Source organism: Liolophura sinensis, chromosome 7, assembly GCF_032854445.1.
Source record: "Liolophura sinensis isolate JHLJ2023 chromosome 7, CUHK_Ljap_v2, whole genome shotgun sequence".
Taxonomy (NCBI): Eukaryota; Metazoa; Mollusca; class Polyplacophora; order Chitonida; family Chitonidae; genus Liolophura; species Liolophura sinensis.
In genome coordinates, this window is record NC_088301.1 from 4,177,521 (window position 1) to 4,235,632 (window position 58,112).

The window sequence follows — 58,112 nt, forward strand, 5'->3', positions numbered from 1 at the left end:
TTGGACTTTCCGTGTGATGGTAGACGTGATGTTGAATCCAAAAGTCACAGTGGGACCAATCATCGTGTTCATTGTGGCAAATAGAATGGACTAGATCTAAGAATAATCTTGAGGTACATCAGTTCCAGACCAGTTCATACACACAACACGACACTTTGGTCCTCTACAAAGTAGTATGTTAAATTTGTAGGTTTTTAATTTAGCGAAAATATGATACCGAAGCATGCTGCTGTCGTTGATGGTTGAACATCATTTCACCGTTTCTGAATATTGGTACCTTGTTTAGGCTTACAGCGTCAAGCGCTTCATTTCCGTTCACCAATTTTTGCTATTTTTCACATTTTATGAAGATACATTTCATGCCTATCCATTGTGCCCAAAACGTTTGGTACGTGGTACCGTTTGGTACCACGAAACTGCTGTCCCGGTACAATAAGTGATCGTTAGCCTTTTTCCCCACGGCAACAAACAATACAAACAGTTGTACTTTTCACCGGATAAACTTGTCAGTGAATGTTAGGTGGCCGATCAAAAGTTCGGGTTATTTATATCACGTGTGGAATATTGGAAATTTACATCACTGTCGTTATATTGCTGACACGGGCAAACTATGGGATAATGAATGATACTCTGTGAATGAGATTAAAAAGAGGTCCTCGTTATTTCGCCTAATAAAATCTACTGCCACACGAATAAATCACACGAATGGTTCTGAATAAAAAACGACTTTTTATTGATTTGCCGATATATCAACATAATACACTTATATGACTTACCATCGATGCCCATGGTATGTTTAGACAACATGGACAAAGAAAATACGTGTACAAATCATCATTACTGATCATGGCACTGTAGGACTAAATAAATTGATAAAACAGTTATGTGAACTATCATCACTGGTCATGACACTGCTAGACTAAATGATTGATAGAACAGTTATGTGAATTATCATTACCCTCGATAATCATTACTCTCCATGACACTGCTAGACTAAATGAATTGATAAAACAGTTATGTGAATTATCACCACTGGTCATGACACTGCTAGACTAAATGAATTGATAAAACAGTTATGTGAATTATAATCACTGGTCATGACACTGCTAGACTAAATGAATTTCTAAAACAGTTATGTGAATTATAGTCACTGGTCATGACACTGCTAGACTATATGAATTGATAAAACAGTTATGCGAACTATCATCACTGGTCACTGCTAGGCTAAATGAATTTATAAAACAGTTATGTGAATTATAATCACTGGCCATGACACTGCTAGACTAAATGAATTTATAAAACAGTTATGTGAATTATAATCACTTTTCATTACACTGCTAGACTAAATAAATTTATAAAACAGTTATGTGAATTATCATCACTGGTCATGACACTGCTAGACTAAATAAATTTATAAAACAGTTATGTGAATTATCATCACTGGTCATGACACTGCTAGACTAAATGAATTTATAAACAGTAATGTGAATTATCATCACTGGTCATGACACTGCTAGGCTAAATGAACTGATAAAACAGTTATGTGAATTATAATCACTGGTCATGACACTGCTAGACTAAATGAATTGATAAAACAGTTATGTGAATTATAATCAAGGCCATGACACTGCTAGGCTAAATGAATTGATAAAACAGTTATGTGAATTATAATCACTGGCCATGACACTGCTAGTCTAAATGAATTGATAAAACAGTTATGTGAATTATAATTACTGGTCATGACACTGCTAGACTAAATAAATTTATAAAACAGTTATGTAAATTATAATCACTGGTCATGACACTGCTAGACTAAATGAATTGATAAAACAGTTATGTGAATTATAATCACGGCCATGACACTGCTAGGCTAAATGAATTGATAAAACAGTTATGTGAATTATAATTACTGGTCATGACACTGCTAGACTAAATGAATTGATAAAACAGTTATGTGAATTATCATCACTGGTCATGACACTGCTAGACTAAATGAATTGATAAAACAGTTATGTGAATTATCATCACTGGTCATGACACTGCTAGACTAAATGAATTGATAAAACAGTTATGTGAACTATCATCACTGGTCACTGCTAGGCTAAATGAATTTATAAAACAGTTATGTGAATTATAATCACTGGTCATGACACTGCTAGACTAAATGAATTGATAAAACAGTTATGTGAATTATCACCACTGGTCATGACACTGCTAGACTAAATGAATTGATAAAACAGTTATGTGAATTATAATCACGGCCATGACACTGCTAGACTAAATGAATTGATAAAACAGTTATGTGAACTATCATCACTGGTCACTGCTAGGCTAAATGAATTTATAAAACAGTTATGTGAATTATAATCACTGGTCATGACACTGCTAGACTAAATGAATTGATAAAACAGTTATGTGAATTATCACCACTGGTCATGACACTGCTAGACTAAATGAATTTCTAAAACAGTTATGTGAATTATAATCACTGGTCATGACACTGCTAGACTAAATGAATTGATAAAACAGTTATGTGAATTATAGTCACTGGTCATGACACTGCTAGACTACATGAATTGATAAAACAGTTATGTGAATTATAATCACTGGTCATGACACTGCTAGACCAAATAAATTTATACAACAGTTATGTGAATTATCATCACTGGTCACTGCTAGACTAAATGAATTGATAAAAAAGTTATGTGAATTATCATCACTGTCATGACACTGCTAGACTAAATGAATTTATAAACAGTAATGTGAATTATCATCACTGGTCATGACACTGCTAGGCTAAATGAATTTCTAAAACAGTTATGTGAATTATCACCACTGGTCATGACACTGCTGGACTAAATGAATTGATAAAACAGTTATGTGAATTCTCATCACTGGTCATGACACTGCTGGACTAAATGAATTGATAAAACAGTTATGTGAATTCTCATCACTGGTCATGACACTGCTAGGCTAAATGAATTGATAAAACAGTTATGTGAATTCTCATCACTGGTCATGACACTGCTAGGCTACTCTCCCACAGTTCAAACACTGTCCAATTCTCACAATACAAATACTGTCCAATTCTCACAATACAAATACTGTCCAGTTCTCACAAAACAAACACTGTCCAATTCTCACAATACAAACACTGTCCAATTCTCACAATACAAACACTGTCCAATTCTCACAGTAGTGTCGATCTTCTTACTCAAAAACAATGTGCATCTTACTGTCTTTCATTTCCTTCTCGTATACTTTATCAAACCGTTTATTTTGATCTGTGGTGAAATGATTTTTCCAGTCGCCGATCACACCTGAAATGATGACAAGCCAAACAATTCATTGATAAGAGATTCGTTGATATTGATATACATGTACACGCAATATGAAGGCACGTACTATGAAGGCACGTACTATGAAGACACGTACTATGAAGACACGCAATGTGAAGACACGCAATGTGAAGACATGCAAAGGCGTCAACAAACAGCATTTTAATATTTTATGTATTGCCCATAGATGACCACATTTTAAGAAATTCGACTTTTAAGTTTGGTAGGCCTGCAGAAATTAGCCCCGAGGCGTGCATTTTTGTAATTTGTGGTAGGTGTGAACATTCTGTGCCTATACAGCATTTTGCTATCTCATCGTGCATCCGTACGTCAACAGCATACACTCAAACAACTGTATAGGATCAGCGGACACTTTCACAAAACCTCGTTAATCAATCTTTCGTAACTTTTCTCGAAGATGACGTCGCCTTATGGTACTTTAACCTGGACAACGTCTTTTACGAAAAAAGTTACGCAGAATGTGACTGACGAAGTTTTGTGAAAGTGAACCCAGCCTTTTTGTTGCTCACATCGCTCTATTTGACATAACGGTAGAAAGTTATTTGTTAACGGCGCATTAAGCTCATTCTTGATGGTAGTAATTTTTGGTAACGTTGGTACCTTATTTGTTATTGATAGCAGGCTAATTGATCTTCGTTTTTGTGCCTTTTGTATTTGTCACTGATTTTACTCTAGTTGGTGATTTTTCCGATATTTGATAGTTGCACCGCTTTTAATGGATGTATCATATTTGCATTCAGCGGTAGTCCGTTGGTTTGTGGCGATATCATATTTTACTCCTGTGGTGCCCATTTGTCATTGGCGGTACCCCACTCGTTAAAGGCTACCTCACTTGTTATTGAAGTACTTCATCCGTTATAGGTTACTTCACCTGGTACTGGTGGTACTTCACTCGTTATAGGCTACCTCATCTGGTATTGGCCATATCCCACTCGTTATAGGCTACTTCACGGGGTATTGGCGGTAATTTATTCGTTATAGGCTACTTCAAGGGGTATTGGCGATACTTTACTCGTTAAAGGCTACTTCACCTGGTATTGGCGATACTTAACTCGTTAAAGGCTACTTCACCTGGTATTGGCGGTACTTTATTCGTTATAGCTTACCTGGTATTGGCGGTACTTCACTCGTTATATGCTACCTCACCTGGTATTAGCGGTACCCCACTTGTTAAAGGCCACTTCACCCGGTATTGGCGGTACTTCATTCGTTATAGGCTATTTCACTAGGTATTGGCGGTACTTCATTGGTTATAGGTTACTTCGCCTGGTATTGGCGATACTTCACTCGTTATAGGCTATTTCACTAGGTATTGGCGGTACCCCACTCGTTAAAGGCCACTTCACCTGGTATTGCCGGTACTTTATTCGTTATAAGTTACTTCACCTGGTATTGGCGGTACCCCACTCGTTATAGGCTACCTCACTTGTTATTGAAGTACTTCATTCTTTATAGGTTACTTCACCTGGTACTGGTGGTACTTCACTCGTTATAGGCTACCTCATCTGGTATTGGCGATATCCCACTCGTTATAGGCTACTTCACGGGGTATTGGCGGTACTTCATTCGTTATAGGCTTTTTCACTAGGTATTGGCAGTACTTCATTCGCTGTAAGCCACTTCACCTGGTATTGGCGGTACTTCATTCGTTATAGGCTATTTCACTAGGTATTGGCGGTACTTCATTCGTTATAGGCCACTTCACCTGGTATTAGCGGTACTTCATTCGTTATAGGTTACTTCACCTGGTATTGGCGGTACTTCACTCGTTATAGGCTATTTCACTAGGTATTGGCGGTACTTCATTCGTTATAGGCCACTTCACCTGGTATTGCTGGTACTTTATTCGTTATAAGTTACTTCACCTGGTATTGGCGGTACCCCACTCGTTATAGGCTACCTCACTTGTTATTGAAGTACTCCATTCTTTATAGGTTACTTCACCTGGTACTGGTGGTACTTCACTCGTTATAGGCTACCTCATCTGGTATTGGCGATATCCCACTCGTTATAGGCTACTTCACGGGCTATTGGAGGTACTTTACTCGTTATAAGCTACTTCAAGGGGTATTGGCGATACTTTACTCGTTATAGGCTACTTCACCTGGTATTGGCGATACTTAACTCGTTAAAGGCTACTTCACCTGGTATTGGCGGTACTTTATTCGTTATAGGTTACCTGGTATTGGTGGTACCTCACTCGTTATATGCTACTTCATCTGGTATTAGCTGTACCCCACTCGTTATAGGCCACTTCACCTGGTTTTGGCGGTACTTCATTCGTTATAGGCTATTTCACTAGGTATTGGCGGTACTTCATTTGTTATAGGCCACTTCATCTGGTATTGGCGGTACTTCATTCGTTATAGGTTACTTCACCTGGTATTGGCGATACTTAACTCGGTAACCTGGTATTGGTGGTACTTTATTCGTTATAGGTTACCTGGTATTGGCGGTACTTCACTCGTTATATGCTACCTTACCTGGTATTAGCGGTACCCCACTCGTTATAGGCCACTTCACGTGATATTGGCGGTACTTCATTCGTTATAGGTTACTTCACCTGGTATTGGCGGTACTTTATTCGTTATAGGCCACTTCACCTGGTATTGGCGGTACTTCACTCGTTATATGCTACCTCACCTGGTATTGGCGGTGCTTCACTTGTTATAGGCCACTTACATGCTACCTCACCTGGTATTAGTGGTACTTCACTCGTTATGCGGCACTTCGCCTGGTATTGGTGGTACTTCACTTGTTATAGGCTACTTCACTTGGTATTGGTGGTACTTCACTTTTTATGGGCTACTTCACTTGTTATAGGCCACTTCACCTGGTATTGGTGGTACTTCGCTCGTTACACGGTACTTCTCCTGGTATTGGTGATACTTCACTTGTTATAGGCTACTTCACTTGATATTGGTGGTACTTCACTTGTTATAGGCTACTTCACTTGATATTGGTGGTACTTCACTTTTTATGGGCTACTTCACTTGGTTTTGGTGACACTTCACCTGGTATTGGTGGTACTCCACTCGTTATAGGCTACTTCACTTGATATTGGTGGTACTTCACTTGTTACAGGGTATTTCACTTGGTATTGGTGGTACTTCACTTGTTACGGGCTACTTCACTTGTTATAGGCCACTTCACCTGGTATTGGTGGTACTTCACTCGTTACACGGTACTTCTCCTGGTATTAGTGATACTTCACTTGTTATAGGCTACTTTACTTGATATTGGTGGTATTTCACTTGTTATAGGGTACTTCACCTGGTATTGGTGGTACTTCACTTTTTATGGGCTACTTCACTTGGTTTTGGTGACACTTCACCTGGTATTGGTGGTACTCCACTCGTTAAAGGCTACTTCACTTGATATTGGTGGTACTTCACATGTTATAGGGTACTTCACTTGGTATTGGTGGTACTTCACTTGTTACGGGCTACTTCACTTGTTATAGGCCACTTCACCTGGTATTGGTGGTACTTCACTTGTTATACGCTACTTCACTTGGTATTGGCGGTACTTCACTCGTTATAGGCTACCTCACCTGGTATTGGTGGTACTCCACTTTTTATGGGTTACTTCACCTGGTATTGCCAGTACTCTACTCGTTATAGGCTACCTCACCTGGTATTGGCGGTACTTCACTCGTTATAGGCTACTTCACCTGGTATTGGCGTTGCTTCACTCGTTATAGTCTATTTCACGTGGTATTGGCGGTACTTCACTCGTTATAGGCTACTTCACCTGGTTTTGACGGTACTTCACTCGTTACACGCTACCTCACCTTGTATGGATGATACTTCACTTGTTATAGGCTACTTCGCCTGGTATTGGTGTTACTTCTCTCGTTATAGGCTACTTCACCTGGTATTGGCGGTACTTAACTCGTTATAGGTTACTTCACCTGGTATTGGTGTTGCTTCACTCGCTATAGGCTACTTCACCTTGTATTGGCGGTACTTCACTCGTTATAGGCTACTTCACCCGGTATTGGCGGTACTCCACTCATTATAGGTTACTTCACCTGGTATTGGCCTTGTTTCACTCGTTATGGGCTACTTCACCTGGTATTGGCGGTACTTCACTCGTTATAGGCTACTTCACCTGGTATTGGCGGTACTTCACTCGTTATAGGCTACTTCACCTGGTATTGGCGGTACTTCACTCGTTATAGGCTACTTCACCTGGTATTGGCGGTACTTCACTCGTTACACGCTACCTCACCTGGTATGGATGATACTCCACTTGTTATAGGTTACTTCACCTGGTATTGGTGTTGCTTCACTCGTTATGGGCTACTTCACCTGGTTTTGACGGTACTTAACTCGTTATAGGTTACTTCACCTGGTATTGGTGTTGCTTCACTCGTTATAGGCTACTTCACCTGGTTTTGACGGTACTTCACTCGTTATAGGTTACTTCACCTGGTATTGGTGTTGCTTCACTCGTTATAGGCTACTTCACCTGGTTTTGACGGTACTTCACTCGTTATACGCTATCTCACCTGATATGGATGATACTCCACAAGTTACAGGCTACTTCACCTGGTATTGGCAGTACTCTACTTGTTGTAGGCTACTTCACCTGTTATTGGCAGTACTCCACTCGTTATAGGCTACTTCACCTGGTATTGGCGGTACTTCACTCGTTATACGCTATCTCACCTGGTATGGATGATACTCCACTCGTTATAAGCTACCTCACTTGTTACTGGCGGTCCCTCACTCGTTATAGGCTACTTCACCTGGTATTGGCGGTACTTCACTCGTTATAAGCTACCTCACCTGGTATGGATGATACTTTACAGGCTACTTCAGCTGGTATTGGCAGTACTTCACTCGCTATAGGCTGCTTCACCTGGTATTGGCGGTATTTCACTCGTTATACGCTATCTCACCTGGTATGGATGATACTCCACAAGTTACAGGCTACTTCACCTGGTTTTGGCAGTACTCTACTTGTTGTAGGCTACTTCACCTGTTATTGGCAGTACTCCACTCGTTATAGGCTACTTCACCTGGTATTGGCTGTACTTCACTCGTTATACGCTATCTCACCTGGTATGGATGATACTCCACACGTTACAGGCTACTTCACCTGGTATTGGCAGTACTCTACTTGTTGTAGGCTACTTCACCTGTTATTGGCAGTACTCCACTCGTTATAAGCTACCTCACCTGGTATTGCCAGTACTCTACTCGTTATAAGCTATCTCACTCGCTATTGGCGATAACCTGTTTGTTGATGGCTGTGCCACAACTGTTTACTGTTGTTACCATATTTATTAATGATGTACTCTTTTTGTTAGCACAGTATCATATTTGTTTAGGGCAGTAAGCAATTTATAAATAGCGGCACCACATTTGTACACCAAATTGTTATGAGCGGCACCTCACTTGTTTTTGACGGCATTTTATTTACTAGTGGCTGTGCCCTAATTCTTGAAAGGAAGGACAATTCAGACCAAATGTATATGAATACATCGAAAAAATACCCAACATAAAGTATAAAAAGAATAACTCTTTTTTTTGTAATGCTCGAAACCACCGCCATGTCATCAATTGCAACCAATCATGCGCGAGTTATTTTTATAACCCAAGAGCGCACGTGTTTCCGCTGACACACAGCTTTGCTTTTTGACCATATGAGCGTGTGGTAAAAGTGACGTCACGTCGTGTTTCCGGTTTCTCTAGCAAGGCGTATCCCATGACGTAGTAAGAATTCCAAATTAAAAGCTGATTTACATCAAACACGCCAGAACAAAATGGATGTGGTCGTTTTGGTTTGTTTCCACCCCTCTTCTAGAGTAAATACGTTATACTGTTTGTTGTTTTTTCTTTTCATGGTAGCACCTTATTTTTGTTTTAATTCCGATACCAAATTTTTAACGACTGTAACATATTTAATAACAACTTCTGTTGTCTCCCACCTTTCCTTAAAAACCCGATTTCTCCGTTCCGCCATTGTTGTCTTTCTTCTTCCGAGTATCCGACCTTGGTCTTGCCTTTTTTCATGGCGGCAAAGTCACACTTTTCGGACAAACGCTTGAAAAACGGTTCATTACGCGGCAAGCAAAGAAATTCAGCAAGCCTGTGTACTTCGGAATCGAAATTCTGGAAGCAGAAAAAATAGTACCATTTCAACATTTATGAATATCATGTATACATCTTCATTGTCTTTAACATATCGACCTCTGTCATTTTACACACATTTTGTTCTCTTTAACACCCAGAGGATTTCCTGTATGCTTTCTTCCTGGTGTCCTCTCGTCTTCTCTTCTGGGCGTTATTTCCTATTATCTTCCGGGTGTTCTCTAGTCCTCTCTTTCAGGTGTTTTCTCGTCTTATCTTCCCTGTGTTCTCTAGAGCCCACTTGGCTTTCACCAGTATCACATTGAGAAAAGTTCGCTAATATATATATATACAATTTGCCAAATGTCGGTGGTTTGATCCGGTCGGTAATGTACACGTGTTGAGTTCTTCAGTTTTGTGTAAAAACAATAAAAACATATTTTGTCGTGATATCTTCTGGTCGTCAAATAAAACTAAAGCGACATACCAGTGAAGGAAGTGACCTTTAAACAGCTTTTTACCGTGTTTTTAAAAATCCTAATTCTGTTACTTCGTCCACATACCCTTTTCAAACTTTCATAATAAATAACATGTATAGGAGCAGTTGGATGTTCTTTAATCCCTCTTTCCCATCCCTTCACATGAGTTGACCACTTGCCATAGTCCGCTGAAAAACACACAAAAAGTTCATTATTAAGAACACAAGGGATAGAGGGAATGTACTGGAAACTCTACCACCCTACGAAAGTAATCTGTCTGTTAAATGGGCATCTGGGAAGACATATGATACCCAACGAAAATGTTAGGCTCGTTGTTTGAAAGAGTTGGGTTATAGCGTTGTGAGTCCCAGTTATCTCCCCTGCTGATTGGGACTAAGTAGTTCGACAGCGTGTAAGGTACACAGGAATAACGTCATATTTTATTTTGAAGACTTGAGCCAAATTTAGCGGCCTATGCAGTTACCCAAAATCAGAGTAGAACAACTGGAGATTCATTTTTGGGCAAAGTAGAAAACTGAAGGCCCTGCTTAAAGTTAAATCTGGCATTGAAGGCAATGAACACTCTAGCATGAAGTACATGTCAGATGAAAGACCAATAAATAATGTCGGCGAAAATAGATTGACTTATTCTGTAGAATATTTTTGACTTAGTAAAATGTATTTAAATCTTTGGATTCTACTGTGACCTTTTCTGACCATATTTCGACCAGGGGTGTCACTTCAGCTTTTTGCCACTTGACAAACAGATTCCTACATTTCATCATTCACAGTGCATCTATATTTAGAGCCATGAATGCATTAAACAAATGGGCCTTGAAACAAACTATTTCAAGCCAAAAATACTGCTGTGACGTCACTGATACGCGCAAAATAGAAGTGTAGAGACATGTTTTGGAGATGATGTAAACGAGTACGAATGCAATGTTAAATGGACAATTATCATCTATTTTTGTATAAAAAAACCATTCTTATAGAAAATACAGTGTACAAGTCGTAAGTGGGTTAACGTCGTGAGATTAAGTTGTAAGTGGGTTTTCGTCGTTAGGCTGAGTCGTGAGCAATTTTCGTCGTGAGGATGAGTCGTAAGTGGTTATCGTCGTGAGGTTGAGTCGTAAGTGGTTATCGTCGTGAGGTTGAGTCGTAAGCGGGCTATCGTCCTGAGGTTGTCGTAAGGGCATTATCGCCGATGGTCTGAAAGTCTCTAATGTTCCGTTGATACATTATAGGATTGGCTTTGCACACGGTCGTGCGTAGAACACAATCAAAATTACATATTGTGCAAGCTATATTTTGATGTGTTTTCATTCTTCCAAATGACTGGTGAGTTTTGTGTACATGATTTGACATATGCAAAATAACAACATTATTCCACAAGGATTTCACGAATGGAATATCTCCACAACCTTAAAACTTGAAAAACCACATAAGGCCTCTGTGTCATCCGGAATATTGAAAAGTAGCACAACATGATAAAAACTGTAAACTGAACCAACTGTTAACATGGTACTTTCGAAACCTTACGCCACAGCCTTTCAGCACAGTTTGATTCACTGATTAAAAAACTGATTAGCTTTGGTAATGATACATTGAATGATTCGTTGACTGATTGGCTCATTGCCGTATTGTTTGGTTGCTGGATTGATTCACGGACTTAACTAAACTGTATTCATCGCAAATAAACACTATGAAATAAGCATAAATAAGGGTTTCCATGAGATACCTTTGCCTTCTAACCACATCTCAAAGTAGTCCGGCCAGATGCCATGATAATCATACACCCCAACCAGTCCCTTGTGGTGATGGTAATGAGAGACGCAGACATCTTTCGGATTCCTTAAAATGTATACCATCTTGGATCCCTTCCTGAACACATCCGGTGGAATGTCTTCAAACTGTAAGTGATGACTCAGACATCTTGGTGACCTCATTTTATCGAAATGTTCTTGATCACAAAAATCCAGCATAGCCAACATCTTATTTCCTTTGACGTATTCGGTATTTCCGATCAGCAACATGTTGCAGATTTCCCAGAGCCAATTTCCGCCTGTTGTGTGGAACAAAGAAAAAGTATACATAGATGAAATACGGTGCTAAACACACAAGGAAAGTACGAAATACAGGAACCTCATCTAGGCCTCACGATCCGTGAATTACCATAGGCCCCTGCTTAGTCCCTCATTATGCTGGGCAGAGGAAAGACGCCCAGAAGCATGTGGCCCACGCGGCTAAGTCTGACAGTTTTTGAAGTAGGCCTACATTTATACCTGGTGTTAGAATGGTGAGCAAGGAATCGCTGACGTAACGTCCAACGTACAAGATACGTGTATTGTGAAGCCCGACTCGGTTGGTTTATTTACGACCAGGGCCTCTCTACCTGAATGCATGATGACGTAAATATCACGTGGACGGAGTCAAAATGGTGGTTCCCTGCGAATTTGTTTTGATTACATTACTCATGTGGCTTACCATGTGATAGTGTCAAGACAAATAATAACAATACGTGTAAACATGGTTTTACATAAATATGCGAGTCAGTTCGCACAAAGAGATCGTAGCTACAATCGCTTGTAAACCATACCCTGAGTTAACAACTGATTGTAAAAATAAGTTACGCCGCTTGCACAAAGGAATTGTAAAGTGAATATAACTTTAAGAGTTCTTGCCTTCATTTTCATAAGAGTTCTACTTCATAATGACCCTGATAACACAGTTGGTAGAGCGCCCGCTTCGGGAGCGGTAGATCCAGGGTCAGTCCTGGGTCGAGTCACACTTAAGACTTTAAAAGAGGAAATAATTTCCTCGCTTGGCGTTCAGCATGAAGGGTAAAGTGCAACGACTGGTTGACCCGTATCAGTATAATGGCTCGGGCGGGGCGTCTTACTTGCCTTCGGTAAGGCATCTCAGTGAAGCAGCATTAGATAAAAGAGCGGTGGAAATCTGTCCTGCAGTGAGGAGTCACATTACTTACACTCTAAGGATTCCTTCGTCGTCATATGACTGAAAAATTGTTAAGCACGACGTTAAACCCTAAGCACTCACTCACTCATAATGACTCTACTGCTGACAACAACAACATGTGAAAAAATTTCTGGTAACATAATTTTAAGACGATTACATAGCACATCTTTACAAACCCAGTCGAAAAGTACTAACTAACGGTCTACCCAAGGCAAGTATTTATGCATAACATTCATTCTGGGGCGAATGTAAAATATACCACATAGTCAACCGGGTTTTGTCATATGACTGTATCTTACGACTATCTTAGTTGCAACATGGTGTAGATTGTAAGTTAAGGCTACCATCGTGAATTAGTGAATTACAAACAACTTAGCGTTACGATCCCTTGTACAAGCGTCCTCTGAACAATTTGACCACTTTCTTTTTTGACAACTTTGGGAAATGTCAAAGAGGGCGGCTTTTGCGCGGGGGGGGGGGGGGGGGGGGGGCGAAACATGAATGTGCGACCCACCCTTGAGCTTTGCAGAGCGCGGTGCTTTCTTTCTTTTTCTTTCGTTATTATTACTTAATTACTTAATTAACTAAATTAATGTTTTTGCACAATATGTAAAACAGTAAAGCAAGGGGCAAAGTATTCCAGAAAGTTTGACCAGTAGCAACATAAAAGAATGATTCCCAACTGGTACTAAATTATCCTATATTGAACATTTGGGAAAATGATTAGCAAACTGCATCAGTTGTAGATCTGCGATGCGAAACAGGCTATTTTGTGCCTTGAAAGTTAAGTAACGTCACAGTTCCATCGAAGTTCATTGTTTATTTGCTTCTGTGGGCCTGATTATAGAGGTAAGTGGCACTCTTTGTAGTTTTAAGCTCATCTTCATTAGGTTTGAAGTCCCTGGCCTTGCAATCTGAGCTAAGTTTGCAGCTAAGAAGAGCACACACAGTGTCATTGGCCAAGTCAGTTCTGTTTTCTGTGACAATCTTGCGGACCATGGAGAAAGTTCTTTCTTGAGGGATGCACAGAAGACATTTCATCAACTTGCTGATGTTGCTGTACGCTACAGTGATATTAATTAGGTCAGTTAGAAAATTCAGTTGGTTCTTTTGATCAGTCGACAGTGTGATACTAACCTGACTTGGGATATCCACACACGTACACGTCCTCCTGGCGAGCGGTGAATTCGCTCATCCGTCTGAGTCTCAATCCCATGTCGCCAGGAAATTTCGGCATCGGTTGTCCTCGGTAACTGAAGAATTTTATCTTATTTCCTCCAGCGTCCTCAAAATAGACGATCTTTGCCTCATCATCTTGACTCATTGTCTCTGGAAAAGAACAGTCAGACGTTTCATTCGGTTCATCAAACAATAAAAATAACACTCACACACTTTAGAATCGAAATAAAAAAATACCCTGCCATACGGCCCATTTTCTGAGCTATGGAGTCGATCTATACCTTTCACACAAGCACGATGACACAGTATAATCTAACAAGCCATTTTGTATGCAACGCGAAATCGACGTGGGATCACTAAAGTTTATTGAAGAGCACTTACATGGCTTGACAGTGTGCTTAAGATGTGTTTCTGTCAAAACTATCGGACCCAGTCCGTGCGAGTTCATTTCCTGCCTAGGGTAGGGACAGCGAATTTGCACTCTTTATTTTGCGTTGAGACGTTTAGGTAGCCTGTTTGACAAGCTGTACACAGATGTTCAACAGAATTGTATGACCTTGAGTGGTGCATTTATCATGAGATCATCAACTTCCAAAAATCAAGGCATGAAAATGCACGCTATGAAACAAGACAAACATTTACCGTCAACTCTTCAATCAGTATTACTGATTACACCAGGTGTGCGTATAGACTTTAACTTGGACTGGGCGAATAGTTGTACTTAACACGTGGAAAAATTTACGTGCCAATACAATTCCGCCGTATACACCTGTAATCTAACGGGCATCGCATCTGTCACTGTACTGCGTTAAACAACAATTAATTGTGGAATTAATGAATAATGAATTTTGAACATATGACCTTTTTTCGTAGATGGACCCAGAAGGCAACTTATACTTACATTAGCGTGAAAACACATAAAGGAAAGTTTACCAAATTGCGTTTAGTGCTCTTTGCCTGAGGTAATATGTAACGGGACCCAATGCATACAGCATATACTATCTTGAGGTATGCGTAAGCATATGGAATGGAGAACACGAAATGTGTTGAGAGAGATAGGGTTGTGCATGCACTCTGCAGAGCTCCTCACTTCGCTTCCCATGAGGGGCTACGAACAAAGAAGATTACTGTAGGTCTGATTCATGACATTAAGCAGTAGACGTCATTTGTTTTAAGCCAAGAGCTGTAATACTGTGTAATGCACACAGTAATTCATCAGTATCGAGATGTGGCGTTTTCACAGGTCATATTACATAGGCCTAAATCAACCTTTCCAGAAATGTACCAAAGACTTTAAAAACTTGTTGCAGCCTCCCTTGGGTCTCAGCAATGAGATCGAGGAGATCTGGTTGGCCGGGTTTCGGCAAAATGTGTCTGGATGTGGTGTCATGTGTGGTGTCCTCGGCATGATACTTCAGTGGCGGCTCCATCTGGCATCACACACTCGCTTTGTCACAAGAAGACCTCGTCGTCATATGACCGAAAAATATCTGAGTACGACGTAAAAACTCAAGTGCATGCATTCCAGGCTTACGCAAAGGTTCGCCTGAGCCGTGGGTTGGGGGTCAATGTGTAAAAAGCAAAATGCAACATGAGTGAATTGTCAGTGAATTGTCAGAAGACGTTTGCTATACTTCTTCGGCCCTCTATACATTTTCTACAGAGCTCATGACATGAACATGACGTGAATTTCTGAGGACTCCACAAACATGCCAAATGATTCCTCTGGTAGGCATAATATTAGGTTTCAGTCGATGGGAATATCTTTCAGTTCCACGCAATGACCGAGAGCGGTTAACGCTCCAAATTATCTTACACTCATCTTCAATGCTATCCCTGTGTCTCACGTTCCAACCAGAAAAACAAGTAAAGGTTAGATCATGGTAAACGAGGGCTACACAACATTTGCATCGAGGCGAAGCTTATTTAGCACGTACTTATTTAGCAAGTTTCGCCGTTTTCGAGGAACAAAAAATCAAAATAAACTACGGAAAATAAAATGTTCACAGATTATATGCATGGGTACTAGTTTTTTTATTGGTTGAGCTAGACGAGGGAAAAGACGTTATGTGCTAGTATAGAGTTTCGTTGACCTTGTGATGAACATACCATGTACAAGATTTCATTTCGGACGCCACAGAGCGTGCACAATTGTAGGGTTTATATAAGACACATTCCTGTTATAGCATACTTTGTGTTTTTACTTAGGTAGTAGTTTTTGCGTCAACCTTAAATGTGATCAGTGCTTAAAAGTAATAATTCCCATATGTGTAAAACCAAATTGTCTTACCTTTCGAAATTGTCGGCCCCTGTGTTTATGAAAGGATAACCCAGACATCTACCCTCTGTGCTTACGGCGGCTGACGTGACGCTCGAACACATCCAATTAGCATATGCCCTCCTTTTTCTCGTTGCGGTGTTTATGTCTCGTGTAAGTTTCTTTCCCCTCGGTGGATAAAACCATATGAAATGTAGCAGGTTATGCACTGTTAGTCACAACAATATATAACCCAAGAAGACAGCATATACCTAATGACCCCTCGTCGTCATTGTAATGTTGTCATCCTACAGATTACGATTTTATATGCAACCGACACTTGCAACAATATAGATCTACCAATCGAGTCATTCTGTGTTGTGTTCCTGTCCATAATTAGAACCCACAACATTATAGTCATATGGCCGGAAAACTGTAAAGTACCACTATATTTATTTATTTTATTTTGATTGGTGTTTTACGACGTACTCAAGAATATTTCACTTATTGGACATTACGGGCATTACGCGAAATGACTAAAAATCATGGTCAGGCATTACGTGAAATGGTTAAAGAGCATGGTCAGGCATTACGCGAAATGACTAAAAATCATGGTCAGGCATTACGTGAAATGATTAAAAAGCATGGTCAGGCATTACGCAAAATGACTAAAAATCATGGTCAGGCATTACGTGAAATGATTAAAAAGCATGGTCAGGCATTACGCAAAATGACTAAAAATCATGGTCAGGCATTACGTGAAATGACTAAAGGCTATAAAACATTAGTTGAATATAAAGAGTTTATTGACGATTGATCATGATTAAGTAAAGTCAAAAGCAGAAAATGAAGTCATACATCACAGTTAAAATCATACGCAATGAAAGTCTTACAGTCAGTTCACTTTATAAAAGGCTACATGTAGTTGGTTAATATTACGAGTCATTTATTTTTGCACATTAGGCTGCTGTGACACCGGCTGGAGCATTTTATTTTATTTTTAAAACACTTGCACCTATTGGTTCCACATCTCTTGGAGCCTGCACAATTGCACCGTACATATCCCTGACGACCACAGCTTGATTCCATATGTACAGGCTGTCGTAGAGTTACCCTTTTTGTACAGTCTACATCAGAGTCAGTAAGTCAATGTTGGGGACACATATCAGACTGATCGCGTGAAAACTTGCCTTTCAGAATCCCAGCTTTAACACAAATTGTGTACATGCTATTCTCATCACGGTCCATTATCATTCCCAGAATATTACGTGAATCACCACGTCCCCTCTCCACAAGAGGAATAGGTACAGCCACATTGTTTCCCACCTTACCACTGGCTAGTTCCACACGACTCCTCTTGACCATACGCTGAGCTTGTGTCATCTGGGCAGAGCTGGCACCCTTTCTCTCATTTGAAATGTTTTGTAAGCGGTCACTTAATAAATCTGAGGATACGACAGCTGGATCATTGTCACTGCTCATTTGATCAACTGGCAGACTAGCTGGAGGTGGAAAGCCCATATCAGTAGTTTGTGTCAGTTCCTGAGTGGTGGTTTGTGTTGGTTCCTGGGCGGTAGTTGGTGTCAGTTCCTGGGTGGTAGTTGGTGTCGGTTCTTGACTGGTTGTTGGTGGCTCAAGATTAGTATATGCTAACACAAGATCATCTTCACTTTGCATTCGTTCAACAACCTCATTCGGCAAAGATGACGATGTTAGGCCAACTTTAGCTTCACACCCAAACATAGCGGCATATTGTGATCGCTGGATTCCAATATGCAAACTGGAATTTTTCTGAAACTGCACAACTTTGATGCCTACAGACCAATCATATGTGTTATTATCTCCCATCCAAGCAACAAGCATATCCTTAATGTCACCATTTGCTCTTTCAACAGAGCCTTGGGTGTCGACCTTTACCATGTACCATGATAAGTCTTGGCCAAACTAGTTTCAGTTCAGAGATTACTTCAGCAGTAAATTCACTTCCATTTCAACAGAGCCTTGACCTTGAGGGTGTCGAGGTTTACCATGTACCATGATAAGTCTTGGCCAAACTAGTTTCAGTTCAGAGATTCCTTCAGCAGTAAATTCACTTCCATTGTCGCTCTGAAGGATGGATGGAACACCAATAAGAAGAAAGATATCCAGTAGCTGATGGGCAACCTCAGCAGCAGGTTTTGAAGTTAATGCTCTCAGTATAACAAACTTGGTCAAGTGGTCCTGATAGACCATGATCCACTTGAATGAATTTTGGGCCATAGACTGCATATTAATAAGGTCAATCTGTGCACGTGAGCCGAATTCCTTCGTGAGAATGGGACGTACTACTACACCTTTGGTCCTTGGGCGCTTGCGCTTCTTCTGACATTCCTGGCAGTAAGACTTGAAAATTTCAACAGCCTCGCGAGTGATGCTGGCTTGAGCACAGCAGGTGTGAGTTCAGCCCCCAACCTTGGGCTCCAGTCTCTCACAGTTCGTGGATCTCGGTAAAAATATAATCGGTCGGTGACATTCGATGTGAATCCAGAATTTTGCCGGAGTTCATAGGTGAGAAGTCTTCTTTCATATCAATTTTGTTTACAACAGAGTATAGTAATCTTAGGGCCACAATTTTTGAAACTTTTATTCGTGATAGATTTATTCATAAAAAAACATGCGATGTCAGTATTTTGTCAACCTTGAAAAGGACCTGGAAGTATGGCACTTTAAAAGCTTCTTCATTTTAAACTTCATTTGGGGTTCAAAGGATCGGTGTGCCCCTTGGTGATATTCTTTTCCCTCCACTGTTCAGTATTAACATTAACAGCTAACTGGAAAATTTTTCACCTGTCACAGTGGGTTTCTTAAAGGCTGATATTTTTCCAATACCCTATCGTACTAAAAATGAATATAACATCGAAAGACACATGCGCACATCTCAAATGTATCCATAAGAGTGCAGTTGAATTGAGAAAATTATCCACTTCTACAAAAAAAGTATATGATCGAGGCGAATACGGGCGTGCGAGGCCAAGACGTAAATGGACGTACATGACCCCAACGTTTCCAGGCATGCGTAGATATAGAAACATAAAAACGTACATAACACGTGCGTAGATATAGATGCATACAAACGTACATGACACGCAGGTGTGTGTAGATATAGGTGCATACAAACGTACACGACACGCAGGTGTGCGTAGATATAGATGCATACAAACGTACATGACAAGCAGGTGTGTGTAGATATAGGTGCATACAAACGTACATGACAAGTAGATGTGCGTAGATATAAATGTATGCAAACGTACATGACACGCAGGTGTGCGTAGATATAAATGTATACATACGTACATGACACGCAGGTGTGCGTAGATATAGATGCATACAAACCTACATGACACGCAGGTGTGCGTAGATATAGATACATACAAACGTACATGACACGCAGGTGTGTGTAGATATAGGTGCATACAAACGTACATGACACGCAGGTGTGTGTAGATATAGGTGCATACAAACGTACATGACACGCAGGTGTACGTAGACATAGATGTATGGATGCGTACATGACCAAGAGATTATTGGTTTACTCTTAGGGATAAAAATGCCCTAATGCTCTTTAACTACAACTACCGATATGTTATAAAGACCCGTGGTCCTTCATACATTTATAAAAGTGACAAATACGACATTAATCGATTCCTTATGCACATTTTTCGAGATTAAGATCGCGTGTCGCATCGATTTCCTGTCCGGTATGTCAGGTAAGACTCGAACACAAATTCAGTCTCACTGCCCCTCAGTTCTTTTTCTAATACAGCGCCAAACCGTTCATTTTGCGCCATGGTGAAATGATTTTTCCAGTCTCCAATCATACCTGAAAAGTAAAAAGCAAGAATAACGTTTCAAGTGAGGAATTGTTGTGTAGATTTAAGCTTGTCATGGTGAATGGAAATTAGAGTACTCTGAGTAAACCAAGGACCTGCAAAATCCGGATTAAAACTACACAAGGAAACAGCGAGCAAAAATGCAGTAATGTTAATAGCACTATTAGACGTCACCGGTCTTTAATTACAAAAAATGCGGTGTAGTCATCAAATTTAATAAAACATAACATGAAAACAATGACCGTGGAGACTTTTCCACCAGTATGGACATTCTTAGTCCAAGAGCAGACCAGACCACAAGGGTTCTCATTCCACCAGCAGATCAGACCGCGAGGGTTCTCAGTTCACCAGCAGATCAGACCGCGAGGGTTCTCAGCCCACCAGCAGATCAGACCGCGAGGGTTTTCAGTCGACCAGCAGACCATACCGCGAGGGTTCTTATTCCATCAGGAGACCAGACCGCGAGGGTTCTTATTCCACCAGGAGGCCAGACTGCGAGGGTTATCAGTCCACCAGCAGATCAGACCGCGAGGGTTCTCAGTCCGCCAGCTTATCAGACCGCGAGGGTTCTCAGCCCATCAGCAGATCAGACCGCGCAAGGGTCTGGTCCACCAGCAGAAGCCATTCTTACGATTGTTAAAGACAGCTTTGCTTACTTTGACCGCCATGTACATGTGACAAGTATGGCGATAATCAACATTAATCAATCAATCAATCATGAATATTAAGGATACTTTGCACTTGGGATTATCAACGAACACGCAGGCAATCAAGGCTGCAAGAGGAAGGGACTTAACCAGGGTTCAGAAGATTAATACCGTCACTGGTTAGCTTGTCAATACATCTATACCGTTACTAGTTCGGATGTCAGAGTATTATTACCATGGCAGATTGGGTTGTCAGTATATTAATATCGTGACTGGTTAGCTTGTCAGTACATCTGTACCGTCACTGGTTTGGATGCCAGCACATTAATACCATGGCTGATTGGTTTGTCAGTATATTAATACCGTCACTGGTGAAGTTGTCAATACATCTATACCGTTACTGGTTCGGTTGTCAGTACACTAATACTATGGCTGATTGGGTTGTCATTATGTTAATACCGTGACTTGTTAGGTTGTCAACAGACCTATACCTTCACTGGTTCGGGTGTCAGCACATTAATACCATGGCTGATTGCGTTGTCAGTATATTAACACTGTGACTGGTTATGTTGTCACTACATCTATACCGTGACTGGTTCGGTTGTCAGTACACTAATGCTATGACTGATTGGGTTGTCATTATATTAATACCGTCACTAGTTAGCTTGTCAATACCTCTGTACCGTCACTGGTTCGGTTGTCAGCACACTAATACTATGGCTGATTGGATTGTCAGTATATTAATACCGTCACTGGTTATGTTGTCAATACCTCTTTACCGTTACTGGTTTGGTTGTCAGTACATTAATACTATGGCTGATTGGAATGTCAGTATAATAATACCGTGACTGGTTAGCTTGTCAATACCTCTGTACCGTCACTGGTTCGGTTGTCACCACATTAATACTATGTCTGATTGGTTTTTCAGTATATTAATACCGTCACTGGTTAAGTTGTCAATACATCTATACCGTTACTGGTTCGGTTGTCAGTACACTAATACTATGGCTGATTGGGTTGTCATTATATTAATACCGTGACTAGTTAGGTTGTCAATAGACCTACACCTTCACTGGTTCGGGTGTCAGCACATTAATGCCATGGTTGATTGGTTTTTCAGTATATTAATACCGTCACTGGTTATGTTGTCAATACATCTATACCGTTACTGGTTCGGTTGTCAGTACACTAATACTATGGCTGATTGGGTTGTCATTATATTAATACCGTGACTAGTTAGGTTGTCAATTGACCTATACCTTCACTGGTTCGGGTGTCAGCACATTAATACCATGGCTGATTGGGTTGTCAGTAAGCCGCCACTGGTTGGGTTTTCAGTGCACTGGTGCCGTGCCTGCTTGATTTTTCAGTGGTTGGCTTGTTAGTATATCAACAACGTGACTGGGTGGGATGTCTGTACATAAATACCGTGACTTGTTGGGATGTAAGTACAATCAGGCCGTGGCTGTTTGGGGTGCCAGGACATTCATGCCGTGACTGGGTGGGATGTCAGTACATTCATGCCGTGACTGGGTGGGATGTCAGTACATTCACGCCGTGACTGGGTGGGATGTCAGTATATTCACGCCGAGACTGGCTTGGATGCCAAGACATTCATGTCGTGACTGGGTGGGATGTCAGTACATTCATGTCGTGACTGGGTGGGATGCCAGTACATTCACGCCGTGACTGGGTGGGATGCCAGGACATTCATGCCGTGACTGGGTGGGATGCCAGGACATTCATGTCGTGACTGGGTGGGATGCCAGGACATTCATGTCGTGACTGGGTGGGATGCCAAGACATTCATGTCGTGACTGGGTGTGATGCCAGGACATTCATGTCGTTACTGGCTGGGATGCCAGGACATTCATGTCGTGACTGGGTGGGATGCCAGGACATTCATGTCGTGACTGGCTGGGATGCCAAGACATTCATGTCGTGACTGGCTGGGATGCCAGGACATTCATGTCGTGACTGGGTGGGATGTCAGTACATTCACGCCGTGACTGGGTGGGATGTGAGTACATTTACGCCATGGAAGGTCGGGTTGTCATTACATTAATACCGTGACTTGGGCATGAGATTTGTGTTATCTTTGATGTGATGTTTCTTCGAGACAGAGTTCGCCTACGATTACAAAAGCAAACCAAACCAGCGACAACAGTGTGATAGTTGGCAAATGGTCACATGCAACTTTTTAAAACCGGCGTCTTGTCAGTTAGGATTTTATTTTTACTAAATTAAAATGCTTAAAGCAAACGATTACTAAAATGTGAAGTAAGGCTCATCGTACGAGGAGAAAACCATGTGTAAAAATACCTTCGCTTATTTTTTCAGATTTTGTTACGAGTGTTGAAAGGCACTGAAATATTTAAATGCTATGTTTGGCCTTATGAGCCACACTGAGGCTGACGTCACATCACCTTTTTTCCAGATGTTCACCAGAATTAAGGAATTTTGGGGAACTTTATTTCAGTAAACTTTTACTCACCGGTAAAAAGATTTATTCCAACATTCAGTGTCGTTATTAGAGTTGAACATACTTTCTGTGACTTCAGAGCTCCTAACCTCTGATAGAATGATCTATAAAGCTCATCTTAGAATTCAAATGTTTGAGCACCTTTAACTCTTTTCACAAAAATCTAAAAAATAATAAAAGTACATTTATGCATAGTTTAGTCTTCCTCTTTAAATACATGTAGTAACAATTTATTACAATAACTCGTCTAGAAATACCCCAAAAGTCTATATTTCCTTACCTTTCCTCAGGAACTTAACCTCTCCGTTCCTCCATACCGCCTTTTGGTTTTCAGAATAACCCTTCTTACTTCTCTCTTTTTTCATGGCTTCAAAGTCACACTTTTTCGACAGTTTTTGGAAAAATTCCTCACTTCGTTTTATACCGAGAAATGCAGCAAGCTTTCGAATTTCTCTATCAAAGTTCTAAATACACAGCAAAAGGAAGAGATAAAAAAGTTCATATTATTTCATTTCAAATTCCTACGTACGATTGGAGAGAAAGTAGTTCTACCTGTAAGTTACATCAAAGGATGTTCTATATCTTCCTTGACAAAACAAAAGTTTGGACGACCAGTTTTCACACGAAGCTCCAAATATCACGAATATAGCAAAATGTGTTGGAGGATTGTGAACTGTAGAAATCGTAAAGCTACAAAGTTAAGAGTGTTAGTAAGCACACATATTTACCGTCAATCTAACAGCCAACATACCATTTTTAAATTCTCATAGTACAGAACGTATATGGGGGCATTAGATATTCCTTGATCCCTTTCTCCCATCCCTTCAAGAACTTTGTCCATTTGCCATAATCCACTGAAATAATAGTCTTTATATGACATGGCACCAATCAGCAAAACCAAATGCACTGCTTCTTTAAAAATCTGCACATGTACAAAATATATTCAACTAGCTTTCAAAATGGGCTACATACACGGATACAAGAAAATTCCGAAAAGTATTGAATTAGTTTTTCTTCTAATCATAACACTGTTCTCAAAATACACCCTAAGTGCATAGTTTATGGTTTAGGCATATTCTTTTCTTATATAATAGAGCTTAGACTTCAGTAGCAGACGTACATGTAACTTTTCCATCTAGCCACATCTCAAAGTAGTCTGGCCAGTTGCCATGATAACCATACACACCAACCAGCCCGTTGTAATGGTGGTAATGGGAGACGCAGACATCTTTCGGATTCCTCAAAGGGTGTACCATCTTAGACCCCTTCCTGAAAACATCCTTGGGGGGGGGGGGGGGGTGTAGTCAAAGTGGAAATGGTGGCTCAAACATCTTGGTGAACTCATACTATTGAAATGCTCTTGATCAACAAATTCCAACATAGCCATCATCTTATTTCCGTTGCAGTATTCAGTACTTCCGGCCAGCAGCATGTGACATATTTCCCACGTCCAGTTTCCTCCTGTTTGAGAAGATGTATTGAGTACTGATTCGAAAAGGTTGATTTATTCAGAATTATTCAACTATGACTCATTAGTAATAATTAACATATCATAACTTACGTCCAAAATGTATGATATCCCGTGCGCTTGATGGAGTTTGAATGTATAGGTGTTAGCCATCATTTCTATATGGACAACGGAAGATATAGGTAAAACTCGGTGACATAGATAAACGCTTAAATAGTTCTAAATAAGAAAAGGTCAAATTTGCGAGTAGGCCTATTTGCCACGTTCAGTAGGCCTAGGATAGTAGGCCTATTTGCCACGTATAGAAAGTGCTATAAGTTAACAATGTAAAATACTGGGAATATAATTGTAAGATAATGTGTGTAAAAACCTGACTTAGAATATCCACAGACCTACACGTCACCCTCACGTGAGGGGAATTCCATCATCTGCCTTAACCTCAGTTCCTGGTCGCCCGAAAACGCCGGCATCGGCTGTCCTCGGAAACTGAAGAATTTTATCTTATTTCCTCCAGCATCCTCAAAATAGACGATTTTTGCCTCATCTTCCTGGATTCATTGTCTCTGAGGGATAAAAGGTAATTGTTGATAATTTTAATTGTTCATAACAGGTTACACAAGATTTGTGCAGTTTGTTCATCAAAACGGGTGAATGAAACCGCGAACAGTTTATTTGTCTTCCCCCGCCCCCACCTATTCTAGTCATGTAGGAGGAAAAAGTGAGACTATCCGCGGAGTACAATTGTGATTACGAGGCGCATATCTCATAGTAATGGAGATCGTAAAGTCCAGTTCTAATGACTAATGTCCATATCCTCCGTCTCTCCTTCTGTGACACCACTGTACTGCAAGTAATCCCAGTCATGCAGGCATCCATATTACCAGTCATGTAACCATGCATAATCATGTGGTCACGTCATGTTCATTTAACGCTGGACATCAGGCTGTTCCGTATGACCATGTGCTGGGATGATGGGAATAAGAGAAATCACATTGTTTATAGTGGCCATAGATCGCCATGAAAGAAACTGCCTTCGCTTACTTTTATTTCAGAGTTTTTGTCAGTGAATTACATAAACAGACAACAGAGAGGTGAAAAGAGACCTTAACGGTCACAGACATTTTTTTATGACGTTCTGGGTACCTCTATAAATCAACTTATAATAGGGAATTCCATTTGGGCCATTTGATGAATCATGTTAGAGCAACCAGAGAGACGATGTCGTGTCACTCAAACCACATGCGCATATGTTTAAAGGGCAAAACAGTCTTCGTGTTACGTGACTGAAAACAGACGCGTCCTCGGGTTGTAGAAGTGACTGTGATTGGATAAAACTGATACCACACCGACACTTTCGAATTTTCAATTATGCACACTATTATAAACGACTTCAATGAGGATAATTTAGATTTAAGATTTGAAAGCCAGCTGTTCCATAGCTGTTCCATAGCTTAGGGCCTCACCTGTGGATAGTTTATGGATAAAAGAGATAAATCAGAACGACAATTTACTGCAATTCTTCAACCTTTTCGCTTGTTTGCAATGTGTTTATTCAAGCATATTCTTCAGGAATTCTTCTGTATTTAACTGATAAACCATACATTTTGTGAAGCCTTGAGTCTGGCCAATCTAAACAGTGTAATTCTGTCTCCAAAATCAAAATACAAATATGCATAAATTACATTCAAGTTTGCTCTTTCATGTGCGAAAAGGTTGGGGAATTTGGGTATACGCTAAAGATTTAACATTGATTACCTTGTGGGATCTCAGTGAACTTTATGAAGCAGGAGTGAAAAGTTATGGGAAGGAAAGTGGGGTTTAAATTCTACAGAGAGTGGTGACGTACACTGAAAAAGCAAATGTTTATCATAACACATTTCTGCAAAAGAATTACAGTGATCAACAAATTAATGCCTTTCAGTAAATATCGGATTCATACATATACTATTTAGAACGTTAAAATGATTCCAAAGTTTCAAAAAGTTATAATTTGATCCGTTTTATACATTTTAGGATATTCATAAACTATTTTGAACGGTTACACGTGCACACACTATAATAAATGTTTACTTTTATCATGTTCATTGTGTCTTTATTTTTCAAATAAACGTGTATGTGTCATAAATATATTGATTTATTTTATAAATACATGCAGTGTGTTACACATTTACATTCTCGCATTTATAGTCTAAATGCAATAACTTATGAAGTAAACTGAATGGGTTTATTGCTAAAACGGAGTGATATAAAGTTTTCAGTGAGTATGAGCAACATTAGGAAGTGATCTATCAGTTGATGGATAAACATGTTTAATTGTTGAAGTATTAAACATGTTACAATTAAACATTAAGCATGTTCATTATATGTTTCAAAGCGATGTTTAGATGTTAAATGTTTATTTTTTCAGTGTATGGTCGAGTTTTCAGCTAATCAGTCTAATTGTTTGTTTTTTTTGTAAGACTTGTAGTGGATACTACGCCTGGAACAATATGCGACTGCTTTTTAAAACAGGGATCAGAGCTCTGCTCTAACGTCAAAGTTGCGACACATTGTCACACATTTGTTGCCTAGTAATCGTTCGCCTCGAAGAGATTCAACGCTGATCAGATCATGCCAAAGACTCTTAAAGTGATACTTGCTGCTCCCTCGCTTGGCGCTCAGCACCGAGATGTTAGAGAAATGAAACAGAACTGGTTGGTTGGTATAAGTAATTCTATACCATTGAATGCAATAAGGGGATTTCTTTCCTTAACCACTGCACATGTGAGTCAATAGATCAGTTGTTTTAATGCATCTGCGCATATTAAATGCATATAAAACAATTTAAATCAATGAACGCTATCATTAAAGCCCATTTAAGTTTCTTACCGTACACAGCGGAATGACCTCCGAAGAAAACATTGTCTCTTTGTGCGATTAGGTACATTTCTTCCCAGTTTACATTTCCGAGGAGTGAAACATACGTCACCGGCTCGGCATCACAGATGCTACTGTCAACCCGTATGCTCTGAGATTTGTCAGTTTGTCATTTATCGGAGCTGTCATCCTTCGATTGGAGAGTGCCTCTTAACTGTGGACTCCAAATTTACGTGGACTGACTCGCCTTGGGAAACCGAAATATTCTATCCCGATTTAGACGCTATGATCACTAAGAGACCATACATTTTTATAATTTTTTTTGTAATGTTTTTTATTTTATTGTCAGTTTTAGTATTTGTTTGATTTTTGGGGGGTTAGAATATATGTATTGAGCTCATTCAAACGTCTTCTTGTTTCTTTGTTTGATCTTGTGTAAGGTCTATCGTTGATCTGAGAGATCAACAGGCCAAGTTGTCTCTCATCTTTATTCTCCAATAGTGGTTATCTTACACTGATACCATGGCAGCGCACTACACTATAGCAAATTTACGCTTACTTTGAACTACGATATCTCTTTAAACTTTCCCTTTTTCTTTTCTTTTAAATTATCCCCAATCTTTGTAGTCGTGCGTTTTTTTTAAAATACCCTATTATCCTGGGACCAGTATGTTCGAATAACTGAATTAATGTGCAACAGTACACAGTGCGTGAGTAAACTTTACACGAATTTGTGCACATGTGAAAATATTTGTCGATGAATTTATTTGGTTGCAATTAATTCAATCAAATAACATAACAAATAGGATGAATTTATAATTTCAAATTTGTTTTTTACTTATTGTGGAACAATTCCAAGAAGGGTACTGTTATATGTAGTCCTGATCTTAGAGCACTTCACATATCTGCAATATATCTATAATTGCCACGGTAGCTAAGGGCTGTCTTGGCTAAGTGTGTCTCGATGATGAATAGGCGAGTCAGTCCACTTCTTGGATAGCAGCTGCTAGATAAAACAAACTATTCTGCAATCTCGTAGATTTTCAACGGGTAAGCGCCCTGAACTAAGTCACCAGACTGCGAAGCAACCGCATTGCAGGCTACCCTAATGGCTCGTCGCAATTGCGACATTAGGAGACATTATGCGATTGTGACAAAAGGGGATAGCTGGAGATGTTGTTATTAGCAGTCTTTTTGTTTTCTGGTGTGGAAGCTACGTCAGGAGCAATGTATGCGACTGCTTCGTAAAACGAGCCCAAGAGCTTCCCTCTAATGTCACAAATGCGACACCTTTGTTGCACATTTTCTGGGACTAATAGCGTATAGTCAGACAGTAACCGCTTCGGTTGCATAACGGTTATAGCGCTCTCCTCGAAGAGTGAGGCACTCGGGATCAAACCATGGTCAGGTCATACCAAAGACTGTTAAAGTGGTGTATGTGGTTGTCGCGCTTGGCGCTCAGCACTGATTGCTTGGTATTAGTAATTACTTCTATATCCATAACCTACTTCATTTGCCGAGTTTCTCCACTTGACTACTGCACGTGTGAGACAACAGACGTGATTTTTTTGTTGTTGTTGTATCCGCGTGCACTACACGAGCGTAATACAGTTTAAAACCAATGAACGCTCTCATTAACAGCATGTAGAAAGTTGAGAAGGCGTTTTATTATTTTTTTCCTTTCTAAATTCTCCTCACCAGTGGATCTTTCTCTTTTCCTTCGAATACATATACTACATAAAGTTATGGCGTGCATACGCCAGGACAATCTAACCCCACATTCTAGCTATGTCATTTCGAAGACTGAGACGGACGAACGAAGTGCCTAACACATACGAGGACGGAGCACTTGCAGAGATTGCACGGATCTTTGTTGTGCAGCTTGAGGACTGAGCATGCTGTGTTGAACACCCGGTATGTGGATTTGGAATAAGCCTGATCCTTCAACTTCGGACTATTCCAAGAGGCATACTTGGACCATTTAGTTGTATGTGCCTTAAAATATCTAAACCCACCCTATCTTCGACCCTGTCCGTGGAATAAACGTTACTATTGTCCCACCTTTGTATCGCCAATTCGGTTTACAATCCTAAACAGTTAGAACTATGCCTTCTAAGAGCAGAAATACAACAAAAATAATAGAAAATAAGAAATAAATGAGTTTTCAGCAATTAGTAGTCGAACCGTACACACATGCAAGCCATACTGAATTCTATTAAAAGTACTGTGACGAAAGTTACTTCGTCAGAATTATTATTAAATGATTGTAAAATTCAACCACACATAGGATAATTCCGCAGATATGAAAATATTTAAGTATATACTTTTCCATTATAGATAATATTGGCAAATTAGTACATGAGGTATAGGCCCCTATATTTCCGAGATATCTGAAATGTTACCTATTAGACACATTTGATGGCTGTAAAAGTAAACTGGATATGCGAATGAGAATTTCATCATTTATACATCAGTGAAATCCCAGTATTTCCTTTACTGATAAAAATAATATCTTCACTAGTTAGATGTCACTTTTGTTATTACATTTTGCTATTACACGGCTGGAAACTTTGACCCATGACCCACGACCGTGCACTTCCGGGCAATATATAGTTCGCCAAAAAAAAAGAGGTAGAAATTCTTCATGTGTTTAATTTACGTAAATATCTATATTGCATTAGCATTAAGCACCTTTGTAGAATGTATAATTACTTACAGACAGCGTTTAAACCTGTAAAAAGGTTCTGTGAGCGCGGATGTGAACGAAATTGCAGCGCGTATGAATAGAATCCGAAATACCGATAGCACGTTGCTTATTTTTTCACGGACGCAACAGATAAACTGATACGCATTTACATACATGTAGAGAAAATGTCAGGATATATAAATAATAAATAGAATTATATCCTGAGAAAACGCGTCTCGTGGGTTATCATTTCACCTCTCACTCGGACAATATTTATGGTATTCAACCTTCACTGTGCAATATCCTCTATTTTCCTACCTGAGGGCTAGATTCATGGAAATTTATTTACCACCTAAAACCATGTGCATTGGAGGAGATCAGTGTATATTAAGGATATTGTATGTAATAGCGTAAGGTTAGATATAACTAAAGGCCTACTTCAGAATAACCTACCATATCAATATGGTAACATACCGGTATATCTTAGGCCTATATTTGAAGATATTTTATGTACCGGTACATGGGAAATGTTTCTTAGGATATGAAGTAAAAGCCATAATACAACACTAAATAAATAGCAATTTGTGGCCTGTCCCAGCTGAACTACGTACTTCAATGACAATGTTGAACATTTAAAGTACTGGAAATGCTGGTAAATGTCAGTAATCACCACATATTAACAAGCATTCAACATACACATTAAATGCCAGTTTTCTTGTAGTGCCGCTGGCTAAACGGGAAATCGTTCGGCCGTTTCCGTAAAGCTCTTCCGTAGAGGACCGACTGTCATTGTTGGGGCCCGTCGTCAAGCTGCAACTTTGAACACGTGACGAAAACAACATGGCGGCTAACTAGGCACGATGTTCGGAGTTCTCAGAAATGTGAGATTTATACCTGTCTACGCTATTTCTGTCTTTGTTAGATGCTAGGTGTTGTTACAAAGATATTGGAGAACATTTAGCAGGTACAGTGTTTGGGGGAATTTTATGACGTAAACTTAAAAAAATTGCTGTAAAGCCTTGTTATCGCCATTGACCTGAAACCCAAACTGGGCCAAAGTCACACCGAAGTAAGCGACTGATCCAGCAGTAAACACTGGCAGAAGGGGCAATATGTACAAGTTTATTTTGACCAAATAAAGTCTTATACTGGACTTCCATTCCTCTTAAGTTTACAGTAAACGTGGAGTTTAAAGGTGAGCTCAGTGAGTGTGATTATTTTCTCTGCTAGTGTTCGTCATATCCTAATCATTTGATTTCTGATAGGCTGTGATCCAAACTCCGCCATGGAGACGTACAAACTAGTAGTGCTATCAACACATTAGCAGCTTGTGTACATTTTTCACAGTTTTAAAGTTCCCTAGTTCAGAGGGGGTGCAAAAGGTATAGTATATCTTGCACAGGCCGATAAAATTACAATGTACAGACTGTACATAATTCTTAGCAGTAACAATCAAACCAGTGTTTTCATAGACTACTATTATTATGCCAACATCAGAGCTATGTCGTCTACAATGTATATGCTTATATTTGTCACTTGAACTTTCAGATTAAAATATGCAGGCTTAATAACGTATAAATAAGACATAATTGATTGTTAATTGGTCATCACTCTTGGGATTGGGAAATTAAGAAGTTTCATTCTCTTAAAAGAGGGAAATAATGAAGTAAACTGCAGTGCCATACCTACCCTGGTATTTATTTATTAATTTAATTGTTTGATTTAATAAGTCAATGTTTGCTGGTTTATATATGTCTTGATGTTTAACCAAGTCCTCACTGCCTAAATTTGTGAAACTTCAAGACTGATACTAAGTGCAAGACAAAACTGATAAGGAAGTAATATTTGCTATATAAATCATTCAAGGGGTAGTCCTATATGTACGTTTTTGTATTTCTTTCTCAAAGAATGAGTGTGTTATGGCTAAGAAGTTGCCACAAATCCTTGCTGCCCAGGGGAGATATTGCTACATGAATCTGTAAGAGACGAAGACTAACATCAAGATGTATAGTGCAACAGATCCTGTGAAGAACATGGCTGATTATAGAGCAGGACGCCTCCATCCAAGCAGCTCTCTCTCATCAATTGCCTCAGTCGACAGGGGTAATTAATAAGTATTGTATAAGTATCAAATGTTCAGGTATGAAACATTAGGATTTTTCATCTTGAGACAATTGAGCGAATGGTAGATCTTGTTTTTTGACTGTAGCAGATGTACATTTCTGAACTACAATTCACAGATAGCATACATGTTTAACAAAATGTAGAAGATCTACATGTATCAGAGCTCACATAGGAGGTGATGTTTTTAGAATTTGTTTCAGTGGTATTTTACGCCGTAATCAAGAATATTTCAGTCATACCATACTAGCCAGCATTATGGTGAGTGGAAGTGGCACATGGTTGCTGAGGTTCCTTTTTAAATGAAGAACTATGAGATACAATTTTGGCAGGAAACTTCCTTTAGAATTATTGTACCATAAATATTATGAGTGCTTGAAATGGCCTGAAAAAACAGCCTCGTTCTTTCACCAAATGGCACCATATACATGCTTTGTGGAACATTGCACTACTGTATCAGATTCAGTCTGAGTTTAATTCAGTATTGTGAACACATACCAGCAAGCCATGATTCTTTCCTTATTCCTTTGTATTTGGAATATTCTGAATTCTAGCCTACATGCTGTATACCAATGATGAGTTAGTAGAAATGGTGGGAAAGCTACTTAAACTTGACAGAGGAGATCTTATATATAGAATCTTGATATATGTTTGAGAAGAGTATTGATTGTTATATGTAGGCTTCATGGATTGTTTTTTGTTTGTTTGTTTAGATTTAATACGGTATATTTGGTATGGTTAACATGCAATTCCATACAGTTACCATTATGAGCACAAGTACGTTGATCTCATGTGCTCAACAGATTATTTTCATATATTAGCTTTATGTACATGTGTTATGATGGTATGCTGTGTTTTGACAGATCGAGACTTAAAACCATTCAGCCGAGCCATACATCAGGCTAACTCCCCTCCTTATGACCCGTACCCTGCCCTGAGATCCATGTACCGACCAGACGTGACAGACGACGGTGACGAGGATAATAAATCATTGTCTCTGAAGAAAAGGCGCAAGAAAAGAGGACAGATAACAGCCAATTTGAGTGGTACTCGATATGACATAAGTACGTCAAGCTTTTACGTTTCATCATCTTAGCCACGGAGAGTATTAATTAGAAGTGAAGCAAAGAAGATAGAGATATTCATGCGCTATATGAAAGTCTTTTAATGGTTTGGTTAACACGTGGTAGTTATACCATGTACACTGGGTTGCGGAGGAAACCTGTTAAAACAGAATCCTTCTCAGAACTGTGATCTCTGCCTGTCATATTAGTTTTAGAGGAAATTTGTTGAAGCTGACCTGTTTCACAACTGTGCTTTCCGCTTGTCAGAGTCACAAGCAAATTACCACAAACTAAAAATGATCAAGTAATCAGTCTTGTCAGTATTGAGAAACTATTACGTGTAATAAAACAATTTAGAACCATCATATTTTCTGTTTATACTTGAGCACCATTTGTGTTTACACAGTATGGCAGCACATGTACTGCTTTTATAATAATTGTGGTTGTCAGCGAGCACCTCCACTCCAGCTGACAGCCAACAAATGAATACAGTATCCATCACTTCAATAATTGACTTTTCTCATTGATGTATCAACACGATCTCATGGATTTTGTCATTTGGATAATTGACTTTTCTCATCCATGTTCTCAACAAAAGTTAATGGATTTCGCCACTTAGATTATTACCATTGAAAAGCTGGTAGATTATTATTGACTTTTCTCATTTGTGTTCTCAACAAAAGCTGATAGATTTTGTCACTTGGATTATTGACTTTTCTCATGGATGTTCTCAACAAAACTGATAGATTTCATCACTTCTGTTATTGACTTTTCCCATCCATGTTCTTCACAAAAGTTGATAGATTTTGTCACTTGGATTATTGACTTTTCTCATCTGTGTTCTCAAGGAAAGCTGCTATATTTCTTCACTTGGATTATTGACTTTTCTCATCTGTGTTCTCAAGGAAAGCTGCTATATTTCTTCACTTGGATTATTGACTTTTCCCATCCATGTTCTCAACAAAAGCTGATAGATTTTGTCACTTGGATTATTGACTTTTCTCATCTGTGTTCTCAAGAAAAGCTGCTATATTTATTCACTTGGATTATTGAATTTTTCCCATTCATGTTGTCAAAAAAAGCTGATAGATTTTAACTGCAGAAATACTCACTTACTGTGTTTTTGGCTCTGATTTAGTCCGTCAGATGGTTGAACATCTTGGGTACACTGTAACTAAAGAAGATGATCCCTCCAGGTAAGACTAATTCCATCCTTAACGTGTCATGAAGACTAAAGTAAAAAAAAGTGAAAGATGTATTACAGAATATATAGTCGATGTTATTATTTAAGGTATGAAGGTATTATGCTGTTTTTGTGTGCTGTAAAATGAGCTTAAATTAAAGTCTTTTGAGATTGTTTCAGTTTATATTATGTAAATTACTGTTTGTCAAAAAATTATTCATGGGTACAACCTCAGGTATACATTATGCAGAGAAAATGATAAGTAGTGCACTGTTGAGTGAAAATGCTGACAAGAAGAGGATTTGTTTTCTGATTTGTTTTCATCTCTTTCTTTTTTCTCATTTTCTAATGAAATTTGATTTAGTTCGACATACTATGCACCGTAAACCTTCAGAGCAAAACAAAGATTTCCACTTAATTGTGCTTAATATTGAACTGCTTTTGGTTTTGTAGCTTTCTTATTTGGAATGATGCATTTGTATCAACAGAGAAGATCTCTGAGCTAAAGCCTTTCCAGCATATCAATCATTTCCCTGGAATGGGTGAGGTCACGCGCAAAGACTGCCTGGCCAGAAATATGACTAAGTGAGTTTGTAGTCCATATGTGTTTGTCCATTTTTATTCAGTGTACTTCAATTTATAATGCCTGTTATCCAAGTTTTGGTTGCTTTCTGCTCTCAGAATATTACAGTAAGTTTATTAAAAGTGAAGTGTCTTGGAGTTGAATTATTAAAAGAAAAGCAGCGGCTGGTGTTTGTAACATCCAGCCAAGTGAGTCAGCTGTCATATATCAAAGGTTGCAAGTTTATACCCCACTTAATAATGACCCACGATGGATTGCACAATGACTACTGATGTATGCTCATTCGAGATCACGTGCCTTTCTACGTGATCCTATGGTACCAGACAAGGCTCTTGTATATATGGGTGCCATCAGCGCAGTGATTTCCCCCAAATTTTGGAGATAATTGTTGATAGAGGAGTATCAGATATTTAAAGATATTTAAAGTATTTTCTCATTCCTTGTGTCTAAATCTGTATCAATGGTATAAAATCAAGCAACTACCTGCATGTGAATTAATCGAAAACATCCAAAATAAAAATGAACTATTTACTCACATATTAGCTAATGAGTATTAACTTATTCAACACGAAAGAAGGCATGAAAAGAGAGTTCTAAAAAGTAATCACGTATGCCAAGGCAAGCGGTGGTATTTCTGTAGATTTAAAGGCAAAGCAGGTCACCGCTCTTCATGCGGCATGTGAGAAAAGAGATGTCATTAGTCCAATCGACTGGGTATGGTAAAAGTCTTCCATGTCCGCTTATGCGTTGGGTCATCCAGCACACAGTGAAGAACTCACCATAACTATTGTTGTATCTCATGTGAATTCTGTTATGCAAAATCAAGTGGAAAGTGGGTAAATATATTTAAATTGCCATGGTTGGGCTTGAGGATGGACGGAGATGATAATAATACCCAGGGACGCCTGTAAATAGTGCACTGCTCAACACTTCGGTACGTTCACCATCACGTGCAGTTGTTTACATAAAGTGAAAGTATTCATCTCAGATCAGGTGACGTAATGCACGAGCCTCTCTTTCGACATCACTGTTGTGAAAAGAATGGCACCCAAGTCTATTAGAGATGTAATCTCAGCGCAGGCAGTAGGTACATCTCTATTTTAGAATGGATGTATGGCGTGTCATGTATCAGTTGTGTATAAATCTAAGTTATCTCCCCTTCTAGGATACAGAAGGTGCTGAAAGAGGAGTATTCATTTTCACCTCTTACCTGGGTGTTACCAGGGGATACCACTGCTCTCATAAATTATGCCAAGGACCTGAAAGCCAAGAAAAAATACAGGACATTTATAGTGAAGCCACCAAATGGATCCCAGGGACATGGGTATGCGTGACTTTCATATTTTCAATGGTACCATTTATATAGCACAGTGTAAAGATGATTTGTATTGATTTGGAAAGCTTTTGAAAAACAAAACAAAACCTGAAAAGTAAAAATAAATAGATCACCGTCTTTCTGAGTTTGCATGAGGAAAATAATGTACAAAATGTAGACTGTCTATAAGGAAATGTAAATGAATGAATGAATATAACACCACATGGGCAGTATTTCAGCCATATAGTGGCAAAAAAGTGTAAATAATAACTGTAATATTTCTCTTCAAGTGAATTGTCCACCTAATGCTGGTCTTTTCAATTTCCTCATTCAGGATTGGTTTGTACAGAAATGTGGAAAAGATCCCTCCAAATGAACCATACATTGTACAAGAGTACATAGATAAACCCCTGCTGATAGAGGGCTACAAGTTTGATCTGAGGATCTATGTGCTTGTGACCTCATGTGACCCTCTGCGGATCTTCCTGTATAAGGATGGTTTGGTTCGGCTGAGCACAGAGAAATACCTACCCCCTCAGGAGAATAACCTGGTACGTAGTTACTGTATTCCAGTGTACCTCAAAGTCTTGACACAGTGAGAAATGGTTTATTCCTGTACACCATGTGGTTCAAATTAGTTTCCAGCTGACACTACTGAGCTTAATCTACACAGTGGGTCAAAGTAACAGCACAATAATACACACACATGGAACAGACAAAGGTTTCACTTGTTGGTGCCGCCTTAGGTGCTCAGCAAAGGTTTTGAGCAAGGAAACATGACTGGTTGGCCCTGTGTTAGTATAATGTGACTGAGTGGGGTGTGATATCCGGTGTGTATGGAAAGATAGCTCAGTGGCGGCAGCAGACAAACTGGAAGAAGACACACTATATGTACATGTACTCACCTTGTGTCCTCGTTGTCATATGAAAATTGTAAAGTAACGTAAAACCCCAAGCACACATACATTCAAATGTTTCTGATGGAGGTGTGTAGAGTTATCCCCCTTTCATCTTAAACTAAAGGTCTACTCCAAGATGACAAGATATTGGAGATGAATTAAATTTTGGTGTTGTTTTTTCATTCGTTCAGAATCGGCTCTTTATGCATCTGACGAACTATTCCATCAACAAGCACAATGAATTTTATGAGAAGGGTTCGACCACCGAAACTGGCAGCAAGAGATCCATACAATTTTTCAACGATTACCTCAGGCGTAATGACTACGATGTAGTTTTGCTGTGGAAGAACATTTCTGATCTCATAATAAAGACAATGGTGGTGTCAATGCCACATGTGCTGCATGCTTACCGCATGTGTCGGCCTGGTGCTACAGCCAACAGCGATAGTGTCTGCTTTGAGGTGCTCGGATTTGATGTGATCATAGACCGCAAATTAAGGCCATGGCTGTTAGAGGTATGGCATCTTTTTTATTTAAATTATAAATCTTGTCATTTACAGTACTTGAGAGTTAATCATTGCATTTTAACAAGGGCAGGTATATACAAGATTGACAATTATCCACGAAAGATCACTTTAATGTATTGATTTGCCTTTAAATTCACTGAACTAAATATACTAGGAAGTAAAGTTGTTTTTATTTGATGAAAAACAAACAAAAGTTGTGGTATGGATGTTAGTGGTTAATAAGCATACACCGAAAACTTTTATTCAGCACAACTGAATGTTACATGTGTTTTACAGATCAATCGTTCTCCAAGTTTTGGTACTGATGAGAAGATAGATTTTGATATCAAATCTGGTGTAATCGAAGATGCTCTCAGACTGTTGAATATCAAGTAAGTGCTGTAATACGTGGTTTGAAATTTTGAAATCTACATTTTTATACATCAGTCATGATGATGAAGTCATTTGAATGGGGTTTTTTTTTGTTTCTTTCACAAGTACATGTATATCCTTGAAGTTGAGATGAAATGTGACAGAAGAGTTATCTTGTTTTTACCGTCTGTTCAAGAATTTGCAGCTTTTCCATCAGACTTTTCATAGTATGAATCAGTTTTCGATTTGCTTAACATTTCTTTTCTCATTCAAATGATTCTAAGAAATGTAAAGAAATTCAAATTGTGGTAAAATGTATTTAAGTATAATTAGCTTTGTTTTCTTCCTTAGACCTACTGATAAGAAGCGAAATTTAGCTAGACAGAAAGCTGAGGCTCAGAAGAGGCTATTGCGACCCTCAAAAAGATCCGAGATGAGTGGCGACTTGTCTGAGGCTGAGAAAAAAAGGCTGAGTTTAGAGAAGAGGAAAGAAGAATTGGTGAGTTTAATAGTGGCTACAGTAGAAGAAGCTTGATAGCTGAATCACCATTCCCTGAGTCTTGTGGGCCCAAAACACTTTTTCTGATATAGAAAGATCCATTTAGTAACATATTCATAAAATCTTAGTTTTTGTTATTTGTAGAAAGACCTTCTTAGCCGAATCAGGAAAAATGCCGCTCGTGAAGAGTTTGAGAACAAACACAGTGGTGGTTTCCGGCGAATCTTTCCAACAGCAGATCGTCACTGCCAGGAGATGTACACCAGGCTTATTATGACTTCGTTTCAAACTTTCCTGTCAAGTCGCGCAGCTTCCATGCAGCGGGAGATTGAGCTGGTCTACAACAACAAACTACGGGTGAGCATAGACAGGTGACAGAGAGGGAATAATAGTGATGGTATCGTCACCTGTAGCTACGGGAGAGTGTAGACAGGTGACAGAGAGGGAATGATAGCGATGGTATCATCACTTGTATCTACAGGAGAGCGTAGACAGGCGACAGAGAGGGAATAATAGTGATGGTATCATCACCTGTAGCTACGGGTGAGTATAGACAGGTGACAGAGAGGGAATGATGGTGATGGTATCGTCACCTGTAGCTATGGGTGAGTATAGACAGGTGACAGAGAGGGAATGATGGTGATGGTATCGTCACCTGTAGCTATGGGAGAGTGTAGACAGGTGACACTGAGGGAATAATAGTGATGGTATCATCACCTGTAGCTACGGGTGAGTACAGACAACCGACGGAGAGGGAATGATAGTGATGGTATCATCACCTGTAGCTACGGGTGAGTATAGACAGGCGACAGAGAGGGAATGATAGTGATGGTATCATCACCTGTAGCTACGGGTGAGTACAGACAACCGACAGAGAGGGAATGATAGTGATGGTATCATCACCTGTAGCTACGGGAGAGTGTAGACAGGCGACAGAGAGGGAATAATGGTGATGGTATCGTCACCTGTAGCTACGGGAGAGTGTAGACAGGCGACAGAGAGGGAATGATAGTGATGGTATCATCACCTGTAGCTATGGGTGAGTACAGACAACCGACAGAGAGGGAATGATAGTGATGGTATCGTCACCTGTAGCTATGGGAGAGTGTAGACAGGTGACAGAGAGGGAATGATAGTGATGGTATCATCACCTGTAGCTACGGGTGAGTATAGACAGGCGACAGAGAGGGAAAGATGGTGATGGTATCGTCACCTGTAGCTATGGGAGAGTGTAGACAGGTGACAGAGAGGGAATGATAGTGATAGTATCATCACCTGTAGCTATGGGTGAGCGTAGACAGGCGACAGAGAGGGAATAATAGTGATGGTATCGTCACCTGTAGCTACGGGAGAGTGTAGACAGGTGATAGAGAGGGAATGATAGCGATGGTATCATCACCTGTAGCTACGGGTGAGTATAGACAGGTGACAGAGAGGGAATAATAGTGATGGTATCGTCACCTGTAGCTACGGAAGAGTGTAGACAGGTGACGGAGAGGGAATAATGGTGATGGTATCGTCACCTGTAGCTACGGGTGAGTGTAGACAGGTGACACTGAGGGAATGATAGCGATGGTATCATCACCTGTAGCTATGGGTGAGCGTAGACAGGCGACAGAGAGGGAATAATGGTGATGGTATCGTCACCTGTAGCTACGGGAGAGTGTAGACAGGCGACAGAGAGGAAATAATAGTGATGGTATCGTCACTTGTAGCTACGGGAGAGTGTAGACAGGTGACAGAGAGGGAATAATGGTGATGGTATCGTCACCTGTAGCTACGGGAGAGTGTAGACAGGTGACAGAGAGGGAATGATAGCGATGGTATCATCACCTGTAGCTACGGGTGAGTATAGACAGGTGACAGAGAGGGAATAATAGTGATGGTATCGTCACCTGTAGCTACGGAAGAGTGTAGACAGGTGACGGAGAGGGAATAATGGTGATGGTATCGTCACCTGTAGCTACGGGTGAGTGTAGACAGGTGACACTGAGGGAATGATAGCGATGGTATCATCACCTGTAGCTATGGGTGAGCGTAGACAGGCGACAGAGAGGGAATAATGGTGATGGTATCGTCACCTGTAGCTACGGGAGAGTGTAGACAGGCGACAGAGAGGAAATAATAGTGATGGTATCGTCACTTGTAGCTACGGGAGAGTGTAGACAGGTGACAGAGAGGGAATAATGGTGATGGTATCGTCACCTGTAGCTACGGGAGAGTGTAGACAGGTGACAGAGAGGGAATGATAGCGATGGTATCATCACCTGTAGCTATGGGTGAGTATAGACAGGTGACAGAGAGGGAATGATAGCGATGGTATCATCACCTGTAGCTATGGGTGAGCGTAGACAGGCGACAGAGAGGGAATAATGGTGATGGTATCGTCACCTGTAGCTACGGGAGAGTGTAGACAGGCGACAGAGAGGAAATAATAGTGATGGTATCGTCACTTGTAGCTACGGGAGAGTGTAGACAGGTGACAGAGAGGGAATAATGGTGATGGTATCGTCACCTGTAGCTACGGGAGAGTGTAGACAGGTGACAGAGAGGGAATGATAGCGATGGTATCGTCACCTGTAGCTATGGGAGAGTGTAGACAGGTGACAGAGAAGGAATGATAGTGATAGTATCATCACCTGTAGCTATGGGTGAGCGTAGACAGGCGACAGAGAGGGAATAATAGTGATGGTATCGTCACCTGTAGCTACGGGAGAGTGTAGACAGGTGATAGAGAGGGAATGATAGCGATGGTATCATCACCTGTAGCTACGGGAGAGTGTAGACAGGTGACAGAGAGGGAATGATAGTGATGGTATCATCACCTGTAGCTATGGGTGAGTATAGACAGGTGACAGAGAGGGAATGATAGTGATGGTATCATCACCTGTAGCTGCGGGAGAGTGTAGACAGGTGATAGAGAGGGAATGATAGTGATGGTATCATCACCTGTAGCTGCGGGTGAGTATAGATAGGTGACGGAGAGAGAATGATAATGATGGTATCATCACCTGTAGCTACGGTGAGTACAGACAGGCGACAGAGAGGGAATGATGGTGATGGTATCGTCACCTGTAGCTACGGGAGAGTGTAGACAGGTGACAGAGAGGGAATGATAGTGATGGTATCATCACCTGTAGCTACGGGTGAGCACAGACAGGCAACAGAGGGGGAATGATAGTGGTGGTATATCATCACCTGTAGCTACGGGAGAGTGTAGACAGGCGACAGAGAGGGAATGACAGTGATGGTATCATCACCTGTAGCTACGGGTGAGTATAGACAGGCGACAGAGAGGGAAAGATGGTGATGGTATCGTCACCTGTAGCTATGGGAGAGTGTAGACAGGTGACAGAGAGGGAATGATAGTGATAGTATCATCACCTGTAGCTATGGGTGAGCGTAGACAGGCGACAGAGAGGGAATAATAGTGATGGTATCGTCACCTGTAGCTACGGGAGAGTGTAGACAGGTGATAGAGAGGGAATGATAGCGATGGTATCATCACCTGTAGCTACGGGTGAGTATAGACAGGTGACAGAGAGGGAATAATAGTGATGGTATCGTCACCTGTAGCTACGGAAGAGTGTAGACAGGTGACGGAGAGGGAATAATGGTGATGGTATCGTCACCTGTAGCTACGGGTGAGTGTAGACAGGTGACACTGAGGGAATGATAGCGATGGTATCATCACCTGTAGCTATGGGTGAGCGTAGACAGGCGACAGAGAGGGAATAATGGTGATGGTATCGTCACCTGTAGCTACGGGAGAGTGTAGACAGGCGACAGAGAGGAAATAATAGTGATGGTATCGTCACTTGTAGCTACGGGAGAGTGTAGACAGGTGACAGAGAGGGAATAATGGTGATGGTATCGTCACCTGTAGCTACGGGAGAGTGTAGACAGGTGACAGAGAGGGAATGATAGCGATGGTATCATCACCTGTAGCTACGGGTGAGTATAGACAGGTGACAGAGAGGGAATAATAGTGATGGTATCGTCACCTGTAGCTACGGAAGAGTGTAGACAGGTGACGGAGAGGGAATAATGGTGATGGTATCGTCACCTGTAGCTACGGGTGAGTGTAGACAGGTGACACTGAGGGAATGATAGCGATGGTATCATCACCTGTAGCTATGGGTGAGCGTAGACAGGCGACAGAGAGGGAATAATGGTGATGGTATCGTCACCTGTAGCTACGGGAGAGTGTAGACAGGCGACAGAGAGGAAATAATAGTGATGGTATCGTCACTTGTAGCTACGGGAGAGTGTAGACAGGTGACAGAGAGGGAATAATGGTGATGGTATCGTCACCTGTAGCTACGGGAGAGTGTAGACAGGTGACAGAGAGGGAATGATAGCGATGGTATCATCACCTGTAGCTATGGGTGAGTATAGACAGGTGACAGAGAGGGAATGATAGCGATGGTATCATCACCTGTAGCTATGGGTGAGCGTAGACAGGCGACAGAGAGGGAATAATGGTGATGGTATCGTCACCTGTAGCTACGGGAGAGTGTAGACAGGCGACAGAGAGGAAATAATAGTGATGGTATCGTCACTTGTAGCTACGGGAGAGTGTAGACAGGTGACAGAGAGGGAATAATGGTGATGGTATCGTCACCTGTAGCTACGGGAGAGTGTAGACAGGTGACAGAGAGGGAATGATAGCGATGGTATCGTCACCTGTAGCTATGGGAGAGTGTAGACAGGTGACAGAGAGGGAATGATAGTGATAGTATCATCACCTGTAGCTATGGGTGAGCGTAGACAGGCGACAGAGAGGGAATAATAGTGATGGTATCGTCACCTGTAGCTACGGGAGAGTGTAGACAGGTGATAGAGAGGGAATGATAGCGATGGTATCATCACCTGTAGCTACGGGAGAGTGTAGACAGGTGACAGAGAGGGAATGATAGTGATGGTATCATCACCTGTAGCTATGGGTGAGTATAGACAGGTGACAGAGAGGGAATGATAGTGATGGTATCATCACCTGTAGCTGCGGGTGAGTATAGATAGGTGACGGAGAGAGAATGATAATGATGGTATCATCACCTGTAGCTACGGTGAGTACAGACAGGCGACAGAGAGGGAATGATGGTGATGGTATCGTCACCTGTAGCTACGGGAGAGTGTAGACAGGTGACAGAGAGGGAATGATAGTGATGGTATCATCACCTGTAGCTACGGGTGAGCACAGACAGGCAACAGAGGGGGAATGATAGTGGTGGTATATCATCACCTGTAGCTACGGGAGAGTGTAGACAGGCGACAGAGAGGGAATGACAGTGATTGTATCATCACCTGTAGCTACGGGTGAGTATAGACAGGTGACAGAGGGGGAATGATAGTGATGGTATCATCACCTGTAGCTACGGGTGAGTATAGACAGGTGACAGAGAGGGAATGATAGTGAGTGAGTAAGTGAGTGCTTGGGGTTTAACGTCGTACTCAACAATTTTTCAGTCATATGACGACGAAGGAATCTTTAGGGTGCGTGTACGTGTAATGTGCCTCCTTGTAGCAGGACGGATTTCCACCGCTCTTTTATTTAGTGCTGCTTCACTGAGACGACTTACCGAAGGCAAGTAAGCCACCCTGCTCGAGCCATTATACTGATACGGGTCAACCAGTCGTTGCACTATCCCCTTCATGCTGAACGCCAAGCGAGGAAGTTACAATTTCCTCTTTTAAAGTCTTAGGTGTTACTCGATCAAGGATTGATCCGGGATCTACCGGTCCCGAAGCGGACGCTCTACCGACTGTGCTATCCGGGCCAGTCTGGAATGATAGTGATGGTAGCTACTGGTGAGTACAGACAGCCGACGGAGAGGGAATGATAGTGATGGTATCATCACCAGTAGCTACGGGTGAGTATAGACAGGTGACAGAGAGGGAATGAGACTGATTGTATCATCACCTGTAGCTACGGGTGAGTACAGACAACCGACGGAGAGGGAATGATATTGATGGTATCATCACCTGTAGCTACGAGTGAGTATAGACAGGTGACAGAGAGGGAATGAGACTGATTGTATCATCACCTGTAGCTACGGGTGAGTACAGACAACCGACAGAGAGGGAATGACAGTGATGGTATCATCACCTGTAGCTACGGGTGAGTATAGACAGGTGACAGAGAGGGAATGATGGTGATGGTATCGTCACCTGTAGCTATGGGAGAGTGTAGACAGGTGACAGAGAGGGAATGATAGTGATGGTATCATCACCTGTAGCTATGGGTGAGTATAGACAGGTGACAGAGAGGGAATGATGGTGATGGTATCGTCACCTGTAGCTATGGGAGAGTGTAGACAGGTGACAGAGAGGGAATGATAGTGATGGTATCATCACCTGTAGCTGCGGGTGAGTATAGACAGGTGACAGAGAGGGAATGATAGTGATGGTATCGTCACCTGTAGCTACGGATGAGTACAGACAGGCGACAGAGAGGGAATGATGGTGATGGTATCGTCACCTGTAGCTACGGGAGAGTGTAGACAGGCGACAGAGAGGGAATGATAGTGATGGTATCACCACCTGTAGTTACGGGAGAGTGTAGACAGGCGACAGAGAGGAAATAATAGTGATGGTATCGTCACTTGTAGCTACGGGAGAGTGTAGACAGGTGACAGAGAGGGAATAATGGTGATGGTATCGTCACCTGTAGCTACGGGAGAGTGTAGACAGGTGACAGAGAGGGAATGATAGCGATGGTATCATCACCTGTAGCTATGGGTGAGTATAGACAGGTGACAGAGAGGGAATGATAGCGATGGTATCATCACCTGTAGCTATGGGTGAGCGTAGACAGGCGACAGAGAGGGAATAATGGTGATGGTATCATCACCTGTAGCTGCGGGAGAGTGTAGACAGGCGACAGAGAGGGAATGATAGTGATGGTATCACCACCTGTAGTTACGGGAGAGTGTATAGACAGGTGACAGAGAGGGAATAATATTGATAGTATCATCACCTGTAGCTACGGGTGGTATATTAGTTATGGTTGATGCAGTTAGTAACGTGTGGTTAAGTTGGTCAAGGATGGCTGAAGTGCGGGGTGGTATGGTAAATGTAAGTATTGGATGGTACAGTTTGTAATGAATGGTAAAAGTTACAAGGGATGGTACAATATTTTGAGAACAGTATTGCCCAGGATAGTGGAATTTGTAATCATTGGTACAGGAAGTTATATATTTAGAGGATGATATGGTAAGTATAAATGTATACATCAACTTGGTGATGGTACAAGAAGTTAGGCCCTGGCATGGATGATTCTGGTATGGGTGAGATGAGACACAGATTGTTTGATATGGTTAGTAATAGATGGTTCAGAAGTACATATTGGTATGATTGATAGCGTACAGTTTTTGGCTGAGGTACTGTGTATCGTCTGCGTGCAGTGTTTCCAGTTGTTAAATGTTTTGGTATGTAATTATTCTGACAGGAGCAGCAGGTCCTAGACATGTTGGCAGAATGCCAGACGGACGATGAGAAATGCTCCCAGTCTTATCAAAGCAGAGACCCGAAGGTAAGTTCATTTAATTATTTATTTATTATATTATTTATGTTTAATACCATACTGAAGGCTATTTGACTTATACGATTACAGTTCAAGAACCTTGATAATGGATGCATGTATACACATGTAAGACTGCAGATGAATGTGTGCTGGAAAGAAAGGTGTTTAGGGATACAGTAACGGTCAGGGTGTTACTCGGCAGCATATTCATTAAAGCCATTTCTCACTTGAAATACATTCTGTAAACCTTATTTTTGCATGGGCTCTAGATATTAAAATTTTGGCTATTTAAAATGTGTTAATATTTCAACTTCCAGTACCAAAAACAGTATGTAAAGCATTGTGACAAGATTTTAACTTTGAGCAATTTCTCTGAATAACCTTAATTATTAATAAAACAAAAAGAGACTAAATCTCAGAAAATTTCAGTGCTATATTTTCTGCTGTGCACTAATCAAACATTTCATGGGAAAGGTTGATGCGCCACAGAGCCCTTTTTCCGAAGACCTGTTAGTAATCACACAGCCTGACTTGTATTGCAGCCTTTGTCCAGCATGCCCTCCATTGCGCCACAGCCTGAATATAATGAGGATGACGATGATGATTTTGATGAAGATGATGATGATGATGATGTGGCTCCACAGAAGCCTCGCAGGGGGCAGGCACATAAATATGGCCTTTATCCTGGGTCAGCCCTCTCTGCCTCCAGACAGACACAGCAAAAGGCCACTGCCACTCGCTCCCGTCCTAACTCTGCCCAGCGGCCGTTGTCAGGGCGACCAGAGTCAAGGCCACTCAGTCAGGCATCACGATCAAGGTCTGTGGGCAGAGTATCAAAACCAGCACCTGTTATTCCCAATATGGTTTGTATTGCACTTTCTACTTCTTAAATTTTGTTTTAACTTTATACCATATATCAAATTTGAACTGTTATTGTCAGATGTTTATTTTTAAATATGGTAATTATTCATTGTAGTGTTCACTAAAAAAAAAAAAAAATCAGTATTCTGAAGTGTACATTTTTGCGTACATGATCAAGAATACAACTCATCCCGACTTCTGCAAACAGAAGCCCATGCAATTGTAAACCTTTGGACAGCCTTATTTAGTGTGATTTTTTGTCTTCGTGCCAGCCAGATACATGTATTCTATGGAGTGTTGTTTTCAGAAGTAGCCAGATACACATACTATATAGAGTGTTCTTTTCGGCATCCATCCAGATATACATACTATATAGAGTGTTGTTTTCTGAAGCCAGCCAAATACACATACTAATTACTATGCAGAGTGTTGTTTTCTGTAGCCAGCCAGATACATACATGGAGTATTGTTTTCTGTAGCCAGCTACATACACATACTATATAGAGTGTTGTTTCTGTAGCCAGCCATATAGATGTACTCTATGGAGTGTTGTTTTCTGTAGCCAGCCAGATACACATACTACATGGAGTGTTGTTTCCTGTAGCCAACCAGATACACATACTGTATGGAGTGCTGTTTCCTGTAACCAGCCAGATACACATACTATATGGAGTGTTGTTTCCTGTAGCCAACCAGATACACATACTGTATGGAGTGCTGTTTCCTGTAACCAGTCAGATACACATACTATATAGAGTGTTGTTTTCTGTAACCAGGCAGATACACATACTCTATAGAGTGTTGTTTTCTGTAACCAGCCAGATACACATATTAAACAGAGTGCTTTTTGTTGTAGCCAGCCAGATACATGTATTCTGTGGAGTGTTGTTTCTGTAGCCAGCCACATACACATACCATATAGGACTGTTGTTTTCTGTAGCCAGCCAGATACACGTACTGTATGGAGTGTTGTTTCTGTAGCCAGCCAGATACATATATTCTATGGAGTGTTGTTTTCTGTAGCCAGCCAGATACACATACTGTATGGAGTGTTGTTTTCTGTAGACAGCCAGATACACATACTCTGTAGAGTGTTGTTTTCTGTAGCCGGACAGATACACATCCTAAACAGATTGTTGTTTTCTGTAGTCAGCGAGATACACATACTAAACAGAGTGTTATTTTCTGTAGCCATTCAGATACATTTGCTGTATGGAGTGTTGTCTGTATGCAGGAGGACCCTCTGGCAGTGTTGAGAGAGGAAGAGCTCGCTGAGAAAACGCTTCTCGCTCTGAACGATATGCGCATCAAATTCCCAGGGAAAAACGACAGTGAGGCAGAGTGGATACTGGATAAGGTAAACTGACCTCATGTATTTCTGCAGAGGAAGCCAGTATAAGCTGGACTTTAACTCACAGAGACCACATTGTGCCCATTGTGGTGAGAAGGTCTGTGCCCAAGTGGTTAGCTTGCTCAAGCGCAGCATGATGACTCACAAATGTATGGTGTCAATGGATAGTTTGTTGATAACCGCAAGAGAATACTTCTTTAGATGCCCAAGTGAATATATTTATTTTAAACACTTTTGTCAACAATGAGTGTTAAGTGAATAGTTAGAGAGTGAATGGTGGAAATGGAGGAAGAGGGCTAGCACTGGTAATAGGAAGAATAGGGCTAGCACTGGTAATAGAAGGAATATGGTTAGCACAGGTAATAGAAGGAATAGGGTCAGTGCTGGTAATAGAAGGAATAAGGCTAGCACTGGTAATAGGGAGAATAGGGTCAGTGCTGGTAATAGAAGTAATAGGGCTAGCACTGGTAATAGGAGGAATAGGGTTAGCACTGGTAATAGGAGGAATAGAGTCAGCGTTGGTAATAGAAGGAATAGGGCTAGCACAGGTAATAGAAGGAATGGGGTCAGTGGGTAATTGGACGAATAGGGTCTTTGGGTATTAGCAGGGATAGGGTTAGCTGTGATAATAGAAGGAATAGGATCAGTGGGTAATTGGAGGAATAGGGTCAGTGGGTAACAGAAGTAATAGGGCTAGCACTGGTAATAGGAGGAATAGGGTCAGTGGGTAACAGAAGGAATAGGGTTAGCACAGATAATAGGAGGAATAGGATCAGTGGGTAACAGGAGGAATAGGGTCAGTGGGTAACAGGAGGAATAGGGTCAGTGCTGGTAATAGGAGGAATAGGGTCAGTGGATAACAGGAGGAATAGGGTCAGTGGGTAACAGGAGGAATAGGGTCAGCAGGTAACAGGAGGAATAGAGGGTCAGTGCTGGTAATAGGAGTGAGTGAGTGAGTGCTTGGGGTTTAACGTCGTACTCAACAATTTTTCAGTCATATGACGACGAAGGAATCATTAGGGTGCATGTACGTGTAGTGTGCCTCCTTGGTGCAGGACGGATTTCCACCGCTCTTTTATTTAGTGCTGCTTCACTGAGGCGCCTTACCGAAGGCAAGTAAGCCGCCCCGCCCGAGCCATTATACTGATACGGGTCAACCAGTTGTTGCACTATCCCCTTCATGCTGAACGCCAAGCGAGGAAGTTACAACTTCCTCTTTTAAAGTCTTAGGTGTGACTCGATCAAGGATTGATCCTGGATCTACCAGTCCCGAAGCGGACGCTCTACCAACTGTGCTATCCGGGCCGGTTGCTGGTAATAGGAAGAATAGGGTCAGTGGGTAACAGGAGGAATAGGGTTTGTGGGTAACAGGAGGAATAGGGTCAGTGCTGGCAACAGGAGAAATTGGGTCAGTGGGTAACAGGAGGAATAGGGTTTATGGGTAATAGGAGGAATAGGGTCAGTAGCCAGTCAGATGTTGAATGGAGGAATCCAAATGGATGATTCTGCATAGACAGACTGTGTTATCATTAAGTGTACATGTATGTATCTGGTAATTTGATTAAGTTTATAGAATGTTTGGTTGTGCATGTTTGGGGGCAGTGTATGGATAAATTGAACAGGATTCAGTTCGGAAAGTGACAGTTACCGTAATTCTTCATTCTTTTCGCATTTTGTAAGGCGTTTATTCAAGCATATTCTGAAAGTATCATTGTGCGTACACTGATAAAGTTACGCTTTTTGTGATGCCTTGAAGTTAACCAATCCCACTAAAGTAATTTTGTCTCCAAAGTCAACCTAATGTGCTGAAAGTAGCTCTTTCATATGGGAAAAGGCTTAGGAGTTAGGGTAACCTCTTTTTAACATACTTAAGATATGCCTTCCAATTTAATGAGCTGATTTTATCTATTGATTTCAGCTACATGAAAACTGGAAGTTCCACAAGCCTCGGATAGCATCCTATTGGCTGGTGAAGTTAGACTCCATTAAGAGAAGGAAGGTAAGTCTGTGTGTATGTTCTAATACGGGAGAAGGATTAACTGCCTTGCCTTCTCCACAAGTCACTATGTGTATGTCTATAGCTGTGTGTATTATCTTTGAGTCTTTTGCTTCCCACAGTGTAGGATATATTCTGTTGCATAGCAGATTATCAGTTAATCAGCAAAAGCTATCGGCAGCAATATCCCTTTGTATGTGTACTCTCTTTTTTATTTCCTGTATCTCTGAAGTAAATAATAACAGGTTTTATTGTTATATGGCATTGTTCATTGATTTCTCAGTGTGTACGGGAACTTTTTTTGCGTTGAAAATCTACAAAATTAAATCCCTTCACTTTTAATAAAGTATTAAATCTCTTGACATCTCAACCACCAGAGCAGAGGCCTATTGAAAACATGTCATTTTGCTTCAAAAATTATGCATCTTTTTAGGATATTTAAATTTTGGGGTTTTCATGTCAACAATATTTGAAGAAATAATTTTCTTAGGGTTTGATATAGGACAAACCTTTGTATTTTCATTCATTCACACCAAACCTGATGGCATTGTCTGTTATTCACTCTTCCATGGCGAAGGTATTTTCTGATTCAAAGACTATATTTGTGGTAATAAACAGTATGGCAGTATAAGTGTTATCCACCATTGTTGTATATATATGACAACACATCATTATAAAAAGACGTTACCATGTTGTATTGCTTAGAAACTTGGTGTCTGGCATGGATTGAATTAATGTCAAACTAAACGGTAACGGTGTCATTTCTTTGGCCCCTTTGACAGGTGATTGATATTGTGCGGTCTAATGTCCGTGCTGTCATACAGAAAGTGTGGAAACTGGGTGATATTGACAACTTGCGACTGATGCGAGTGATCAATCGAGTGTTCAATAGATTGTTATGGAGCCATGGCCAGGGCCTCTGGAACTGTTTCTCACCTTCAGGGTAAGGTCAAATGTCTGACTGTTAATGAGGAAATCTCTTTATGTCTCTTCACATCCAAATAAGACATGGCAGTATTAAAACCATGAGCTTTGCTGTTAAATTAAAGTTCATAGTGCTTGAAATGTGAAAGTTGATTTTTGAAGTGTGTGGGTCAAATGCTCAACTGTGGGACCTTGACGTCATTTAATTGACGTCAAATGTTTCTTTGTCAGCAGTTCACAATGATGTCACATTAAAGACAGTACAATATAACATTTGAAACTGAAACCTTGTAACATTGTAGAATGTCTGAAGGTTCTGCCTTACACTAGCACTACCTCATGGGATTGAAAACTTTGCTGCCTTGCCATTAATACTGAATTCAAATAAAAATTTGCAGAACTTTTCTTAACCCATTTTTCTTCTGCCGTCAAACAGGAATTCGTGGGAGACAATCTTCAGCAAAAGCTCTGACACTATCTCAGCCACAGAGATGAACTGTTGTCGGCGTATAGTGCAGCTGTGTCGCGACTGTTTGCTGATTGTCTATCAGTTTGCCGCTGAGGCTAAGACAGGGGCCAGCGTACAGGGTGGGGAAGTTCACCAGTCAGGCACCAGCGTACAGAGAAAACTGTAAGATATCCCAGCATGTGTCACACATTCCCTGTAGAGAATGCTGCACTGCACTACCTGCTGCTGGTGAAGATGTGCTCATGTATTCATGTGTCTCATATCCGTAGTGTAGACTTCATGCCTTCACTCACTACATCTGTTTTCACTTGGAGTTTGCCCAGAATCCCCTGAAGACACTGATCCACACAATGCGTTAGGCTTTGAGAGTCAAGAATTCAGAGTTTTAAGAATTTTTAGTTGGATCCTGTAAAATTAACTGTGTGTTATTTTCATGTTCACACCACCGACACAAGCCTTTATCACTAGGTTTATAAATCAGATGAATTGGCTGGCTATTTTATGTTCTATCATTTTAGAAAAACATGTGTTAATTTGTGTTGATTTTGGATGCCTTGTCGGAGATATTTACCTTGTTTACTTTCCATACACAATGTGTTTGAATCTGAAATATTTTTTTTACATCCTGGTATGACTGTTGCAGATCATCTTCAGATGTAAATGACATGTTTAAACATGCACATTTTATCTAGAGGTGAAATATTAATGTCACAGCGTAAGTATTTCAGAGTGTATTGAGGCGTGAGTGATTCAAGGACACATGTACACATTTTATTTGAGGTGAAGTATTCACATTCCAGGCTGAAAGTTCCACTTTGTGATTAGATACACATGGCACACACACATTGTGTCTAGATGTGAATCACATTGGTACACATGCACTTTGTGTTTACATGTGAATCACACAGGTACATGTACACATTGTGTTTACATGTGAATCACATAGAGAGATGATAAAGTTAAGGAGTGTGTGTGTGTGAAGAGATGAAAGATTACACTGACCTAACAAAAGTATTCAAGTCCATTTAACACTGCAATGCATACTTTGTTTTATACCAAGCAACGAAACCTGTCCATGGGGAACAACATGCAATAGTGTGCCCAGCATTGTTCAAAAGGTTAGCCTGTGAATGACACCCGCCTGAGAATGATACAAAGCGTGGGTTGAAATGCATTATTGACATGAACTATTGAGTATAGTGATGCAAGGTACGCTTTGAAGTGAATTAATGTAAGGTTGAGAATGAGGACAAGTACAAATGCATGATGGGAAGAAAAATGAATCAATGTAAGGCTGACAATGCCGCATAGTGCAGCTCTGAGCTATGTATGGTGTCACTGTGTTCTACAGTGATTCTGATGATTTTTGCCAGTTCAAGCATGTCCCGACAGTTAGCAGAGAATGGATGGAAGAGACAATAGTCCTTTTACAGCAAAAACAGGTCTTTCAAATTGGAACAAAATATGTTTTACCTGTTCTAGCAGTTGAACAAGAGTTTGGCACAGTCATTTTGTCAGATAACCAGAAATTATAGAACCAGTGGAGCATCTAAAGTGAGTAATAATACCCACCTCCCCCGTCTCTTTCCCCGCCCCCCCCCCCCCCCCCCCCCCAACTCCCACCACACACAGAGATGTAGAGGCCATTCACATTCTTTCTTAATAAACAAGAGTGTACCATTTTTTCGTTTGTAAATATTGTCCATGTTTGCTTGGGAAGCTGTGTTGAATGAGTAAGGTTTTTGCACATGGCTGTAGGATGTAAATAAGAATTCATCTTGTGTTCCTACTCTTCGACTGTTGTTTGCGGTGTTGTAGGTTAAGTGGTGATGGTGAGGGTGTGGGCTCAAACTGGAACAGGAATCGAGCTGTGGGGCAGAGGGTCGCTCAACTCTACCACACCCGGGCAGAGTCCTTAGGCACCTCCTGACCTGTCTGCAGGGTCAAGTCCACAAGGTCATAGTCTCACCATCAAAGTCCAAGTCAAGGCTCAGCTATCAAGGTCATGATGCAACTTTCAGGGTCAAAGACTAGCTTTCAAATAACACGGCCACCTCTCACTGTCATAATTAGTTGCCACAGTCTCCTTCTTAGTTACTGCTAGACTAGAACATATGATACAGTCTGCACTGTCTGCAAAACTATGTTCTGCTATTGTGCTGTCCTCTCAGGCTGTTGTATAAAAACAGCACAGTGAGTTTGCTGTATTGGCTACATACATAGGTGGATATGAAATCCCATTTTCCTGTGCATGAAGTAATATGAAAATGTCACATCCAGCTTGCATGTAGGAATGGACATCACATCCAGCTTGCATTTAGGAATGGACATCACATCCAGCTTGCATGTAGGAATGGACATCACATCCAGCTTGCATGTAGGAATGGACATCACATCCAGCTTGCATGTAGGAATGGACATCACATCCAGCTTGCATGTAGGAATGGACATCACATCCAGCTTACATGTAGGAATGGACATCACATCCAGCTTGCATGTAGGAGTGGACACCCCATCAGGCTTACGTGTAGTAATGCACTTGTCACGTCTAGCTTACATGTAGTAATGCACATGTCACATCTAGCTTACATGTAGAAATGGACATGTCACATACAGCTTACATGTAGTAATGGACATGTCACACCAAACCTATATGTAGTAATGGACGTCACAATCAGCATACATGTAATAATTGACATGTCATGCCCAGCCTATATGTAGTAATGGACATGTCACAAACAGCATACATGTAGTAATGGACATTTGACGACCAGCCTATATGTAGTAATGGACATGTCACACCCAGCCTACATGTAGAAATGGACAAGCCACACCCTGCCTATGTGTAGTAATGCACATCACTCCCTGCCTACATGTAGAAATGCACGTCACGCCCTGCCTACATGTAGAAATGCACGTCACGCCCTGCCTACATGTAGAAATGTACGTCACACCCTGTCTACATATAGTAATGGACATGTCACACCCTGCCTACATGTAGAAATGGACAAGCCACACTCAGTGTTACTATATTAATGGGCATAGTTATTTATGATGCTCTTGAAGTCGAGCACTAGGTTTGACTATTCATGTTATAAAGCACATGCCCTATAATGTAAACTGCTGCTGCAACTACCATTGTGTGAGAGTATTGATAGTTTTGGGGCAGAAATCTGTTGATTAATTGATTTAAAGGTTACTTTGTTGATGAATTTTTTTCCTTTCATGAAAACAAAGTTCCAAAGACGATGTCAAAAAGCATTTCTAGTTGCTTTGTAACTGAGGTGAGCTGTTATGATTTGTAGTGAGCAGATGTCATAGTTGTTATCTTCATGAAGCACCTGATAGTCATCAAAGGTTAAAATTCTTTTACCTTGTTGAAACTTTTGTAGGTGCTATAAGCAGTGGTAAGATTATTTTGTGGTTGTGTATTTTTTCTTTCGGATTTATTTATTATTTTTTTCCCCTGATTGATGAGTTGTGAGACTATTCAATACTGTGTTAAAATGGATTGTCAGAAATCTGGAATTGTTCCATTTTGAGGACAATGGTTCATATTTATTATGTTAACTGGAGTCAGGCTGTTGTTTTTTTTTTTTTTTTTACTCATGCATGTATGTATGAATACTTAATGTTATTTTAAACTATTTTATAACTCCATAACTGTAATTTATAGGAAGCTTGGCAATGACTCCATTTCTTAATACATATAGCTATATTTTCCACTGTTGAACTTGGTTTACTTCTTAAAATTTTAAAAGTTGTGTATATTTGTATACATGTAAGTTTTACTATATATATTCTTTACTATATGAAGTTATTCTTATTCAAATATTTATTTACATGACTGTGATATTAATTGATGACTATGTTATTCTATTTATGTACATAGCCATGTATTGGTTACATTTGTATCATTTAGTACATACATTTTAAATTCCTCATTGACTTACTACATATTATGGCAAATTTTGGTAAATACACTTTCTGTGTAAATTTGACATCACTCATGTATCGAGTTACAAAGTAGCCTATATTTTTCATAGAAATTCCTGCAGATTGAGTGATATGTTCATAAAAGGGAACAGTTGTATCCGTAATGGACGTCAGTGATAGAGAACTACAGTATAATGTGGTCACCTTAAAACTCCAGGAATGACTGATTCATGTTGCCAAATATATAGATATTGTAATTCTCTCTGTTTAGAAATTACCTTTTCTCCGGTTTGAATTTATAAATCTCTTAATGACAAATCAAAAAAATCGTTTTTTTTTCAATGGCTCAATAGGACTACACTCAATAGATAGCAGGAGACAAAAACCTGTCATTAGAAACAAGTTGTATCATGTGGTTATAGACCCCATTTGGATGACAACGATTCTCTACCACCCCTAACCATTCTTGACATGATTACTTCTTGATTCTCACTATCCTCCACCCCCACCCACCCACCCCCCATCCTTCCCGTTTACATTTACGTAAAATACAATTTCTCATGTAGGTCACAGAAGACATTTACGTACAGTAGGATATCTGATTTAGGTCACAATAAATATTTACATAAAATATAATTTCTGATGCAGGTCGCCCTAGACATTTACATTAAATACGACTTCTTTTGCAGGCTACAATAAACTATTAGCTAAATTACAATAATGATATAGGTCACTGAAGGCCTTTGCGTAAAATACGATTTCTGATGTAGGTCACAGTAGATATTTTCTTGGGATATAGGCCTAGTAATTAGTTCAGTTATCCTACATCCCAGACAAGATTTACATCTGTAGGTTAAAAGTCTACATATGGGAGATCCGCCCAGAGGAACTGGTCCATGTTATCTGCTAGAAAGATCTGTGCTCCAGAACTAAGTTTGGACATAAATGGTTATACTGCTGTTTTCACCAAATAAAACCATTTTACTTTATAACCAAAGCTTCCGTATTTATATCTTGAGTTTGAGGATTTCCAATGCTTACAATTTATCTCTGTGGAGGCCAGGAGCGGCCTTAACCCCTCCAACATATATATCCCCAAGTTGGGAACAGCGAAACTCGAACGACACAGTAAGTAAAACGCGACATACTGTTTATGTCGAGAATGGAACCAAAATGAGAGATTTCATCGAGGACGCTAGATTCAGACGTCTACCGAGATGCATGTATGACGAGATTCTCGGCTTAATGTCGTGGGAATCACGTGAGAATGCCGCGTTGTTATTCAAATCTGCACTGAAAGTCGTTGGAATCTCGTCAATGTCACGTTGTTGTCCTTATCTTGACTGAATGTCCTTGGGATCTCGTCAGAATGTCGCGTTGTTCTAATCTGGACGGAATGTCGATTAAATATAAATGTTCCTGGTTTGGGGCAAATGTGTGACAGTATCTGACCTCTGTAGATGAGAGTCTGAGAACTGCATAAATCAGCCTGATCATTGTCACACAATGGAAAGAGTGGCTTCCTTGTATAGGTATCGAATTGCGGAGTGGTTATAACATGTCCAAAGGGCCCTGCGCCTCATCCCCTCAGGCAGATGTCAGGTCTGCTCAATTAAGAAACCACGAGTCCGAATATGAAGAGCAGCTTATGTGCATGCTCTCATCCTCTACCAAATCCGCAGGGATTGCAAGCTCTCTTTGTATATAGTAAAGCCCTACACAAAATCCCCTTCTCCGAAACCGTTTCCAGGCTTTGTGCAAGGTTTTTTTTTGTTTTATTATTTATATTTTTTACTTGCTCAGAAGCTTGAATATGAAAATTTTCGTGACCGTAAATTTACCCATAAAGACGCAAACATATCTTAATAATTTGGTACCAGTAATTACAGTTATCTTGGTTAAAAGAAACACAGAAGTGTCGCTGATGTGTCAAAGACAGGTAACCCCAGTTACAGTTGTCGTATAACATCTGCTAACTACCAAAAAAGTTATTTTTTTGGTAAAATTATTAGGTGCGCATATATTAGTTACAGTTCTGGTATAACATCCCCTTAACAGCCACATCAGAGTAACTTTATAAGATGTACTCAGGGTAGTTACAGTTGTGGTATAACAATTTCCCTAGCGGCCAAGTCAGGGTATCATTATAAGATGTCCTCAGCAGAGC

General features: G+C 40.5%; 3 protein-coding genes across 4 annotated transcripts; 1 reads left to right on the forward strand and 2 right to left on the reverse strand.

The window, feature by feature from the left end:
- Positions 1 to 3,139: 3,139 nt before the first annotated feature.
- On the reverse strand, positions 3,140 to 14,192 carry LOC135471799 (sulfotransferase 1B1-like). The gene is made up of 5 exons (XM_064751150.1): positions 14,035 to 14,192; positions 11,660 to 11,983; positions 10,003 to 10,106; positions 9,298 to 9,481; positions 3,140 to 3,320 (listed from the first exon to the last, which is right to left on the reverse strand). The coding sequence occupies exons 1-5, from the start codon at positions 14,132 to 14,134 to the stop codon at positions 3,211 to 3,213; spliced, it is 822 nt and encodes a 273-aa protein (XP_064607220.1). The 5' UTR covers positions 14,135 to 14,192; the 3' UTR covers positions 3,140 to 3,210.
- Positions 14,193 to 19,074: 4,882 nt separating this feature from the next.
- On the reverse strand, positions 19,075 to 24,172 carry LOC135469848 (sulfotransferase 1B1-like). Its single transcript, XM_064748467.1, has 3 exons — positions 24,083 to 24,172; positions 23,612 to 23,795; positions 19,075 to 20,192 (listed from the first exon to the last, which is right to left on the reverse strand). Exons 1-3 carry the CDS (start codon positions 24,170 to 24,172, stop codon positions 20,038 to 20,040), a joined length of 429 nt encoding a protein of 142 aa, XP_064604537.1. The 3' UTR covers positions 19,075 to 20,037.
- Positions 24,173 to 31,171: 6,999 nt separating this feature from the next.
- On the forward strand, positions 31,172 to 55,670 carry LOC135470437 (tubulin polyglutamylase TTLL7-like). Of its 2 annotated transcripts, none has more exons than XM_064749379.1 (18): positions 31,172 to 31,222; positions 32,249 to 32,444; positions 33,326 to 33,526; positions 34,665 to 34,722; positions 35,163 to 35,294; positions 36,458 to 36,616; positions 36,942 to 37,158; positions 37,698 to 38,021; positions 38,310 to 38,404; positions 38,736 to 38,883; positions 39,028 to 39,240; positions 46,334 to 46,417; positions 46,951 to 47,271; positions 48,504 to 48,626; positions 50,539 to 50,619; positions 51,399 to 51,559; positions 51,977 to 52,171; positions 53,828 to 55,670. In XM_064749379.1, exons 2-18 carry the CDS (start codon positions 32,345 to 32,347, stop codon positions 53,937 to 53,939), a joined length of 2,724 nt encoding a protein of 907 aa, XP_064605449.1. In that variant the 5' UTR covers positions 31,172 to 31,222; positions 32,249 to 32,344; the 3' UTR covers positions 53,940 to 55,670. The 2 variants fall into 2 exon arrangements, with proteins under 2 accessions (XP_064605449.1, XP_064605450.1); XM_064749380.1 differs by lacking the exon at positions 31,172 to 31,222 and adding an exon at positions 31,259 to 31,305.
- The last annotated feature ends 2,442 nt before the right edge of the window (positions 55,671 to 58,112 follow it).

Bases quoted from the DNA above. Each gene is read 5' to 3' on its own strand.
- LOC135471799 (XM_064751150.1), bottom strand. From the start codon at position 14,134: ATGCCGAAATTTCCTGGCGACATGGGATTGAGACTCAGACGGATGAGC. The intron at 10,107-11,659 runs GTATCTCATGGA...TGTGTTTTTCAG, and splicing joins GATGTGGTTAGAAGGCAAAG to CGGACTATGGCAAGTGGTCA. The intron at 9,482-10,002 runs GTATGTGGACGA...TTCTGCTTCCAG, and splicing joins ATTATGAAAGTTTGAAAAGG to AATTTCGATTCCGAAGTACA.
- LOC135469848 (XM_064748467.1), bottom strand. From the start codon at position 24,172: ATGGACAAAGTTCTTGAAGGGATGGGAGAAAGGGATCAAGGAATATCT. The intron at 23,796-24,082 runs GTATGTTGGCTG...CTGTGTATTTAG, and splicing joins ACTATGAGAATTTAAAAATG to AACTTTGATAGAGAAATTCG. The intron at 20,193-23,611 runs GTAAGGAAATAT...TTTACTTTTCAG, and splicing joins GGTTAAGTTCCTGAGGAAAG to GTATGATTGGAGACTGGAAA.
- LOC135470437 (XM_064749379.1), top strand. From the start codon at position 32,345: ATGTATAGTGCAACAGATCCTGTGAAGAACATGGCTGATTATAGAGCA. The intron at 37,159-37,697 runs GTACGTAGTTAC...TCATTCGTTCAG, and splicing joins CCCCTCAGGAGAATAACCTG to AATCGGCTCTTTATGCATCT. The intron at 46,418-46,950 runs GTAAGTTCATTT...CTTGTATTGCAG, and splicing joins ATCAAAGCAGAGACCCGAAG to CCTTTGTCCAGCATGCCCTC.